The 72,089-nt window shown below is 45.7% G+C and overlaps 4 protein-coding genes across 5 annotated transcripts; all 4 read right to left on the minus strand.

The window, feature by feature from the left end:
• Positions 1–1,059: 1,059 nt before the first annotated feature.
• LOC311515118 (olfactory receptor 52N4-like) lies at positions 1,060–12,826 on the minus strand. 2 transcript variants are annotated; one of them, XM_084618006.1, is made up of 2 exons: positions 12,697–12,826; positions 1,060–2,105 (listed from the first exon to the last, which is right to left on the minus strand). In XM_084618006.1, the coding sequence occupies exon 2, from the start codon at positions 2,059–2,061 to the stop codon at positions 1,105–1,107; it is 957 nt and encodes a 318-aa protein (XP_084474132.1). In that variant the 5' UTR covers positions 2,062–2,105; positions 12,697–12,826; the 3' UTR covers positions 1,060–1,104. The 2 variants fall into 2 exon arrangements, with proteins under 2 accessions (XP_084474132.1, XP_084474133.1); XM_084618007.1 differs by lacking the exon at positions 12,697–12,826 and adding an exon at positions 7,091–7,168.
• A 15,924-nt stretch (positions 12,827–28,750) lies between these two features.
• On the minus strand, positions 28,751–29,689 carry LOC311514487 (olfactory receptor 52D1-like; the record flags this gene model as incomplete). Its single annotated transcript, XM_084617054.1, has 1 exon — positions 28,751–29,689. The coding sequence occupies one exon, from the start codon at positions 29,687–29,689 to the stop codon at positions 28,751–28,753; it is 939 nt and encodes a 312-aa protein (XP_084473180.1).
• Positions 29,690–44,155: 14,466 nt separating this feature from the next.
• LOC311532954 (olfactory receptor 52N2-like) lies at positions 44,156–45,094 on the minus strand (the record flags this gene model as incomplete). The annotated part of the gene is made up of 1 exon (XM_084651982.1): positions 44,156–45,094. One exon carries the CDS (start codon positions 45,092–45,094, stop codon positions 44,156–44,158), a length of 939 nt encoding a protein of 312 aa, XP_084508108.1.
• A 20,009-nt stretch (positions 45,095–65,103) lies between these two features.
• On the minus strand, positions 65,104–66,045 carry LOC311533004 (olfactory receptor 52N4-like; the record flags this gene model as incomplete). Its single annotated transcript, XM_084652031.1, has 1 exon — positions 65,104–66,045. The coding sequence occupies exon 1, from the start codon at positions 66,040–66,042 to the stop codon at positions 65,104–65,106; it is 939 nt and encodes a 312-aa protein (XP_084508157.1). The 5' UTR covers positions 66,043–66,045.
• Between the last annotated feature and the right edge of the window lie 6,044 nt (positions 66,046–72,089).

Here is a 72,089-nt window from a genome sequence, read left to right on the forward strand (position 1 = left end):
AGATACTAGGGTTTCCTTATATCACCACCAGCACCACTCCTTATGGGGACGAATGGTGATGAAAACCAATACCCCAATAAAAGAAAGAATAAATAAAATAAACCAACAAAAGAAAAAAGGTTCTCCCGATCCCAAAGGACCAAGCCCAGACCCAGGTCAATATACATGTCAGATCTTACCCACAAATCACACTATTGCCAATCCTTTAGAATCTAAAATCTAAAGGTTTATTCACAAAAACAAAAAAAATATAGATGAGAGTTAAAATTGGTTGAATGGAATTAATTACATACAGTAATGGCAAAGTTCTTGGTCCAGGCTTATAGCAGTGACGGAATAAACTGTTGGCTTAAGTCAAGTCTCTGGAGAACATCCACAGCTTGGATGGGTCATTCAGTCCTTTGGTCAGAGCTTCAGCCTAGCAAAGTTCCTCCGAAGGTAAGAAGCAGGACTGAAGACAAAATGGAGGGGTTTCCAGGGCCTTTTATATCCTCTGCCATGTGGAAGGAAACCCCTTTGGTCTTACTGTGGAAAATCACAGCAGCAAGATGGAGTTTGGAGTCACATGGGCAAGTCACATGTCCATGCATGACTCAGTTTGCAGGCAGCAGCCATTGCTCACATGCTACCTTCAACATTCCCAGGAAGTCTCCTCAGATGTGGATTGGTGTCTCCCAAGGTCCTTTTTCAGTTAAGTGTTTCTTGATTGGGCACTTACTCAGAATAGTCCTTTCTCAAGAAGCTGACCAAATGCTTCACTGAGGCTACTTAGAATCAAACACATTGAGATACAAGTACATAGCTAAAATTCATAACTTCAAATACACAAATGATACACACATACAGACAGCATTATCATAACCAGAAAATTACAACCTTTTCACAGACATCTTACTTAATCTCATTTGTACAAGATTTTTTGCAACTATTGGACCTTCTTTGCAACAATGATCTATACGGTCAATATATGTCAATAACGTCCCACCATACAAGAGACTTTCTGCATAAAGCATATTACAGTTACATCATATTCACATTCATAAGCATATTTCCATAAAGCATATGGAGTGCAATGTCACACCCCTTTTGTCAGGCTGGGTTAAACTAAGTTGTCCCGGGTGAGCATATTCTGTAGGTGTATTTGACAACTTTGTCACGAAGTTCTTTCGTTTTAACACCATAAATTATAGGGTTGAGCATGGGAGGAATGACAAAATAGACATTGGCCAAGACGATGTGAACCTGGGGAGCAAAGTCATGGCCAAACCGGTGTACCAGAGTGGAGAAGAATCCAACAGGATAAGCCAGCATCATAACACAGATGTGGGCTGTGCAGGTGTTGAGGGCTTTCTGGTGAGCTTCCTTAGAGTTGATTCTCAGGACAGCCCTGATGATCAGACTGTAAGACAGGGCAATGATTGTCAGGTCAAACCCCATGACTACAAATGCCATTACCAAACCATAAATCCTGTTAATTGTGATATCCCCACATGATATCTTTGCTACAGCCATGTGGTCACAGTATGTATGGGGGATAATGCGGTTGGCACAGAATGGAAGCCTGATTAGGAGCACGGGCAGGGGCAGAATGAAGAGAACAGCTCTTATCAAACCCACTAGCCCTAGCTTAGCTATTTGTGAATTGGTGAGGAAAGTGGTGTATCTCAGAGGGTTACATATAGCAACGTAACGATCAATGGCCATTGTCACAAGGACAGCTGAGTGCATAATAGAAACCGCATGAAGGAAGAACATTTGGGTGAGGCAGCCACCCACAGTAATGTCTTTCAAATTGAACCAAAATATCAACAGTGCTTTTGGAATGACGAAGGTAGACGTAGTGATGTCTGTGAGTGCCAGCATGCAGAGCAGCAGGTACATCGGCTTGTGCAGGCTCTGCTCTTTCCCTACAAGAAACAGAACTATGAAATTTCCCAACAGGCAGATAATGTAGAACACAGAGAAAGGGATGGAAATCCAGACGTGGGCAGCTTCCATACCAGGGATGCCCATTAGGATAAATGTTGAAAGGTCAGTGGGGGTGAGGTTGAAATCGGCCATGCAGTGGTGGAAGCGTTGATTGGTCTCAGTAAAGCTCAAGGTGCCTATGAAGGAGAAAAAGGGCAGTGAGGAGGGTTACACACTTTATAACAAATAGTGCATTGAATATTTTATAGTGATTACCAATCTAGAAAGAGGGGTTGAGCAGTGATGTGGCAACATTTACAGATGGCACCAGTTTACTTAGGTGATAGTCAAGTCCAGAGGACAACTTAGAGGGAGCAAGCCAAGCCAGGACAATGGGCAGCATGATGGCAGGTGAATGTCAATGTCAATAGCTCGAGAGAAAAGCTTGAACTCCTCAAAAACCTTACACGGTTTGAATTTAACTATCTGAACTCAGGTCAGGCATCACGGTACACAGCTCTGTGAAACCCTGATAACAGTGCAAGCATGGACAGAAACTAAGCAAAACATTGGGATCCAGAAGGAGTCGGGTGGGAAATCGTACAGAAAATACAACGCCATGAGATCTGTCAGTCAATGTTTCACCCTCCTCTGGACTCCTCTGTGTAGTACTGGGCACCCTTCTCACACAGGACTCTGCAAAACTAAATGGGTTCAGGCAAGGCTGACAAGAATGATCAAGGGCTCAGGAAAACTCTCATACAAAGAGAGGTTGAAAAAACTTGGATAGTTATACTACAAGGGATATGAATAAGAGGGGATATGAAAAAGTCTATAAAATACTGAAGATAGAAAGATAGTTGAGGCCATGAACAAAGCAAGAATCAGGAACAGTTTAGACATTTACATGGATCGTGAGACTATCCAGTTATGATAGTTACATCTTCATAAATATTTTGGAAAGCCTTTCTCCCAATGTGTTTTAGGGAGCAAGCCAATCTGTTAGACATAAGGTGACACCCATATCATAGTCAAATCACAAACACCCCATCTATCTACTACTGGGTTTCTTACACCGTTACTCCCCTCAGGGCATGCTGTCCAGAGAAAGCCTAAATACAGGGTTGATACTGAGGTCTCTAGTCATTTAACCCTATTTAAAGAAGGGAAGAAGGAGAATGTGGGGAACTACATCATCACACCAGTCCGTGGAGAAATCACAAAATGTAGGTCCTCAAGGAATCCATTTTGAAGCACTTGCGGGAGGTGAAGGTGATCAGGAACAGTTAAAATGGATTCACCAAGGACAAATCATGCCTTACCAACATGATGGCCTTCTATATTGAGATAACTGGCTCTGTGGATATGGAGAAAGCTGTAGATGTGATATACCTTGACTTTAGCAAAGCTTTTTATATGGTCTTCCAGAGTATTCTTGCCAGCAAGTTAAAAAAAGTATGGATTGGATAATTGACTATAAGGTGGTTAGAAAACTGGCTAGATCATTGGGCTCAACAGGTCTAGTTCAATGGCTCAATGTCTAGTTGGCAACCAGTATCAAGCAGAGTGCCCCAGGGGTCCATCCTGCCACTAGTTTCCTTCAACATCTACATTAATTATCTGTATGATGGGATGGATTACACCCTCAGCAAGTTTCTGGAGGACACTAAACTGTGGGGAGAGGTAGACACACTGGAGGGTAGGGATAGGGTCCTGCACATAGAATGGAAGAATCCCAGGCACTGCTACAGGCTGGAGACCAACTGCTAAATGGCAGTTCTACAGAAAAAGGATTTGGGGATTACAGTGGGCGAGAAGATGAACATGAGTCAACAGTGTGCCCTTGTTGCCAAGAATACTAACAGAGTATTGGCTTGCATTAGTAGGAGCACTGCCAGCAGATTGAGGGAAATGAGTATTCCCCTCTATTCAGCACTGATGAGGCCACATCTGGAGTACTGCATCCAGTTTTGGGCCCTCCAGTAGAAAAAAGATGAGGACAAATTGGAGAGCATTTAGCAGAGAGCAACAAAAATTATTAGGGGGCTGGGCACATGACTTACGAGGTGAGGCTGGGGGAACTGGGCTTATTTAGTCTGCAGAAGAGAAATGTAAGGGGGGATTTGATAGCTACCTGAAGTGGGGTTCCAAAGAGTATTGAGCTTGGCTGTTCTTTGTGGTGGCAGATGACAGAAAAAGGAGCAATGGTCTCACATTGCAGTGGGGAATGTCTAGGTTGAATATTAGGAAACACTATTTCACTAGGAAGGTGGTGAAGCACTGGAATGGGTTACCTATGGAGGTGGTGGAATCTCCATCCTTAGAGGTTTTTAAGGCCCGGCTTGATAAAGCCCTGGCTGGGATGATTTATTTGGTATTTGTGCTGCTTTGAGCAGGGGGTTGGACTAGACGACCTCCTGAGCTCTCTTCCAACCCTAATCTTCTATGATTCTATGATTCTATCCCGGGATTAACATCAGTGTCCCGGTGGCCCACTGTTTCAAGCAGCTGCTAGCAGCTTCTACACATGAAAACTGTATTTATCGAGGCCCTCTGTGACAGAAGGACAGTTCCAATGCCCTGGAACTGCTTGGTATAAAGCTAGCCAGGACTACCTGTAGCACGATTTCCCTCAGGGCACGCTGTCCCGGACAAGGACCCTGATTGTCTTTTCTGGTATAACCCCGGAGCATTCAACATCCATATTCCTCCCCTTGGGTCCTGCACCCCAATTCTGCACTCAGCAGTGCCTCTCAGCCAGCACTTGGTTCACACACTCATTTGTGGTAAAACTACAGACATCCCGAGATGTAGTCCAGAGTTATGTGGCCCTTATAGATTCATAGTGTCCATTATTTATAGAGCGTCTGGAGCACTCTCAGGAAGCCTCACCAGGTGGGAGATAAATTTCTCCTAAGGCCTATTGTTTTCTCTAATGGCTCGTTGCCTAGAATAGCTATCTAGACAGAAAGAATCTTTGCTCTTGGGCTTTAACCAGATATAACTACATTTGAAATAAACATATGTATTCAATATTCTTAACTTCAAATACAAAAATGAAACATACATACAAATAGGATGATCATATTCAACAAATGATAACTTTTCCAATGACATCTTACATGACACATTGTGCATAAAATGTATCATATTTATGCTCTAATCATATAATGATAATATAATAACCGCTCTGAACAATATGGGTTGCAGTGTCACATAAATATCAATAAAAAGAAAAGGAGGACTTGTGGCACCTTAGAGATGAACAAATTTATTTGAACATAAGCTTTCGTGCTGTAGCTCACGAAATCTTATGCTCAAATAAATTTGTTTGTCTCTAAGGTGCCACAAGTCCTCCTTTTCTTTTTGCGAATACAGATTAACACAGCTGCTACTCTGAAACCTGTCATAAAGATCCATGTTTTTTTCTACCAGCGAAAGGCCTAAAGTTACATAACGACAACAGCATCAAGAACAACAACTGGAAAAAAAAAACCTGAGTAATAATTGTGACACCCAGACTGCAGTTCTGTGGCTTCTCATGGCAAAGACACCCTGAGACCCCTGCAAATGCATTTGGCGCCAGGAAAGGTCCCAGCACTGGCCTTGAACCAACATTCATAAAGAAAAAAATTTATTTCAGCAATGCTGCCAACCTGTCTGTATACATGCTGCTCCCTGCCACATAACCACCATCACTGCCCGTCTGTCCCTGTACACCTCCTCCTGCCCCCACATCCCCTGGCACTACCCGCCCCCATGTGTACACCTAATTCCCTGCCCCACAACCCCAAGTGCTGGTGACTTGTCCATGTAGGTCCCCATCCCCAGAACTTCCAACCCTGTCACATAGTGATACCCCTCACCCAGGACCAAAACCACATGGCAGACCCCACAGCGACAGCTCACAGAAATACCTACACAGACGAGGTTAAACACCGTGTCTGCCTGCACCAGGAAAAAGGGGGAGATCAGCCTAAACTGCCTTTCTGGGGGTGAAGGGAGCCCCAGCAGCAGCTCTGTCTGTGCAGGGAAGCAGAGGGACAGACTTGGTGGGAGGGAGAGAGGACGTGGACACTAAAAGGAACCAGTGTGGATGTCCATTCCCTCATTCACAGTTTCAGGGCTCTGTGGCACTGTGATATGGATATTCCATGACCCTTTCTCCCCTGCCACACACACATATTGTGAGTTCCTGCACCTCCCTGGTGAGATTTCCAACACTGCCTGGTTTACTCTAAGCCAGAGACATGCTCTTACCTTTACAGCCTTTTGATGGTTCCCATCCTTTCCAGAACCAGAGATGCAGGGACACAGAGAGAGCAGACCCCTTTCCCCACCTAAAAAAAACTGTTATCCTCATTGTTTGAACCTTTAAGCCAGTGAGTTTGAGATTTCATCAACTCTCCTGTCAGTTCTTCTTTGGTCCAAACGAGCTCACCTCCATAGAAGCCACACGACGACTCCAGTTGAAATCACTGGAGGCTCATGGCTAGTGTAAATCAGGTGGATTTAGGGTGAACTCCTGGCCATGTAGGGAGTTTTAACATGGATCTTTCAGCTCCTGGGTCTGAAAATCAGGGCTTTGGGTCCGGCTACAGAAAGCACTAATCAATTAGGGTGCTGAAAAATTCTGAAGGAAACCCCCAGCTCATGTGGTGTTCTGAGACCGGGCATGAAAGATCAGGGTTTCAAAACACAGCAACCATGATTTTCTCCACTGGAAGGCCAGGGTGAATTCTTAGTGGCACACAGAAGGCATAATGTGAGACCAGAATCCAGCCAGTGTGTGACTCTTTCTTCTTGTGAACACTCTGGTAATGTGAATACCCACTGCAGAGGCTTTGGCTGAACTTCCTAACAGGACAATGACATTGCTGATTTGGAAAACTTGAGCAAACCAGAGGAAAAACCACACAGCTGAAAAAACAAATCTACTCACACAGATAGAAGGACACAGTAAGAGACAAGGAACAGATCTTAAAAAGAAGAATTTCTCTAAACTATTTCCAGTACATGTGTAGTTCCAAATTTACCAGGTAAATCCCTTGGTGTTTCTAACAATACTAAAAAGTTCAAGTTGCCGTGATGGTGAATTCCTGCCCAGATAATTCTTGACTTGAACCCTGGAACCCTTCCTGAGCCCTCAGCACTAACTTTAATGCAGAAACAGGCAACTCACCAAAATCCCGCTCAGCAGAGAGAGGAAATCTCCTTACAGTGACATGAAGGCAGAGCCCTGAGAATCAGTGTATGAATCTCAAATGTCTGAGACTCAACATGCTGGACAATGACCTTTATGATTCGCCTGAACAGATCCTGTGGATTCTCAGGTTGGCCAGAACTCACTTACAACTCCCTCAGCTCCCTGAGCAGAGAGTGGGAAGAGAAGAAAATAGACGCTGGAAAACTTCAGCTTGAGAGCCTCCCCTGGGAGTGAAATGATTTGCCAATTCCCAGGGCTCAGATTCTCAGGGGAAACAGTCTTGCAGACCGTTCAGCCGAACAACTGATGATTGTTTTCTTTTCTGTGTGTAATGTACTGACATCTGCACTGTGTGTGGAAATGCTGCCACAACATAGAAGACCAAAAATCATTTTCAGCTGATCATAGCAGAGTATCAATGCATACCATCAAGGGGGGGGGGAGGGATAGCTCAGTGGTTTGAGCATTAGCCTGCTAAACCCAGGGTTGTGAGTTCAATCCTTGAGGGGGGCCATTTGGGATCTTGGGCAAAAATTGGGGATTGGTCCTGCTTTGAGCAGGGAGTTGGACTAGATGACCTCCTGAGGTCCCTTCCAACGCTGATATTCTAAGGCAGTGGTAATATCCATTCCATTAGACTCTGAAATTCACTGCCACCCTATGGAGGCCAAAAGATGTGATCCTGAACGGATGCAAGCCAAACGACGTGGAAAAGGCTTTCTTCTCCTAGGAGTATGGCATCAAAGTTACCTGCCAGTATCCCTTTGTGAGGTCTAAAGTGGATATATATCTGGCAGCTCCCAGCTGTTCTCGTAGTTCATCTACTCTCTGCGTCAAATAAGCATAACATTTCATTAGTGTGTTGATCTTTCAGAAATCCACGCAGGAATGGGTTGTGCTAACCTGTGTCAGAAGTAGTACCAGGGGACTTCTCCACTCACTGGGTGATTCCTTCACCACTCCCAGAGCCAGAATGACCTGGAGTTCCTCTCACATTTTGTCCCGCATTGTATGAAAGAACAGCCTGGGAATTTCACTAATCTGTTGTCCTGGGGCCATTTCGCTATGGTGGTAGTTTAGGTAGGTGTGCCCTGCCAGGGTGAGAACATGGTGGGAAAGGAGTCAAATAACTGCTACATCTGGATCTTTTGTTTGGGATAAAGACCCTCCCCTGTACTTGTCTCACAGGTGCCTGGAGGCTTAATGTGGGTTCCAAAGAGTATGAGTGTGACACAGTTTCACCCTCAGGGTGCAGTCTGGGAGCCGAGGGAACTGCTGCACCCCTCTAGTCACCCAGCTAGGTTGGCCCTTTTTCACACTGCTTTGTTCACACAGTTTTTTCACACTGCAGCCGATGAAGTGAGCTGTAGCTCACGAAAGCTCATGCTCAGATAAATTGGTTAGTCTCTAAGGTGCCGCAAGTCCTCCTGTTCTTCTTACTGCTTTGTCAGTGATTCATCCTCTCCCGACCCTGTTATCACCCAACACGACAGCAGATGGCACCGCACACCCAAATGAGCTATCTGAGGGCTTACCTAAGCCACCAAAACACAAAAAATAGACACCAGCCAATTTGCCAGCTCCCCAGGCTCACACCTCTGACTGAAGTACAAATGCAGAATTATACTGTCTTGCATTTGTAGCCCACAGTCCAGTGTGCTTCAACTGCAGCCCTGGGAACTACAAGTTTTGGACTACAAACTGCAGCATGCTGTGAGAACTTCCTGGTTCCTGTCAGGATGTACCTCTGCCCCAGCCTGGGGTCTCAGAATTGACTGGGCCAGGAGCACATAGCAGGCAAGCTGAGAGGAGGCTGCTGGACTGTGATCCTGTTCTATGTTCTTTACAGAATAAAGCCATTTCCTGGTGGTTTATCTGAGTGGGTCTGGTTTGAGGTGAACATAAACTGACACACAACGCAGAGCACACAAATGAGCCTCAAGCCCAGTTCCCTAAAGTTGTGTAAAAAGTCACAAGCAGGCTTCCCCTATCTCGAAGAACCTCATACTGGGCCAGTGAGCAGGAGTGTGGGCTACACGTTGTACAGGAATCTGTACAATGTAAACTCATTAATAGAGTTTTCCCTCCCCTCAATGTGGGAAGGATATGCCACAAGCCTGTGTTAACCAAGCTGAGATTTTCCCCAGACACTTCTCTCAACAGATGACTGATTTAGATAAAGCAAAAACAAGATTAAATACAGAAAGAGAGATTTTAAGTTACTATAATTGATAGCAAACAGATCAAAGCAAACTACCTAGTAAATAAACCAAACCGCAATCTAAGCCTAAAAGGCTACCTAGATTGAATATGAATTAGTAATTTCTCACCCTGGCTGGTGATACAAGCAGTCCACCAGATTTCCATACATAGGCTAGAAATCCATTTAGCCTTGGACCAGCACTTCCCCCAGTTCAGTCTTTGTTCCTCAGCTGTTTCCAGGAGTTCTTTTGTGTGGGGAATGAGGCCACTAGATTTTGTCACACCCCACCTTATATAGATTTAACAGATGGGGGGAATCCTTTGTTCCAAATCAAGTTCCCAGTCCAATTTGTGGAACAATACAGATACCTAAAATGAAGTTCAGTGTCATGCTCTGCTCACATTGCCTTGCATGCGCTGCTGAGTGTGAGTGGCCCTTATCCATAGGCTGTCTGGAGCGTTCTCAGGAAGCCTCACCGGTAAGGAGATAAATTTCTCCTATGGTCTATTGTTTCCTCTAATAGGCCATTAACCAGAATAGGCCTTCAAAACCCCTTCAGACTGAAAGCATTTTGGCTAGTGTGTGTCACTCCGGTGTAACTGCATTTGAAATACTGATACATAGTCAACAGCTGTCAGTGGTAGCCGTGTTAGTCTGTATCAGCAAAACAACCGAGGAGTCCTTTTGGCACCTTAGAGACTAACAAATTTATTCAGGCATAAGCTTTTGTGGGCTAGAACCCACTGCATCAGATGTATGATGAAGTGGGTTCTAGCCCAAAAAACCTTATGCCCAAATAAATTTGTTAGTCTCTACGGTGCCACAAGAACTCCTCGGTTGTTTTATAGTCAACAGAAAATCATAACTTTTCCAATGACAGCTTATAAGACATATCTTGTACAAAATGAATTATATATGTCAGAATTATATTATAATCATACAAATAAGAAGAATATGGGGTGCAGTGCGACACAGTGGGGTTATGAGGAGGATCCCCTCTGTGGCTTTTAAAGATTCAAATGATAGCAATAAAGCACATTAGAAAACACGATCCCAGTTATGCATACAACATGATAGGATGTAAATTAGCTGTTACCACTCAAGCAAGAGATCTTGGGGTCATCGTAGATAGTTTTCTGGAGACATCTGCTCAGTGTGCAGCAGCCCTCAAAAACGTAACAGAATGTAAGGAACCATTAGGAAAGGGATAGATAAGAACACAGAACATATGATGATGCCAGTATATAAATATAACACACCATGCATCCCAGGAGGGGACAGTCAGGGGACAAGGAGCAGGGGGGTTGGATGGATTGGGGGCTCTGAGGGGGGCAGTCAGGGGATGGGAAGTGGGAGGGGGCAGATGTGGGTGGGGGTCCAGGCTGTTTTGGGAGGCACAGCCTTCCCTACCCGGCCCTCCATACAGTTTTGCAGCCCTGATGTGGCCCTCTGGCCAAAAAGTTTGCCCACCCCTGGTCTATCAAGAGAAGTCAGAGAGGTGGCTGACTTGGCATTTGCCATTCATGAGATTTCTCACCGGTGAGACACAGTCACTGATTCCCCTGCAGTCAAGGGAGCAGGTGGTATGGGAGGCACCTCACCCAATGGAGATGAAGAACGGTGGTGAGCATGGGCAGCACGGAGGTTGTGGGAGCCAGAGATGACTGGGGAGCATGGATAAATTATTGGGGACCAGCGTGCTTTTGGAAGTGGGGCACCCTGGTATGGGGAAGGAGAGTAGAGACAGGGGTCAGAGTATGATGGGAAATTGAACCAACCGAGGAGGAAAGATCAGGCATTTCACTGGTGGAAAGAACCACTGAAGTTACATCATTAACATTCAACAACAACCTTTGGAAACAGAACTGAGTAAAGGTTGTGGCACTGATGCTGAAGTTCTGTGTCTTGGCAGGGCAGACAGATCCTGTGACCCCCCCCCCCCCCTCCACACACACGGGCCAGGAAAGGTTCTCAGCCCTGCCTAGGACCAACAATCACAAACAGCAATAGAATTTCAACCGCGCTGCCCAGCTACATGTACATGCTACTCAGTGCCCCCCACAGCACCCAGTGCTGCTCAGCTGTCCCTGTACACCCCTGCCTGCCCACTACCATCAGCGCTGCCCGCCTGCCCCCTTTACACCTGGCTCCCCACGCATATAACCCTCAGGGTTGCCCTCCAGCCTGTGTTCATTCCACACACTGCCCCACAACCCCCACCACTGGCCACTTGTCCATGTACACCCCTCTACCACCACAATTTACCATCCTGCCACACACAGATACCCCTCACCCAGGACCAAAACCAAGTGCTAAACCCCACAGAAATATCTCCTCAAATTAGGTTAAACTGCACTGGGGAAAAGGGGGAGATCAGCCAGGACTGCCTTTCTGGGGGTGAAGGGAACCCCAGCAGCAGCTCAGCCTGTGCAGGGAAGGAGAGAGGGACAGGCCCAGAAGAAGGGAGACAGGATGCGGAAACTAAAAGGAGCCCTTCCAGAAAAAAAATTGTTATCTTAATTGTTTTGATCCTCTAAACTTGTGAGTTTGAGATTTCAGTAACTCTCCTGTCAGTTCACCATTGGTCCAAATGAGCTCACCCATCCTTAGAGGCGACAGGACGACTACAGTTGAAGTTAGTGGAAGTTCATGGATGGTATAAATCAGGCCATTTATTTAAGTCCCTACAGATGGATTGAGGTTGAACTCCTGGCCGTGTTTGGAGTTTTACCACTGATCTCAATAGAACCACATTCCCACTCATTGTTTAAATTTCAGCTCCAAACTGCTCCAGGTCCTGCTACAGAGAACACACTTCTGCTAGGGCACTGAGAGAATCTGAAGGAAACCCCCAGTTTACGTGGCATTTTGAGACCAGGCATGAAAGATGGGGATTCCAAAACACACAGGGGCCCTGATTTTGCTCTTAGGGAGGCCAGCGTCAATCTGGAGTGACCCAGTGAAGGCAGAATGTGAGAGCAGAATCTGGACCCATTCTTGTTGTGAACCCTCTGGTAATGCCAATGCCCATGGCAGAGGCTTTGGCTGTACCAGATAACACCACAGTGAAGTTGCTGAATTGGAAAAGTTGAACGAACCAGGGGAAAAACCACACAGCCCCAAAAAGGAAGCTACTGAGTCAGATAGAAGGACACAGTAAGAGACAAGGAACTGATCTTAAAAACAAATATTTTTCTAAACTATTTCCAAAACATTTGTAGTTCCAGTTTTACTAGGTAAATCCCTTGGTGTTTCTGACAATACTGAACAGTTCAAGTCTCCGTGCTGGTGAATTTCTGCCCAGATTATTCTTGACTTGAACCCTGGAACCCCTCCCGAGCCCTTAGCACTAACTTTTATACCGAAACAGGCAACTCACCGAAATCCCTTGTAGAAGAGAGAGGGAATCTCCTTACAGTGTCCTTACAGGTTTCAGAGTAACAGCCGTGTTAGTCTGTATTCGCAAAAAGAAAAGGAGGACTTGTGGCACCTTAGAGACTAACCAATTTATTTGAGCATGAGCTTTCGTGAGCTACAGCTCACTTCATCAGATGCATATTGTGGAAACTGCAGCAGACTTTATATATACACAGAGAATATGAAAAAATACCTCCTCCCACCCCACTGTCCAGCTGGTAATAGCTTATCTAAAGTGCTCATCAGGTGGGCCATTTCCAGCACAAATCCAGGTTTTCTCACCCTCCACCCCCCCACACAAATTCACTCTCCTGCTGGTGATAGCCCAAAGCCCAAAGTGACAACTCTTTACACAATGTGCATGATAAACAAGTTGGGCTATTTCCTGCACAAATCCAGGTTTTCTCACATCCCCCCCACCCCCATACACACACAAACTCACTCTTACAGTGACAGGAAGGCAGAGCTCTGAGAATCAGTGTATGAATCTCATGTGTCTGAGACCCGGCATGCCGAATAGCGACCTTTATGATTCCCTTGTACAGTCCCTGCGGACTCTCAGGTTGGCAGGACTCCCAGACAGTTCCCTCTGCTCCATAACCAGCGGGAAGAGCAGGAAACAGACCCTGGAGAACTTCTGCCTGAGAGCCTCCCCCAGAACTGATGAAATTATTTGCTAATACCAAGGGGTTCAGATTATCAGGGCAAACTGAGTCTTGGAGTCTGTGCAGCCTAGCAACTGGTGATGGCTTTCTTTTTTGTGTGTAATCTACTGCCATCTGCCCTATGTGTGGGAATGCTGCAACAAGATACGGGACCAAAAACCATTTTCAATAGATGGTAGAAGCTTAGTGCTGCATACACCCATGCAGTTGTAATGTCCAATCCATTAGGCTCTGAAAAGTCACTGCCACCATGTGGAACCCAAATAATGTGATCCTTAATTAATACAGGCCAAAGGGCATGGAAAAGTCTTTTTTCTCCCAGGATTCTGGCATCAAAGGATTTGCCAGTAACCCTTTGTGAGGTCTAAAGTGGATATATTTCTGGCAGCTTCCAATTGTTATGATAGTTCATCTACTCTCTGCATCAGGAAAGTATCCAATTTCAATACAGTGTTGATCTTTCAGAAATCGATGCAGAAACGGGTTGCATTGTCCTGCATCAGAACTGTTACTATGGGATTTCTCCACTCACTTTTCGATTCCTTCACCATGCCCAGTACCAAAATGACCTGAAGTTCATCTCATATGGTATCCCACATTTCATGAGGGAACAGCCATAGGGTTTCCCTGATCTGGTGCCCTAGGGCCATTTCACTATGGTGGTATTTTAGATAGGTGTGCCCTGCTGGGGTGAGAACACAGTGGTAAAGAATCAAACAACTGCAACCTCTGTTTTTTTTCCATCTACAGTCATTCCCCCATGCCTGGTGCCAGGTGCCTGGTGGACTAACTTGGGCTCTGGATGGTATGAGTGTGACACGAAGACTGTCTTAACCAAGCCGAGATCTTCCACAGACACTTCACTCAAAGGCACGCAGGTTTAGATAAAACAAAAAATAAATGTAACTACAAAAAGATAAGATTTTAAGTGATTATAAGTGATAGCAAACATATCAAAGCAGAATACCTAGCAAATAAACAAAGCCGCACTCTAAGTCTAAGATATTAAATAGATTGGATATGAATTATCAATTTTTTACCCTGGCTGGTGATACAAGCAGTCCACCAGGTTTCGATACACAGACTAGAAATCCTTCTAGCCTGGGACCAGCACTTCCTGCAGTTCAGTCTTTGTTCCTCAGGTGTTGCCAGGAGTTCTCTTGTGAGGGGAGTGAGGCCATTAGGCGATGTCACACCCCACATTATATAGCTTTAACTTGTGGCGGAAATCTTTTCTTCCAAAAACAGTTCCCAGACCAGTTTGTGGAAAAATACAGGTACCCAAAAATGGAGCTGAGTGTCATGTGGTCTGGTCACATACCCTTGCATGGCCTGCAAAGTCATAGCAGCCATTATCCATAGGCTGTCTGGAGCTTTCTCAGGAAGGCTCACCAGGTGGGGGATAAGCTTCTCCTAAAGCCTATTGTTTCCCCTAATGGCCCATTACCCCAAATAGGCCCTTCAGAACCAGCTGTCTAAACTAGAAGCATTTTGCCTAGTGGGTGTCACACAGGTGTAACTACATTTGAAATACAGATACATAGTCAATATTCATAACTTCAGATACAAACATGATACATGCATATAAATAGGATAGTCCTTTTCAGCAAATCATAACTTTTCCTATGACACCTGAAAAGACATATTGTGTACAAAATGTATCACGTATGTCATATTTATATCATAATCATACAACTATGAAGAATATGGAATGCAGTATCACAATGAGGTTATAAGGAGGATCCCCTCCTAAGATTTTACAAGATTCAAATGATAGCAGGTTTGATATAGCAGGAAAGAGAGCACATTTGAAAACATAATCTCAACTAGACAGACAAAATGATAAGGTTTAAATTAGGTGTTGCCACTTAAGAAAGAGGTCATTGTATATAGTGCTCTGAAAACACATGCTCCATGTGTAACAGCAGTCAGAAAAACTAACCGGACATTGGGAACCATTAGGCAAAGGATAGGTAAGAAGACAGAAAATATAATAATGCCTCTATTAACCCCACTCCATGAATACTGGTTGCAGTTCTTGTCACCCCGTTTCAAAAAAGCTATATTAGAAATGGAAAAGTTACAGAGAAGAACAACAAAAATTATTATGGGGATGGGACAGTTTCCATCTGAGGAGAGATTTAAAAGACTGTGACTTTTCAGCTTGGAAAAGAGACATCTAAAAGGGGATATGATAGAGATCTATAAAATTGTGAATGGTGTAGACAAAATTAATATCTAAGTCATAGATTCATAGATTCATAGCTATTTAGGTCAGAAGGGACCATTATGATCATCTAGTCCGACCTCCTGCACAGCACAGGCCACAGAATTTCACCCACCCATGCCTCCAAAAAACCTCTCACCTATGTCTGAGCTATTGAAGTCCTCAAATCGTGGTTTAAAGACTTCAAGGAGCAGAGAATCCTCCAGCAAGTGACCCGTGCCCCATGCTACAGAGGAAGGCGAAAAACCTCCAGGGCCTCTTCCAATCTGCCCTGGAGGAAAATTCCTTCCCGACCCCAAATGTGGCGATCAGCTAAACCCTGAGCATATGGGCAAGATTCACCAGCCAGATACTACTGAAAATTCTTTCCTGGATAACTCAGATCCCAGCCCGTCTAATATCCCATCACAGGCCATTGGGCCTATTTACCATGAATATTTAATTACCAAAACCATGTTATCCCATCATACCATCTCCTCCATAAACTTATCAAGTTTAATCTTAAAGCCAGATAGATCTTTTGCCCCCACTGCTTCCCTTGGAAGGCTATTCCAAAACTTCACTACTCTGATGTTTAGAAACCTTCATCTAATTTCAAGACTAAACTTCCTGGTGGCCAGTTTATATCTATTTATTCTTGTGTCCACATTGGTACTGAGCTTAAATAATTCCTCTCCCTCTCCGGTATTTATCCCTCTGATATATTTATAGAGAGCAATCATATCTCCCCTCAACCTTCTTTTAGTTAGACTAAACAAGCCAAGCTCCTTGAGTCTCCTTTCATAAGACAAGTTTTCCATTCTTCAGATCATCCTAGTAGCCCTTCTCTGCACCTGTTCCAGTTTGAATTCATCCTTCTTAAACATGGGAGACCAGAACTGTCTTGTTTACTCTTTCACATAACACAAGAAGAAGGGATCACCCAAGGAAATTAAGAGGCAGTGGGTTTAAAACAAAAGAAAGGAAACACAACATACAATGTACAGCCAACCTGTGGAACTCATTGTTGGTGGTCGCTGTGAAGGCCAAAAGTATAATAGGGTTCAAAAAGGAACTAGAGAAGTTCATGGAGGATAGGTCCATCAATGGCTGGTGGCCAAGGTTTTCAGGGATGCAGCCCCATGTTCTGGGTGTCCTTAGCCTCTGACTGCCAGATGATAGGATTGGAGGGGAGGAGATGGATCCCTCGATCATAGCCCTTTTCTATTCTTTCCCTCTGAAGGACCTGCATTTCCCCCTGTCAGAAGACAAGGTACTGGACTAGTTGGACCATTTGTCTGACCCAATATGGCCACTGTTATGTTCTCATCTGAGTATCCTTTTTCTTCCCTGGGTGCTGGACCTCATAGTCAATGGGTCCACATGCTTCACTACCTCAAACTGACACTGCCATTGAACCAATAGTTTGCCTGGGGTCTTTGCTCTTCCATGTTTCCCCAAGCAGGTATAGAAAGGGGGGAGGGATAGCTCAGTGGTTTGAGCACTGGCCTGCGCCCACCTGAGCTAGAACACCAGATGCTTTTTTTCTGGCTCTCATGGGAGAGCTATTCCCGCCGAGACTGCTGTATTGCTCTACCTGACTGTAGGCCAGAGACATTGCCTGAACTGATTGCCGCCCCTCCCTATTGAAGGCCACCAGCAGACAGACTCACTAATGCTCTGCCTGACTGCAAGCCAGAGCCGTTAACTGATTACACTCCTACCCTGATTGAGGGAGCAAGGTAAATAGACTTATTGCTACCTCACCTGACTATGGGCCAGAAGCACTAAGTGTGTGCTGAACTGTCCTGGCTGAGAACTGGGGCTGACAGAACCAATTGTTGCCTGGCCTGGAGTGCAGGCGTGAAGCTATCATTAATTAACTGTCAGCTAATTCCCAACATGAACTGAGTCGTTCTAGGAGCATGGCAGTGAAAAGGTACGGTCTCCCTCCATGACAGATAAGGAGAGGACTGTGACAGCCTTACACAGTCCATCAGTTATAAATGTCTTTACCCTCAGTAGATTACACAGTTCTTTCATTTGTTTAAAAGTGCAATTAGGTCCGTGATCAGTAAGGATTTCTTAGCACATAAGAATGACCATACTGGGTCAGACAAAAGCTCCATCTAGACCAGTATCTTATCTTCTGACAGGTGCCCCAGAGGGAATGAACAGAACAGGTCATCAACAAATGATGCATTTCCTGTCACCCCTTCCCAGCTTCTGGCACACAGAGGCTAGGGACACCATCGCTGACCATGCTGGCTAATAGCCACTGATGGACCTATCCTCCATGAACACATCTAGTTCTTTTTTTTTTTAATCCTGTTATAGGCTTAGTCTTCACAACATCCCCTGGCAGGGATTTCCACAGGTTCACTGTGTGTTGTGTGAATAAATACTTCCTTTTGTTTGTTTTAAATCTGCTACCTATTAATTTCATTTGGGGACCCCTAGTGCTTCCCTTATGAGAAAAAGTAATTAACAATTTCTTATTTACCTTCTCCATACCAGTCATGATTTTACAGATCTCTATCATATCCCCCATTAGTCATCTCTTTTCCAAGCTGAAAAGTCCCTGTCTTATTAATCTCTCCTCATATGGAAGCCGTTTCATACACATAATCATTTTTGTTGCCCTTTCTGAACCTTTTCCAATTCCAATACATATTTTTTTTTAAGAGGGGCAACCACATCTGAATGCAGTATTCCAAATATGGGCATACCATGGATTTATGCAGAGGCAAGATGATATTTTCTGTATTATTATCTATCCCTTTTTTAATGATTGTAAACATTCTGTTCTCTTTTTTGACTGCTGCTGCACATTGAGTGGAGGTTTTCAGAAAGACTCACATCTGACGTGCAGTCCAATATCACAGAATAGTACTTGTCACTCCTTAATCTTTTAATAACAACTTGCAGGACTTCTTCAGCAATAATTCAAGTATCTCATTCTGGATTCTTTTTTCTGCTGTAGTGATATGACACCTCCCTGGAGAGTATGCATTACAAATGTCCCTTCATTACTTCATCATACTTGCCTAGTAATTCCATGAAACCGAGGAAGTTCCCGTTGGTCACCATAAAGAGCCTGTCGGATGAGCCTTGGAAAGCTATGTTACTTTTAGAAAGATAAAGTGTTATTGTCCTGAGCCTCTTTATAACGTTCTCCCACTGTTTTGTCTCTTGCTTAATCACACATTGATGCTCCATGTTGATGCAATTATTTTGTTTTCTCCTTTGCTCTGCTTTGACGCATGTTTGGAAGGAATTGAAATGACTATAAAATTGGCAAAAAGTCCTGTGGCACCTTATGGACTAACAGACGTATTGGAGTGTACACTTTTGTGGGTAAATACGGACTTCTACAGATGCATGTAGTGGAAATTTTCAGAAACAGGTATAAATATGCAAACAAGAATCAGGCTAGGGATAACGAGGTTAGTTCAATCAGGGAGGATGAGGCTCTCTTCTAGCAGTTGAGGTGTGAACACCAAGGGAGGAGAAACTGCTTTTGTAGTTGGCGAGCCAGTCACAGTCTTTGTTTCATCCTGAGCTGATGGTGTCAAATTTGCAAATGAACTGAAGCTCAGCAGATTCTCTTTGAAGTCTGGTCCTGAAGTCTTTTTACTGCAGGATGGCTACCTTTACATATGCTATTGTGTGTCCAGGGAGATTGAAGTGTTCTCTACAGGTTTTTGTATATTGCCAATCCTAATATCTGATTTGTGTCCATTTATCCTTTTACATAGGGACTGTCTAGTTTGGCCGATGTACATGGCAGAGGGGCATTGCTGGCACATGATGGCGTATATTACATTGGTGGACGTGCAGGTGAATGAACCGGTGATGGTGTGGCACATCTGGTTAGGTCCAGTGATTGTGTCGCTGGTGTAGATGTGGGGGCAAAGTTGACATTGAGGTTTGCTGCATGGATTGGTTCCTGAGTTAGAGTTACTGTGGTGCGGTGTTCCGTTGCTGGTGAGAAAATGCTTCAGGTTGGTGGGTTGTCTGTGGGCGAGGACTGGCTTGCTTCCCAAGGCCTGTGAAAGTGAGGGATCATTGTCCAGGATGGGTTGTAGATGACTGATGATGCACTGGAGAGGTTTCGGCTGAGGACTCTATGTGATGGCCAGTGCAGTTCTGTTGGTTTCTTTCTTGGGCTTGTCTCGCAGCAGGAGGCTTCTGGGTACACGTCTGGCTCTGCTGATCTGTTTCCTTATTTACTCATGTGGGTGTTGTAGTTTTGAGAATGCTTGGTGAAGATCTTGTAGGTGTTGGTCTCTGTCTGAGGGATTAGAGCAAATGCGGTTGTACCTCAACGCTTGGCCGTAGACAATGGATCATGTGGTGTGTCCAGGATGGAAGCTGGAGGCATGAAGGTATAGGGTGGTGTTAATGTGACCATCACTTATTTGCACCATGATGTCTAGGAAGTGGACCTCCCATATAGGTTGGACAAGGCTGAGGTTGATGGTGGGGTGGAAGCTGTTGAAATCGTGGTGGAATTCTTCCAGGGTTTCCTTCCGATGGGTCCAGATGATGAAGATGTCATCAATGTAGCGTAGGTAGAGAAGGGGCGTGAGTGGATGAGACCTCAGGAAGCATTGTTCCAGGTCAGCCGTACAAATGTTGTCATCCTGTGGTGCCATGCAGGTGCCCCTAGTGGTGCCACTGGTCTGGAGGTATATATTGTCACCACATTTGAAATAATTGTGCATGAGGATAAAGTCACAGAGCTTAGCAACCAGTTGTGCTGTGGCATCGTCAGGGATACTGTTCCTGACAGCCTGTTTTCCATCTGTGTGTGGGATGTTTGTGTAGAGAGCCTCTACAGCCATGAAATGACTATGCAGCTTTTCATGACACATGAAAATCTGAGACGTGTGCTCCCAATCATTTGACATCTCACATGTTAGGGATGGATTTGGATTTGTATCAAAGACCTGGCAGCAGAAACAGAAAATCTTGTCAGTTGAATCCAAGTAAAGCAGTGAGCGCTGCTTCAGAACCTTGCTATTTCCAAGCTGTCTGTGTAAAAACATAACAGAAAAATGGTGATTCTGCTTCTCCAGAGGAAAATCCACGTCCTTCTGCTTCTGATGGCCAGTTGGTCAGGAGCAGATCATTAATTTTGGACATTAGATTGGGCCATAAGTCAGGATAAGAAATGGCAACACCAATGCCTATAATGGGAATCATTTTCTCTCTATCACCAGTGACATCAGAATTATTCTGGTCGAGAACATTATTCTGGAACAATTTGATAAACTAAACAGCAATGAGTCTCCAGGACCAGATGGGATTCACCCAAGATCTCTGAAGGAATTCAAATGTGAACTTGCAGAACTACTAACTGTCATCTGTAAGCTATCATTTAAAACAGCTTCTGTACCAAATGACTGGAAGATAGCTAACGTGACACTAATTTTTCAAAAGGGTTCCAGAGGTGATCCTGGCAATTACAGGCCTGTAAGTCTGACTTCAATACCAGGCAAACTGGTTGAAACTATAATAAATAAAAATATTGTCAGACATATAGATGAACATAATTTGTTGAGCAAGAGTCAACATGGTTTTAGTAAAGGGAAATCATGCCTCACCAATCTACTAGAATTCTTTGAGGGGGTCAACAAGCATGTGGACCAACGGGGTACGGTGGATATAGTTTACTGAGATTTTCAGAAAGCCTTTGACAAGGTCCCTCACCAAAGGCTCTTAAGCAAAGTAAGCTGCCACGGGATAAGAAGGAAAGTGCTCTCATGGACTGATAACTGGTTGAAAGATAGGAAACAAAGAGTAGGTATAAATGATCAGTTTTCAGAAGGGAGAGAGGTAAATAGTGGTGTCATAGAATCACAGAATATCAGGGTTGGAAGGGACCTCAGGAGGTCATCTAGTCCAACCCCCTGCTCAAAGCAGGACCAGTCCCCAACTAATTCATCCCAGCCAGGGCTTTGTCAAGCCTGACCTTAAAAACTTCGAAGGAAGGAGATTCCACCACCTCCCTAGGTAACGCTTTCCAGTGTTTCACCACCCTCCTGGTGAAAAAGTTTTTTCCTAATATCCAAACTAAACCTCCCCCACTGCAACTTGAGACCATTACTCCTTGTTCTGTCATCTGCTACCACTGAGAACAGTCTAGATCCATCCTCTTTGGAACCCCCGTTCAGGTAGTTGAAAGAAGCTATCAAATCCCCCCTCATTCTTTTCTTCCGTAGACTAAACAATCCCAGTTCCCTCAGCCTCTCCTCATAACTCATGTGTTCCAGTCCCCTAATCATTTTTGTTGCCCTCTGCTGGACCTTTTCCAATTTTTCCACCTCCTTCTTGTAGTGTGGGGCCCAAAACTGGACACAGTACTCCAGAAGAGGCCTCACCAGTGTCTAATAGAGGGGAACGATCACGTCCCTCGATCTGCTGGCAATGCCCCTACTTACACATCCCAAAATGCCATTGGCCTTCTTGGCAACAATGGCACACTGTTGACTCATATCCAGCTTCTCATCCACTGTAACCCCTAGGTCCTTTTCTGCAGAACTGCTGCCGAGCCATTCGGTCCCTAGTCTGTAGTGGTGCATGGGATCCTTCCGTCCTAAGTGGAGGACTCTGCACTTGTCCTTATTGAACCTCATCAGACTTCTTTTGGCCCAATCCTCTAATTTGTCTAGGTCCCTCTGTACCCTGTCCGTACCCTCCAGTGTATCTACCTCTCCTCCTAGCTTAGTGTCATCTGCAAACTTGCTGAAAGTGCAATCCACACCATCCTCCAGATCATTTATGAAGATATTGAACAAAACCAGCCTCAGGACCGACCCTGATTCCCAGGGGTCTGTTCTGGGACCAGTCCTATTCAACATAATCATAAATGATTTGGAAAAAGGGGTAAACAGTGAGGTGGTAAAATATGCAGATGATACATCATTACTAAAGATAGTTAAGACTGAGGCAGACTGTGAATAGCTACAAAAGAATCTCTCAAAACTGGGTGACTAGGCAAGAAAATGGCAGACGAAATTTACTGTTGATAAATGCAAAGAAATGCACATTGGAAAGCATAATCCCAACTATACATATCAAATGATGGGGTCTAAATTAGCTGTTATCACTCAAGAAAGAGATCTTTTAGTCATTGTGGATAGTTCTCTGAAAACATCCACTCAATGTGCAGTGGCAGTCAAAAAAGCAAACAGAATGATGGTAATAATTAAGAAAGGGACAGGTAATAGGACAGAAAATATAATGTTGCCTGTATAAAAATCCATTGTATGCCCACATCTTGTATACTGAGTGCAGAGGTGGTCACCCCATCTCAAAAAAGATATATTGGAATTGGAAAAGGTTCAGAAAAGGGCAACAAAACTGATTAGGGGTATGGAACAGCTTCCGTGTGAGGAGAGATTAATAAGACTGGGACTTTTCAGCTTGGAAAAAATGGCTAAGGGGAGATACGATTGAGGTCTATAAAATCATGACTGGTGTAGAGAAAGTAGATAAGGAAGTGTTGTTTACTACTTCTCATAACACAAAAACTAGGGGTCACCAAATTGAATTAATAGGGAGAAAATTTAAAACAAATAAAAGGAAGTAATTTTTTCACACAATGCACTGTCAACCTGTGGAAATCCTTGCCAAAGGATTTTGTAAAGGCCAAGACCATAACAGGGTTAAAAAAAAAACTAGATAAATTCATGGAGATTGCGTCCATCAATGGCTATTAGCCAGGATGGGCAGGGATGGAGTCCCTCGCCTCTGTTTGCCAGAAGCTGGGAATGAGAGACAGGGGATGGATCACTAGATGATTCCCTGTTCTGTTCATTCTCTCAGCGGGGCACCTGGCATTGGCCGCTGTCGGAAAACAGGATACTGGGCTAGATGGACCTTTGGTCTGACCCAGTATGGGCCTTCTTATGTTCTAATGTTCTTATGTAGATAAAGATTTTCAGTTTTGTTTTGGTTTCTCTATTTCACTGGCAATGATTCTTGAATGTTGAATTGTGGATCACCTACGCATTTCTCCTTTGATGTCTCCACTGTGACCATCTCGCTACTGCTGCAGAGGTTGCTGTTAACAGATTTCTAGTATTTTTTCATGGCATCTGCACCTTTCTTCATTGCAGTCTTTACCTCAGCATTTTTGTTTCCTGTTCTGCGCACCTGACATCTTCTTTAAGGTCCTGGTGACATTTTTTTGCCATCCAACTTTCCTGAAAGACTCCCCAAAAAACACAGTGAATCCCTAAGTTACAAGACATTTGCCACACTATACCACAGGTGTGTGTTTTAGCAGCTTTAAGGCTTGAACTCCTGGAGGCTCAACCTCTACTGTCATTAAAAATTATCTGCCCTCCCCCATAATTTCCCACTACTGTGAAAAATAAAAATTATGAAAATCCAAAAAAGCTTACAAATAAACCATTGATATTACCCATCAGTTATAAAAAAACTAAAAAAACCTGAATTCTGCCTATTGACAAGCCACTAGAGCAGCCGGGTTGAAGCATGGCGGGGAGAAGGGCAGAGCCTATCCCCACTCGAGGTATCTCCCAGTTTAAAGACCTGAAACGTCTAAATCACAATCCCACATTGTCCTCACACTAACAGCAGGAATGCCAATGCCTTCCAGAGGACGAATGAGGTTTGCAGGATATGGGATTAAATCAGAGATGGGAGTAAAGGAAGGAGTTTCTTTATTCTCGATGCAGTATAGAAATGTGCCCAGCGCTTTGCCCAGTGGTGTCCCCAAGGCCTTGCCCCAGGAATCTGAGTATTCTGTGAAGTAGAACTGGTGGAAACATAAACAGAAAGCCTGAGGGTGGGGATAGGCAGAGTGCAGCGGGTGAGCCTCCTAGTCCCCTACCCAGCCTAGATAGCAGAGAGGCTCAAAGCCCCAGCCAGGACACAGAGCTTCTGGCACGCACACTCCTCTTCTTCCGTACCCACCACCAACCTCCGACTCCCATCCCAGAGATCAGATCGGGAGCATCTTTAGGTCAGCCCCACTCTAGGCAAGGCTTCTAATGCAGGGAGCCTTATGTCCCAGGCGAGTGGGGAGCCCTGGGCACTGCTGCTCCCACTGAAGGAGTTATTTGGCAGAGTGCCTGCCTGGTCAAGCTGCAGCTTGGGTCCACCCTCTCCAGCACTGCGTGTTTCTCACCTGGCTGGCTCATTGCCTGCCTCCATAAGCCCAGCTGGCTCTCCGTCAGCAGGTCAGGTCACATGGTAGGTATCAAACAGAGTCCCCTTCAGTACATCGCTCTGGTCCATCGCCTGGACTGCCCACGTCAGTGTCCAGCCCTGGATTTGACCCCCAGTCTCATCCTTAAAAAGAAAAGGAGTACTTGTGGCACCTTAGAGACTAACCAATTTATTAGAGCATAAGCTTTCGTGAGCTACAGCTCACTTCATCTCATCCTTATCATTTAGGACAGGGGCTAGGGCAGTGATGAGCTGCCAAAATCTTAACAACTGGTTCCCTATAAAAAGTTTTGATTTAAGGGATGTGCCCCAGTATGTATTTTTTGTACCAACAGGGTTACCATATGTCCATATTTTCCCGGGAGGAATTTTTAAATTTTAAAAATTCCTCCCGGACAGCAATTTAAGAACCAAAAAACCTGACCTCTCCGGAAAAATATGGATGTATGTTAACCCTGCCTAAAGTTATTTTTTAAAAAGATGGGCTTGAACTAGAAATGAGCTCCGGTTCACATGTGGGTCCCCGCCAGTCCCTGAGGGTGTGCTAGGGTGACCAGATGTCCCAATTTTATAGGGACAGTCCCGATTTGGGGGTCTTTTTCTTATATAGGCTTCTATTACTCCCCAACCCCTGTCCTGATTTTTCACACTTGCTGTCTGGTCACCCTAGGGTGTGCACATGTGTGGGTCCCAGCTGCTCCCTGCCCCCCTCATTGAAGCAGGTGTGCAGGGTTACTGCCCTGGGAACTGCAGGGCACCAGTGGATGTGGGGCCAGCCGCAGACAGGGGCGTGGGGCAGGGCTAGCTGGAGGCAGGGGGTTCAGGGCTGGCTGCAGGCAGGGCAGGGGGTGTGGAGCTGGCTGGAGACAGGAGGGTGTGGGGTTGTCTGGAGGCAAGGGGGTGTGGGGCTGGCTGGAGACAGGGGCAGGCTGTGGGCAGGGCAGGGGGTGCATGTGGCAGGGGCTGGCTGCACGCAGAGTGTGCAGGGGTGGCTGGAGACAGGGGCTGGCTGCAGGCAGGGCAGGGGGTGCGTGCGTCAGGGGCTGGTTGCGGGTAGGGGGTGCAGGGGTGGCTGGAGACAGGGGCTGGTGCGAGCATGGGGTGCCAGGGGTGCGGCAGGGGCTGGCTGAGGGCAGGGCAGGGGGTGGCTGGAGACAGGGGCTGGCTGCAGGCAGGGTAGTGGGGGCTCGCGGGCAGAGCGGCTCGGAGCAGCCCAGGCCCAGCAGAGCAGCCGGGGACCCACCCGGCAGCAGCGGGAGCCCCGGGCCAAGGGAGCAGCAGCAGCCCCAGGGCTCGTGCCCAGGGCCAGGCGGCAGCCCACGTGGCTCCCGCAGCACAGCGCCCCCGGTGGCTGGAGGAGGAATCACATCACTTCCCGGCCGGAGCCCAGCAAAGCCTCAGCGCCCCCTGCAGGGAAGCAGGTTAACAACTGGTTCTAAAACTGATTCAAAATTTAACAACCAGTTCACGCGAACCGGTGAGAACCGGCTCCAGCTCACCACTGGCCTAGGGTGTCCCCACCCAGGGGCACTCTCTCAGCACCGGCCTCCTCCCTGACGTGATGATCACTGCATTACGTTAAAACCACATACAATTTATCAAACAGCAACGGTAACGAAAGCAAGGAACATATGGAAAAGATTAAGGGAAACAAAGAACCCTGTCTATGGGCAGGGGATAGACCAGAAACAGCCACCTCTTGGATGTGAGGAACATTCACAGTCTGTTCCTCACACATCCGAGGTTTCCCTCCCAGACCCTGACAGAGCTGCGGTGATACCACAGGTAAGAGACCTGTTCTAGCAGCGGCCACGCTCCCTGAGGCTCTAGGTGTCAGGACCCTTCTTCCCAGCATCTGCCCTCCCATTCTGTTCACGTCCCCTCTTCGGAGTCCAGCCTTCAAAGCCCTCCTGTCTAGCAACGTCTCCCTGCACTGGGCCCTCTGCCCAATGCCCCACCTCGCTCTCCCCAGCTGCTCATTGTGCTTGGCTGCCGCGTTACTAGTCACACCGTTGGTGTCCACTATCCTGGCTCTGTCCCCACAGCTCCCTGCGGTAGCTCTGCCCTGGCTCCCCAGCGGTGCAGCTGGTCTGCGCTGCCCCAGCTCCTAGCTCTGGTTGGCTCCAGCCCCCAGCTCCGACTCTTCTGGGCTGTGGTTGCCAGATTTCTACTGCAATAATAGCCCCAAGCCACTTAATAAAAAAAAAAACCCTTTGTTTCAATAAATAGATTGGACTACTTTGGGGTTAGTTTTTAACATGTTGACCTATACATCAAGTAAGAAATGAAAGCTTTTGTGAGATACCAGGTGCCGATTTTATTTTAAAATGAAAAGGTACAAGCCCCAGCAGGAGTTTGTCCACATTACCAACAAAGCAAGATGCAAACCAACTTCACATTCAGAACCACAACGCTAGTACTTCTATCCAAATTCAGGGTTGGAAGATGTTTCAAACAAAACATGCCAATTGACGATATTAAAAATAGCTCAAGAGGAGCCCAAAATGTATGTCGTGCAAAAACAAAATAACATGATTATATTATTTATTTCTAATGCATTCCTTGATGGTAGTCAATGTCCATTTTTTGTGTTGAATTAGTTTGTTACCGTTAATCTCTGAAAGGCAATGTTTCATCACTGTCTTTCTCAGAAGCAGAATGCTTCTGCTGCTGGTCATACATCAGCAGTGACTAGTGCAATCATTCCTTTCATTTCTGTAAACTGTTCACAACAGATTTTGTGTTCTTGCATGTACGCCCTAACATGTAGATTATTTGCTAGAATTTCCTCCTCCATCGAGCTGTGCAGTCTCGTTTTTATCAAGTCCATCTGAGAAAACAATCTTTCAACTGCAGTGTTGCTAAAAGGTAGTGAAAGCAACAAAAGAGCAAACAAGACAAGTTCATTCAAGATTTTCTCCTCAGTGGAATCTGTGTGTTGGAAAACTTCAACGCGAAACTGCTCAGCGTAGTTTTCCTCAGTATGAGGCCAGTCGCAAAGCTCTCCACTGCTGCTCCAACTGTCCAAAGTCTCCACAAAAGAATCACAAAAAATGAGATATCAACCAATCTCCATTGTGCAGAGCTGATCACAGTGGAAGGACTAGTACTGCAAACAATTCAAACACCTAGATGTTTGGTGGAAATCACTGTTTCCCCTCTTTCACAAACTTGAAAATGAATTCTCAACACCGAGTTTCACATCTTCGACAACAGGAACCGTTAGTGTGTATTTGAAAAGTTCAAACTGAAAAGCGACTCTAAAACCATCTCTGCAAAGTGGTAAGTTATTTGACTCAAAATTGATGTCACAGTTTAACACAGCAGCCCAGATCTCAAAAGCACACTGTTTCACAACTCTCAGCAACAAGCTCTAATAGAATGTCCTCAATTTCTGCAGCAGCTTTCCTGTATTCACACATTCCAACTGACACATTCCTGTATTCACACATTCCAACGTTCCAGGCTTCCTGAAGGATTCGAAGTAGAAAAATCAGGTACATTTTTTTCACTGGATTAATGCACATATGATAAAGAAGCTTAGTATGGTAGTTTCTTTCTTTGTCTTTGGTTCTCTGAAAGTATAGTTTCCGTTCATCCAAGTTGATCCAGAACCCTATTCACACAGGGAATAATGGAAAGCGAACTTGTGTCAGAAAGCGGCAGTAACTTTTGTTGGTCTGAAAGTCATGGAAAGGCCAAGTGACAGGGTGTGTGGGCGTGGGGGCTGGCGGGTGACGTTGAAAGAGGTCAGGTTATGGTCAGAGAGAAGGAAACAGGATCAGTGATAGCAGTGCTTGGTCACAGAGTGATAAGACGTTAGGTGTGAGGAACTTCTCAGACTGTGAACTTCCAAAATACTGAGCTCAGCCAAACTGGGACAGAACACCCTTGATTTATGAGGAGATGTCTGTACCCCTTCTCGTCACACAGGTTTAAAGTTAGTGGCCCCAGATGTATTTGCCCAATTTCTCACGAAGCTCTTTGGTTTTGACTCCATAAATGATAGGGTTGAGCATGGGGGGGGCAAGAGAATAGAGGTTCGCCAAGATGATGTGAACATGGGTAGCAATTCCCTGACCAAACCGATGGGTAAGGCTGGAGAAGAGGCAGGAAGCATAAAATGTCAGCATCACACAGATGTGGGCTGTGCAGGTATTGAGGGCTTTCTGGTGGGCTTTCTTGGAGGAGATTCTGAAGACGGCCCTGATGATAAGACCATAGGACAGGACAATGAGCATGAAGTCTAACCCGATGACTACAAATGTTATCACCAAGCCATATGTTTTGTGAAATGTGATGTCCCCACATGATATCTTTGCCACAGCTATGTGCTCGCAGTATGTGTGTGGGATAATGTGGTTACCACAGTAGGACAGCCTCCTCAGGAGCAGGGGCCCGGGCAGTATGAAGAGAAAAGCTCTTGTCAAACCCAGGAATCCTAGCTTAGCTATTCGTGTGTTGGTGAGGATGGTGGCATATCTCAGAGGGTTACATATGGCAACATAACGATCAAAGGCCATTGTCAGAAGGACGGCTGACTGTATAGCAACAAATGTGTGAAGGAAGAAGGTCTGGGTGAGGCAGCCATTCACAGTAATAGCTTTCAACTTGAACCAAAAAATACCCAGTGACTTCGGCACGACAGAGGTAGATATCCCGATGTCTGTGAGTGCCAACATGCAGAGCAGCAGGTACATTGGCTTGTACATGGTCTGCTCTTTGCCTACAACAAACAGAACCATGACATTTCCCAACAGGCCAATAAAGTAGGACAGAGTGAAAGGGATGGAAATCCAGAGCTGAGCAGCTTCCAGGCCAGGGATGCCCATTAGAATGAATGTTGAAGGGACAGAGGGGGTGAGGTTGAAAGCTCCCATGAGGTGGTCAATGTGTCGATCAGGCTCAGAAATACTCAAGGTGCCTGTGAAGGGAGAGAAGCACAGTGAGGGGGGTTACACACTTTATAAAAAATACTATGGTAAATATTTTAGAGTTATTACCAATCTAATAAGGGCAGGTGAGCAGTGAGGTGGCAATATTTGCAGATGGCTCCAGATTATTTATGTCATAGTCAGGTCCAGAAAAGACCTGAGATGGGGCTAACCAAGCCACGTGAATGGCACCATGATGGAAGATGAAATTCAATATCAATAACTGCAACGTGTATGTCCATTGGAGGGAAAAACTCGACCTCATCAAACATCTTACAAGGTTCTAAATTAACTGCATGAATTCAGGACAGGGATCTGGGTGTCATGGTACACAGCTCTGCTCACAGTTGAAGCACAGACAAAAACTATGTAAAACATTGGGATCCAGGAGGAATGGGAAAGGGAATCCTAAAGAAAATACAATGCCATGAGATCAGTCAGTTAAAGTTTCACCCTCAATCTATTTAGTTTAACAAAAATGATTAAGTTGACTTGATAACAATCTGTAAGTATGCAAACAAGGGACCAGTATTTAATAATAGGCTCTTCAGCCTAGCATACAGAGGTGTAACAGGATCCGGTTGCTGGAAGCTGAAGTTAAAGAAATTCTGACTGGAAATAAGGCCTACATTTTTTAAAGGGTGAGAGTAATTTACCATTGGAACAATTTAACAAGGGTCCTAGTGGATTTTTCGTTATTGAGAATGTTTAAATCAAAGTTGGATGTTTCTCTAAAAGATCTGCTCCAGGAAAAACTTTACAGAAATTCTCTGGCCTGTGTTATACAGACTAGATGATTACAATGGTCTCTTCTGGCTTTGGAATCTACAAACATGTCCCCAGGAATCAGCTGGAGTCCTTTTGATTGCAAGCTCTTACCTGAGCTTATGGAAGGCATTTTTTTCTATTCCTGACTCTTGAATTTAGCCCTCTGGGGAGAAATTCTCATGTGAGTGCTGCCCCTTTCAAATGTTATACTAGGTGTGTATTTCATGAGGCTGGATGAACATTTTAGGTGAGAAAAATAATGACTTCAGCCCATGAAATCTGGTACAATCCTTGCATTAATGGGTAACAGAGCTGGATAGCAAATGGTCCCAGAGCATCCTCGATTTAACATCTGTTTCCTAGTAGCCCACTGTTTCAGGCACTCACCAGTGGTTCCTGCACATGGCAACTGAATTGAGCTAGGCCCTCACATGTCCCAGAGTTGCCCGTTCTTATTATATAATGTGCATACTTCTCAGCTTGTGAGTTGTTCCTATGTAGCAGCCCCTGAAGCACCACGCAGTTTGTATGGGTGTAACAAGAGAAGTCACATTGGTGCCTTGGCATATGCCACTTATGAGAGAGATTTATCACCAGTGAGACACAGTCACTGATTACCCCCCAACCAAGGGAGTAGGTGTAATGTGAGGTACCTCACCCCCTACAGAGGAAGAATTATGAGGAGTTTGGGGCATCTCTGAGGTTGTGGGAGCCAGGGATGGCTGGGGAGCATGGAGAAGATACTGGCGACCAGTGTGCTGTTGGAATCGGGGCAGCCTGAGATGGGGACGGAGAGTATGGAGTATTTTGTGAGACTGAAGCAGCTGAGGAGCAAAGTGTGACGGGTTGTCCCCGGGGTGACACCTGGAACTGGGGAACCACTGAGCCCTCTGACTCCCCAGCCTGGGCTCCCTCTCTCAGTGTGCTGCTGTGACAAACAGCAGACCTGATCCTGGTCCCACACCTCCACCAGGATTCACACAGGCAGGGACACACCTCTCCTGGTCCAAACTCTGACCACCCCAAACAGCCTGGCCCCCACCTCCTCTCTGCCCCCTCCCACTTCCCGCCCCCTGACTGCCTCCCTCAGAATCCCCGACCCATCCAACCCCCCTGCTCCTTGTCCCCTGACCGCCCCCTCCCAAGACCCCCCAGCTTAACTGCCCCCCCCAGTTACCCAAGTAACTACATTTGAAATACAGATCTGTAGACAATATTCATCACTTCATTTTCCTAAATCATTTTCAGAAAATCCTAACTTTTCCAATGACATCTTGCATGACCCATCTTGCATAAAATATGCCATAATTATGCTATAATCATGTCATACTAATATCACAAGGAAGAATGTGGGGTGCAATGTCACACAAGGGTCTATGGTTGTTTCCACAGGTGAAATGCCTGAATTTACATAACAACAATAACAGTTGGAAACAAAACTGAGTCAAGGTTTTGACACCCAGGCTGCAGTTCTGTGGCTTGTGAGGGCAAAGAGACGCGGACACCAGCCCAAATGCACTGGAAAGGCCCCAGTGCTGGTCTTGGACCAACAAACAAAAGAAACAATTTATTTCAGCAGTGCTGCCCACCTATCAGTGTACACCCAGCTTCCTGTCCTCACCACCGCCAGTGCTGATCGCGTGTCAATGTACACCCTTCTGCCCCTTCCCACAACCATCAGCGGCCTGATTCTCTGTGTACACCGCCCTCCTTGCCCCCACAAGTACCAGCACTGCCCACCATCCATGTACATCCTCCTCCTCACCCCCATAACCCTCAGTGATGCCTGCCTGCCCATGTACATCCTGACACCTGCCCCACAACCCCCGGTGCTGCCCTCCTGCCCATGTTTACCTCCCTGCCTGCCCCACAACCACCAGCACTGCCCGCCTGTCCATGTAGGTCTCCCACACCCACAACTTCCAGCCCTGACACACAGTGACACCCCTCACCCAGACCAAAACCAGGTGCCAGACCCTACAGCGACAGCTCATAGAAATCCCTCCTCAGACAAGGCTAGAACCAAACCAAACTGTTGGGGACCAGAACTCATAGAATCATAGAATATCGGGGTTGGAAGGGACCTCAGGAGGTCATCTAGTCCAACCCCCTGCTCAAAGCAGGACCAATCCACAATTTTGGCCCAGATCCCTAAATGGCCCCTCAAGGATTGAACTCACAACCCTGGGTTTAGCAGGCCAATGCTCAAACCACTGAGCTATCCCTCTCCCCGGGTTGAACTCAGTGTTTGCCTGAACCGGGGATAAGGGGGAGATCAGCCTGAACTGCCTTTCTGGGGGCGAAGGGAACACGAGCAGCAGCTCAGCCTGAAAACAAGAGAGGGACAGGCCAGGCGGGAGGGAGAGAGGACGTGGAGACTAAAAGGAGCCAGTGTGAGTAACTCTTCCTCAGAACGACACAAACGTTTACCTATTGAAGCCCATTAGAAATCCGGACACACCTTCCTAAGGCTGCTTTTCCATGTTGGCAATTGCTGACGTTGCCAGGAGGCTGTCGTTGGGTTGCTCACAAGAGGAGGGATGATCCAGAAGGGGGAAGGTGTCAGAGACAGTCTGCTACTGTGTGGTCCATGTTACATTACAGTGTGAGACCCCCCCCCTTCCCCCCCGCCTCAGGAGTCCTGGTTATGCCTCTTCGGTTTATGCCTGAGGCAGGATGTGCATTCCCTAAATCACCCGGTTTTAGGACTCCTTGCCACTGTGATCTGGAAACTGCACATCCCTACAAACACACACACACTGTTTTTTTTTTTTTTCCTGGAGCGATTTCCAGCATCACCTGGTGTCCTCTATGTCAGAAACATGTTTCTATTTTTACTGCCTCTTGGTGCTTCTCATCCTCTCCAGACCCAGTGATGCCAGGGCACAGAGAGAGCAGACCCTTCTCCCTCCTGAAAAAATTGTGATCTCAATTGTTCTGAACATTTAAAACTGTGAGTTTGAGATTTCAACAACTCTCCTGTCAGCTCTTTGGTCCAGATGAGCTCACCCTTCCCTTGAGGCCACAGGGCTACTCCAGTTGAATTCACCTCAGGCTCTTGGCTTGGGTGATTCAGGACATTGATTTATGTCCCTACATGTGGATTTAGGGTGAAATCCTGGCCGTGCTGGGAGTTCTGGCATTGAACTCAATGTGATCAAGATTTCACCTTTAGTGTATAACTTCCAGTTCAGAGCTGTGAAAATCCTGGCTTTACGTCCGGCTAGAGAAAGCACTATTCTGTTAGGGTGATGAAAGAGTCTGAAGGAAACCCCCAGTTTATGTGGCATTCTGAGACCGAGGTATGAAAGGTGGGGATTCCAAAACACAGGGATCCTGTATTTATTCTCTGGGAGGCCAGTGTCAATTGAAGTGACCCACTGAAGGCAGCATGTGAGATCAGTGTGCAACTTATTCCTGTTGTGATCCCTCTGTAACACAGATACCCACTGTAGAGGCTCTGGCTACACTTCTTAACAGGGCAATGAAGTTGCAGAATTGGAAAACTTGAGTGATCCAGAGGAAAAACAACACAGACCAAGAAAAACAAAGCTACTGATACAGATAGAAGGACACAGTACAAGACAAGGAACTGATTGGAAAAACAAATTAGTGTCTATACCCTTCCAATACATTTGTAGTTCCAATTTTACCAAGTAAATCTCTTTGTGTTTCTGATAATACTAAACCATTCAATTCACTATGTTGGAGAATTCCAGCCCAGATGGTTCTTGACTTGAATCCTGGAAACCTTCCTGAGACCTTAGCACTAATTTTATTGTAAAAAGAAAAGGAGGACTTGTGGCACCTTAGAGACTAACCGATTTATTTGAGCATGAGCTTTCGTGAGCTACAGCTCACTTCATCGGATACATAGTGTGGAAAGTACAGAAGATCTTTTTATACACACAAAGCATGAAAAAATGGGTGTTTACCACTACAAAAGGTTTTCTCTTCCCCCACCCCACTCTCCTGCTGGTAATAGCTTATCTAAAGTGATCACTCTCCTTACAATGTGTATGATAATCAAGTTGGGCCATTTCTAGCACAAATCCAGGTTTTCTCCCCCCCCATGCAACAAACCCACTCTCCTGCTGGTAATAGCTTATCTAAAGTGATCACTCTCCTTACAATGTGTATGATAATCAAGGTGGGCCATTTCCAGCACAAATCCAGGGTTTAACAAGAACGTCTGAGGATGGGGTGGGGTAGGAAAAAACAAGGGGAACCTATTTAGGGAATATTTAGGGAATAGGTTCCCCTTGTTTTTTCCTACCCCACCCCATCCTCAGACGTTCTTGTTAAACCCTGGATTTGTGCTGGAAATGGCCCACCTTGATTATCATACACATTGTAAGGAGAGTGATCACTTTAGATAAGCTATTACCAGCAGGAGAGTGGGAAGGGGGGAAGAGAATACATTTTGTAGTGGTAAACACCCATTTTTTCATGCTTTGTGTGTATAAAAAGATCTTCTGTACTTTCCACACTATGCATCCGATGAAGTGAGCTGTAGCTCACGAAAGCTTATGCTCAAATAAATTGGTTAGTCTCTAAGGTGCCACAAGTACTCCTTTTCTTTTTGCGAATACAGACTAACATGGCTGTTACTCTGAATTTTATTGTAGAAACAGTCAACTCACCAAAATCCCACTCAGCAGAGGAAGGAAATCTCCAGACTGCAAAAGAAAGGCAGAGCTGTGATCATCAGTGTATGAATTTCACTTCTGACATTCAGTGTGCCGGACAGCGACCTTTATGATTTCCCTGTGCAGTCCCTGTGGACTCTCAGGTTGGCCTGGACTCCCCTACAATTCCCTTGGCTTCTTGAGCAGCAAGAACAGCAGAAAATAGACCCTGGAGAACTTCAGGTAAGAGCCTCCCAGCAGAGTGAAGAAATGATTCTCTGATACCAGGGGCTCAGATTGTCGGGAAAACTGAGTCTTGCAGACTTGTTAGAGTGGCCCAGCACTACTGAAACCCCAGAGAGAAAAATAAAGGCCAAGGCTTAGATGTACTCATTTATCTATCTGCATTTCCATGCTCCTGCCCATTGTCATAGAATCTGAGCATCATCTCCTCTCCTCCCAGCGGACAAGCCCTGCACTGAATCCCTGACAATGCAACACGCACATTGAAAGGTTCTGGCAAATCCTTGTTTCAAACACAGAGTAATAGCCCCTCCTATATGATAGCCTCTCTTTGACCGAGGACTACACAGATTGCCCCTGCTTAGTCATAAACCCGCCATAGTGCAGTATCATGCCATGGGCAGAAGCAGCTTCCTGAGTCCCTTCAGTGATCAGCATGTGCCCTGAAACCTGCGGACTGCTAGAATCACTGCACCAGCTGTAATTAGGATAGGGAGGGTTGAGGGAGATGTTCAGAAGCATAGATGTGAATTAGGTGCCCAGTGTCCATCAGCATTCAGTGGGATTCTGGTTCCTACTGCCTTCGTGCCTTTTTACAGACCTAAAAGTCAGAATTCTTCAACAAAAAACCTTGAAAAACAGACTCCAACAAGAAACTGCAGAACTGGACTTTCACACTGGACACCATTAAATTAGGCTTGAATAAAGACTGGGAATGGATGGGTTATTACACAAACTAAAACTATTTCCCCATGCTAATTTTTCCCCTACTGTTACTCACACCTTCTTCTTGTCAACCGTTTGAAAAGGGCCATTCTGATTATCACTACAGAAGGTTTTTTTTTTCTTTCTTTTTCTCCTGCTGATAATAGCTCACCTTAATTGATTTGTCTTGTTAGAGTTGGTATGGCAACCCCATCTTATCATGTTCTATCTATCTATCTATCTATCTATCTATCTATCTATCTATCTATCTATCTATCTATCTTGAGACTGTATTTTCCACTCCATGCATCTGATGAAGTGGATTTTAGCCCATGAAAGCTTATGCCCAAATAAATTTGTTAGTCTCTAAGGTTCCACAAGTACTCATATTCTTTTTGCTGATATAGACTAACACGGCTACTGCTCTGAAACCAAGTAGCCTTCTTGTTACCACTGCTGTACACTTCAACAACTTTTTTGTCCCGTTAACTCATTGAGCTTCCTCTGAAAAAACTTGCCAGGTTTAGGTACTAAGGTAGGGTGACTTGTTTTGAGACACTTTGACCTAGCTTGCCGGGCCACATATTGCTGTTTGCCCGTACTTCACAACATACAACACATTGAGGCCTCGGTGCATCATTGGACCCACTCCATGCAAAGCCCAGTTTGAAATGAGCTGCATCATATTTTCAACTTCTCCATTTTGCTGGAACCTCTGCTGCTGCCTTCCCTTTGGCTTGTGTTGTACGCTTTTCTCCCTTTGTCACAAAAGGATTTATGTCAGCTGTGTTTCACTATAAGCGTGCTGCTGATAATTGTTGTAAGATTCTTTTTAAGTACTTGGGGTGGAATCCACACAAATGACAGATGACCTGTCACAGTTGCCAAGAGACCCTGCACGGGACGAGTGTAGAGCCCTGAAGAGCCCCATGAGGCTGCAGCACTCACTGTCACCCCACACAGTTTGAGCCTCCCTTTATACATCCCCACACCTCCCATAGTCTGAGAACCGCTTCTCTAAGCAGATCTGAATGAAAGCAACTATCCAGGAAAAGAACAAGAAATGTGGTTTGGAACGATTGGCTAGTTTTTCAGCTCGTTCATACAAATCCTCATCACTTGCATAATTAAGCATATTTGTCTGAATGACGTTGAATTGATCAGCACCTACCTGTCAGCTTTGAAAGTGATTGGAAAGCTGTGCGTTTATTATATTGAGACACCTGTATAATGTGGTCATTTTGAAAAATATTTCTGAATTGGCAAGTCGTTCACCTTTTGACGACTATTGTTCCAATTGGTTGGCAGGGGAGTGCCGCCTAGGAGTCAGGGCTTAAGCCTGTGATGTGCAGACGCTTCTTGGTAGAGGAGGCCAGGCCCCTCCAGAGCACTGGGCTTTGACCCAGGGACCTTTTGGGGGCTATCAATACTCTGACAGCTGGGAATGGAAAGACGGCATGGCTGGTGCATGGATCTGTCATTTGGAGAGGGTGGCCAAGCACTGGAAGCTCCCCTGGTGCCTGCATCATGGCTCCACCTCTGCCTCCTGTTCCACCTCCGTTCTGTATGGCCCCCCTGCCTGCCACTGCCAAGTCCCTCCCCTCCTCTATTTCCTGTCCCACGTGGTCCCATTGCCCACCAAATTCCTCCACCCCCCACAGCCAGGACCTCCACCGCTCACCATTAGCCGAGTCCCTACCTTCTTTCCTCAATCCCCTGTAACCCAAGGCCCACCGTCCAGTGCCCACCGAGTCCCTCCACACCTCCACACCTGAGACCCCACCACTCGCAAAGTCTCGCCAACTCTGTGTGAGGAAGTTTCGAATTGATCGAAAGGGCACTTGAATATTTACTGAGCAGTCCATCAATGCCTTCTGGATCACATTTTAGCCCTGCACCTACACTTTTAGCTATGTCCATTGACTGGGATGAAAACCTATGATTACAATCATGTAACAGTGCGTCCAACACAGGAAAATACAGCTATCTTCCCCATTTTCCTTTAGCATTCTCATTTTTCACTGGCTGATATTCTCATTCTCTCAGTGTGCTTGTAAGAACTATACAGCCAAGAAAGGCTGTTTTTTCACAGGTTGTTTGTGAGCATACTCTTCCTCTACACCAGGGGTAACAGGGACATCATGCAGTTCACAAAACTTTTGGGCTTCCTCCAAAAGAGCATCCTGCTGAGCTCAGGTTGGCATATGTTCCAGCGCTTGGACAGTTCCCTGCTGTACACTGCAGACCTGAGAAAGTGTCATGCCTTGTGTCTGCAGAGCTTTGTGTGCTACGTGAATCAAACTAAGAACATGCTAAAAAAGGTCAAGCACACTCAAAAATGTATTTTCTACCCATTCTCCAACAAACCGAACGCTCCAATCAATCTTCAGTAGGGAAGCTCTGACAGTCCCAACAAGCTGCTGAGTAGTGCTCTTATGAAGTTCTTTGCAAGAGATGCATTCTTCTATCTGGATGACCATTGCATGTCACTTAAACTGGACAGTTTCAGTTTCACTCCAGCCGTCTTCTGGGCCTCCAAGTAAGCATGGTGTGTGCCAGGCTGTGAAAAGAAGGGAAACACGCCCCCTGGATTCTAAAAAAAAAAAAAAGAAAAAAAAATCACATTGCTATCCTGTTTACTTTGTATGCCTCAAATAAATAAAATCAAATACATTTCATGAGCCATGCAGCCTATATGTATAGTGGGGTGGGGGGAGGGGAGGGGTGATCTTCCAGCATTTTTGGAGGTACTCCAGTTACATGACCTCCCATGACAGCGGTACCATCAGAACACTGGGCTATGACCAGCAAGTTTGCAGCCCCTGGTGCTTGTAAAAACCATTGAACACTGGGATAGATGGCACCAGCATTCCCAGGCTCAGAGCAATCAATAAATCCTAGAAACTGGATTGAAACTGTTCCTTTATTTCCAGATTTTCTGTTTCTCTCACACAGACTGTCCTTTCCCTGTGTTTAAAACTGAGCTCTGCAGCAACAAGAACTGTGCAACACCCATTGTCCTGAACTTTCTGAAGGATTGCACTTTTCACAATGCCGGGAGCAACTTGTTAAAGCTCGTTTTGAGTTGAGTGGCTTGTGAGACTGAATGTAATTTTTTCCCCTTTCTTTCTTGTTTTTTTTTTTTTTTTTGTGAATGGTTCATCATACTGTGAAAACAAATTGCATAATTACAGAAAGTTTCCATGTTTTGCTGATTCTTCTTTCTCTTCCTGACCCCTCAGTGCAATTCCTTGGTTATCCAAGTAAAGCTGTACATTGGGGATTCTTGCAGAATAGTTTATTTTCCTGTAATGCCTTCTTGTGAGAATTTGACAACTCTGCCACGGCAGAGCCCACTTCTTTTGACTGTTTGAATAAATGCCACCTTTCAGAACACTGCTTGTGTATGGGAGATTGAAAGTTTCCGAAGCTTTTTCCCTATATTTTCCCAGTCTCTTACTCCTTTTTGGTGAATGCAGGATCTCTCAAATCACTGGAAACCTGTCTGCAAGGAAAGCAGGGAACTGCATCTGCCTTCTCGCTGTACTCTAAAAATGAAAATGTCTTGTTATATTCCTACGTCAATGAGAAAGACCAAGACCCACTTTGCTTATTCTAGTTTCCCTAGTTTGCTCTCTCTCTCTCTCTCTCTCTCTCTCTGGACTTTGTACCAATTAATCACCTACGGCATTTGCATGCCTCTACTCTTTGGTAGATGTCTGGCTCCAACACCTGGACCAGCTGTGGGATTCCTCCTGCTGCTATGCCTGCTGCTACTGGAGAGACTCCGCTAAGGGGGCTGGAACACAGGGGGTCAGGAGAACACTTTTAAATGTGATTCTGTTTTTCACTGGCAAGCGGCAGGTGGTAGGGGCCTCAGGGGAGGGGGGTCTGGGTGGAGTAGAGGAGGGACTCAGCAAGCTGTGAGTGGAGAGGACAGGGAGGAGTGGGGTGCGGGAGAGGAGTAAGTAAGGACTTAGCGAATGCCACAGCAGCCGCAGGGTCCACCAGCGGGGTGTTGGGGGGAGAGATTTGATGAGTGATTGGCTGTGGAGGCTTATGGGGGAGGAGAGAAAGAATCATAAAATCATAGAATCATAGAATATCAGGGTTGGAAGGGACCTCAGGAGGTCATCTAGTCCAACCCCCTGCTCAAAAGCAGGACCCATCCCCAATTAAATCATCCCAGCCAGGGCTTTGTCAAGCCTGACATTAAAAACTTCTAAGGAAGGAGATTCCACCACCTCCCTAGGCAACGCATTCCAGTGTTTCACCACCAAAGGACTCAGTGAGAAGCAGCAGAGGTCTCAGCAGAGGGGCGGAGCAGGGACAGGAAGAGGTGGAGCATGGGTGGGGCCACGGGAAAAAAGCGAGAGGAGGTTTCAGGGGCAGAGCTCATTGGGGCCACCACATCCCAGGCGTCCATGCTCCCAAAGGTGGTTGGGCAGCGGCTGCACCACAGGGGAGGCTTAGCCTTCCATGGCCTATTATACCTGTCACCTATGTAAGGCAGCCCTCCCTGGGTCACTTCCTACCACCTCCCTGCGAATGTCCCAAAGTCTTTGTCTGGGGTAAGTCAGCATGAAGGGTGTCTGCTCACCCCAAGGCACCTTCTGGTGGCTGCATGTAGGGAGGCCTTCGCTTTTCCTCTCAGAGAGCAACTGCCTCTTCCTATGCTTTGGCCCAGCCTCCTGGGGCCGGCTCAGTACAAAGTCTCTCCCCTGCTGGGGTATTTCAAACAACAAATAAAGGGGATCAATCAGTCCAGCATTCATATGACAGATGAATGTGTCCCTCTCAGGCTGTCTCTGCAGCAGACCCTCCCTTTTCTCAGGGAGGGACATTTGGGCGAGATTCAAGGGGAGATTCTGCCTTCCCTCATCTCATCTCCCCTGGAGCTGCCGGAAGCAGGTCTATTCTCCTCCCTGGGCTGCCACAAAATGTGTTCTTCCTCTGCCTTTTTGCCTCTCTCAGGCACTTCTCTTCAGACTTGATTTGTCTCCCCCATTTTTCTGATAATTTACTTGCTGAACGTTTGGCTTTTTGAACTCAATTTGAAATGTAGCTACAAGTTCAGTGGTCTTGGGAAGTAATACTACTGCATTTTATAGGTCTGGGCGACACAGCTGGGCCCAGAATTCCTGGGAAGCTGAACCCCCATTCTCATCATGGTCACCTAGAACAGGGACTAGGGTGTCCCCACTCTGGGGTGCTATCTTCACAATGGATGCTTCCCTGGCCCACTGATCTTTAAGTTCCAAAAAAATATAATTTATTTAAAAAAATAAGAAAAATGGGAAAGGTTCACTGAAACAAGGCATGGGGCATGGGAACATCAGAAACAGCTCTCTCTGAGATGAAAGAAAAGTTCACAGTCTATTCTTCACACATCCCAGGCCTCCTGCCCAGGCTGTGCTGCGATGATACCATGGGTCACACATTTTCCCTGGCAGTGGCCACACGCCTTCAGGTTCTTGGTGGCAGGACCCTTCTCCCCAGCATCTGCCCTTCTATCAGATTTATGTCCACCCTTCTGAACACAGCCTTCAAGGCCCTTTTCTCTGATGACATCTCCCAGTGCTGGGCTCTCTGCCTATGGCCCCACCTTGGTCTCCCCAGCCGCTTATCATGCTCGGCTGCTGTGTTACTTGTGGCATGGGTGGTGTCCACTATCCTGGCTCTGGCCCCGCAGCTCCCTGCTGTAACTGAGCCCTGGCTCCCCATTGGCAGAGCTGGTCTGTGCCGACCCAGCTCCCGGTTCCGGTCAGCTGCAGCTCCTCAGCTCTGCCTCAGCACTGCGGATCTGTGTCCAGCCCAGCTCTGCATTCGGGATTGCTGCTCTGGCCCTTGTGTTTCTGGCTGCTGCTGCTCCATCTCCAGCTCAGCTTGAGGTGGTTTGCCAGATTTCTACTGCATTAATAGGCCCAAATCACTTTAAAGCTAACCTAAAATTAACCCAATCTAATTCTTGAAAGAAGGTTTTTTTTAATTAACATATCTCTGTGTAGAACTAACAAATGAAAGCTTTTGTTCTATATCCAGTACAGATTAGGTTAAAAAAAAAAAAGCTACAAGCTCCACCAGGAATTCATCCACATTAGCAACAAAGCTATGAGATGAGAATCATATTTACAATCAAAACCCCAGTACTTGTATCCTAAGGGAGGGTTGGCAGGTGTTTCAAAGAAAAATGGTTGAATAACGGTGTTAAAGAAGCCCCAAATATGCCCAACTGTATGTAGTGTAAAATCAACAATAATATTATTTATTTCAAATTCCATTCAGCGATGGCCATCACTGTCCGTATTTTGAGTTGAATTAGTTACTGTTATTCTCTAAAAGGCAACATTTCATCCTTGCTGTCTTCATCAGAAGGAGAATGCTTCTGCTGCTGGCCACACGTGTCAGCAGTGACCCGTGCCATCATTTCTTACATTGGTGAAAACCGTTCGCAACAGATTTTTGTGTTGTTGCCGGTGCGCCCTAAGATGAAGAATTTTTTCTCAAAGTTCCTCTTGCATCTGGTAGCACAGGTTTGTTTTATCAAGTTCATCTGAGAAAATACTCTTTCAACTTTAGCGTTGCTAAAAGATAGGAACAAGAATGACAAAGCAACCAATGTAAGTTCACTAAAGCCTTTATCCCTAGTGGCATCCATGTGTTTGAGACGTTCAACCCAAATCTGCTCTACTTGGTTGTTCTGAGTATGAGGCCAGTGAACCAGAGGCAAAACTCTCCACTGCTGCTCCAACTGTTCAAGGTATCCGCTAAACAATGGCAAAAATGAGATACCAAGCCAATCTAGATTGTGAAGGACTTAGTACTACAAATGTTTGCTTAGCCTGGACATTTGATGGCAGTCTCTGTTTCATCTCTTTTACAAACTCCAAGATGATATCTGAACACCTACTTTTGACATCTTCTACAACGGAGATGGTTAGAGTGTATTTTGAAAGTTCCTGCTGAAAGCGACTCCAAAATCAACTGTGCAAAGCAGTAAGTTATTTGACTCCAAGGTGATGTTGTAATTTAACACAGCTGTCTCTTACCTGGGGTTTTAAGAACCCACAGCAGGGGCAATTTAAATATTTCACTCCGGGAGGCATCAGGAATAAATCAATGGGAACACATCAATTCTTTCTGATAAAGGATTAAATGCAAGTAAGCATGCTCTTGGCCAGCACTGCAGTTTATTAGATTTAAGCACACACAGACATGAACAATAGGCTTAGAACATCCCAGATAGTAACATAACATCTGGAACAGTATTGAGTAATTAACAGCAGGTTCACAGTGGCCAGTTGCTCACCAATCAGGGAGAAAGGATGTCAGGAAAACCATCTCTCAAGATGGTTTCAGAGGACTGCTCCAAAGTATGCTGTATTAGCTAATCTTTTATAACTTCTACAAAATGCATAGGTCATAGGGTCCCCACTAGATCATCACTTTTCCTAACTTTCAATAAACACACAGTTTCACACCTCTCACCAATAACTCTAGTAGAATGTCTTCAATTCCTGCACCAGCTTTTCTGTATTAGCACTTTCCAATGGAAATATTTGGTTTATCCTACAGGCTTCCTAAAGCATTAGACATAGAAAAATAAGGTAAATTTTGCTCACAGTTTTACTGTACATATAAAAAAGAAGTTCAGCATTGTAGTACCTTTCTTTGTCTGTGACAATCAGAAAGTATAGCTCCAGTTCATTGAACTGATCCAGAACCATGTTCACACAGGGTCTAATGGAAAGCCACCTTGCTTCAGAAAGCAGTAGTAACTTCCTGTAGTCTGGAAGTCACTTAAAGGGAAAATGACAGGTTGTGTGGAGGTGGGGGATGATGGGTAACACTGAAAGAGGTCAGGTGATGGTCAGAGAGTGGGAACTCAGCAATGGAGAGAGCAGTGCTTGGTGATGGAGTAATAAGATCTTAGTTGTGATGAACTTCTGTGACTCTGAACTTCCAGAATGCTGAGCTCAGCCAAACTGGGACAGAGCACTCGTGATTAACAAGGATATGTCGTTTCTTCCTCTTGTCATACAGGTTTAAACTCAATGTCCCCAGGCGATCACACGCTGCAAGTGTATTTGCCCACTTTCTCACGAAGCACTTTGGTTTTGGCCCCATAAATGATAGGGTTCAGCATGGGGGGGATGAGGCAATAGAGATTGGCCAATATGATGTGAACGTAGGGAGCGATGCCCTGACCGAACCGGTGTGTCAGAGTGGAGAAGAAAAAGAAAGGATAAGACATCAGCATCACACAGATGTGGGCAGTGCAGGTTTTGAGCGCTTTCTGGTGGGCTTTTTTGGAGGAGATCCTGAGGACAGCCCGTATGATTAGACCATAGGACAGGGCAATGAGTGTCAGGTCTGACCCAATGAATACAAAGGCCACCACCAAGCCATACATCCTATTGACTGTGATGTCCCCACACGACATCTTTGCTATAGCCATGTGGTCACAGTATGTATGGGGGATAATGCGGTTGGCACAGAATGGCTGTCTGCTCAGGAGCAGGGGCATGGGCAGAATGAAGAGAACAGCTCTTATCAAACCCACAAGCCCTAGCTTAGCTATTCGTGCATTGGTGAGGATGGTGGAATATCTCAGAGGGTTACATATGGCAACATAGCGATCGAAGGCCATTGTGACGAGAACAGCTGAGTGCATCATAGAACCCGCGTGAAGGAAGAACATCTGGGCGAGGCAGCCACCCACAGTAATGCCTTTTAAATTAAAGCAAAATATACAAAGTGCCTTCGGCCCGACGGTGGTAGATATGCTGATTTCTGTGAGTCCCAGCATGAAGAGTAGCAGGTACATTGGTTTGTGCAGGGTCTGCTCTTTGCCTATAACAAACAGAATGGTGAAATTTCCCAAAAGGCCAAGAATGTAGAACATAGAGAAAGGGATTGAAATCCAGACGTGAGCAGCTTCCAGTCCAGGGAGGCCCGTTAGGATGAATGTTGAAGAGTCAAAGGGGGTGAAGTTGAAAGATGCCATGAGGTGGTTGATGCATTGATCAGGGTCAAAAAAGCTCAAGGTGCCTGTGAAGGGAGAGAAGCACAGTGAGAGGGGTTACTCACTTTATAACAAATAGTATGGCAACTATATTGTATAGTTATTAACAATCTAGAAAAGGGGGTTGAGTAGTGAGGTGGCAACATTTGCAGCTGGAACTGGTTTATTTAGGTCATAGTCAAGTCAGAGAACTCAGAGGGAGCTAACCAAGCCAGTGAATGGGCAGCATGATGACAGATGAACTTCACCGTCGAAAACTGCAACGTGTATGCCCATTGGAGGGAAAAGCTTGAACTCCTCAAACATTGAACAAGGTTCTAATTTAACTGTGTGAACTCAGGACAGGAATCTAGGCATCATTGTATACAGCTCTGTGGAACCCTGCTAAGAGTGCAAGTATGGACAGAAATTAAGCAAAACATTGGGATCCAAGAGGTATGGGATGGGGAATCATATAGAAAATACAATGCCATGAAATCAGCCAGTTAATATTTCACCCTCCTCTGGACTCTTCTGTGTAATACTGGGCATCCTTCTTACACAGGATATTGCAGAACTAGAGGGGTTCAGACAGGGGCAACGAGAATAATGAAGGACCCAGGGAAACTCTCATAGGAGAGAGATTGAAAAGACTGGGATAGTTACCTTACAAAGGATGAATAAGAGTGGATATGAGAAAAGTCTCCAAAATACTGACTGGTAGAGACTAAATCGAGAATGTGTTCTCTCTGTCTCATAACACAAAATCAAGAGGACATCAAATTACAGTGAAACATGGCAAATTCAAAACAGATTCTAAAAAGAATGCTTTTTTCACTCTATGCCTAATTAGACTGAGGGACTCGTTGCCAAAAGAAGTAGTTGAGGCCATAAGCTAAGTAAGAATCAGGAAGGTTTTGGACATTTGGACTTTGGACATTGGGCCCCTTAATGAATGAGGGAGGCAACCTAGTGACAGAGGATGTGGAAAAAGCTAATGTACTCAATGCTTTTTTTGCCTCTGTCTTCACTAACAAGGTCAGCTCCCAGACTGCTGCGCTGGGCATCACAAAATGGGGAAGAGATGGCCAGCCCTCTGTGGAGATAGAGGTGGTTAGGGACTATTTAGAAAAGCTGGATGTGCACAAGTCCATGGGGCCGGACGAATTGCATCCGAGAGTGCTGAAGGAATTGGCGGCTGTGATTGCAGAGCCATTGGCCATTATCTTTGAAAACTTGTGGCGAACGGGGGAAGTCCCGGATGACTGGAAAAAGGCTAATGTAGTGCCAATCTTTAAAAAAGGGAAGAAGGAGTATCCTGGGAACTACAGGCCAGTCAGCCTCACCTCAGTCCCTGGAAAAGTCATGGAGCAGGTCCTCAAAGAATCAATCCTGAAGCACTTGCATGAGAGGAAAGTGATCAGGAACAGCCAGCATGGATTCACCAAGGGAAGGTCATGCCTGACTAATCTAGTCACCTTCTATGATGAGATAACTGGTTCTGTGGATGAGGGGAAAGCAGTGGATGTATTGTTTCTTGACTTTAGCAAAGCTTTTGACACGGTCTCCCACAGTATTCTTGTCAGCAAGTTAAAGAAGTATGGGCTGGCTGAATGCACTATAAGGTGGGTAGAAAGTTGGTTAGATTGTCGGGCTCAACGGGTAGTGATCAATGGCTCCATGTCTAGTTGGCAGCCGGTGTCAAGTGGAGTGCCCCAGGGGTCGGTCCTGGGGCCGGTTTTGTTCAATATCTTCATAAATGATCTGGAGGATGGTGTGGATTACACTCTCAGCAAATTTGCGGATGATACTAAACTGGGAGGAGTGGTAGATACGCTGGAGGGCAGGGATAGGATACAGAGGGACCTAAACAAATTGGAGGATTGGGCCAAAATAAATCTGATGAGGTTCAATAAGGATAAGTGCAGGGTCCTGCACTTAAGATGGAAGAATCCAATGCATTGCTACAGACTAGGGACTGAATGGCTCGGCAGCAGTTCTGCAGAAAAGGACCTGGGGTGACAGTGGATGAGAAGCTGGATATGAGTCAACAGTGTGCCCTTGTTGCCAAGAAAGCCAATGGCATTTTGGGCTGCATAAGTAGGGGCATTGCCAGCAGATTGAGGGAAGTGATCTTTCCCCTCTATTTGACACTGGTGAGGCCTGATTTGGAGTACTGTGTCCAGTTTTGGGCCCCACACTACAAGAAGGATGTGGATAAATTGGAGAGAGTCCAGCGAAGGGCAACAAAAATGATTAGGGGTCTGGAACACATGACTTATGAGGAGAGGCTGAGAGAACTGGGATTGTTTAGTCTGCAGAAGAGAAGAATGAGAGGGGATTTGATAGCTGCTTTCAACTACCTCAGAGGTGGTTCCAGAGAAGATGGTTCTAGACTATTCTCAGTGGTAGAAGAGGACAGGACAAGGAGTAATGGTCTCAAGTTGCAGTGGGGGAGGTTTAGGTTGGATATTAGGAAAATCTTTTTCACGAGGAGGGTGGTGAAACACTGGAATGCGTTCCCTAGGGAGGTGGTAAAATTTCCTTCCTTAGAAGTGTTTTAGGTCAGGCTTGACAAAGCCCTGGCTGGGATGATTTAATTGGGGATTGGTCCTGCTTTGAGCAGGGAGTTGGACTAGATGACCTCCTGAGGTCCCTTCCAACCCTGATATTCTATGATTATATGATTTACATGGGTAGTGAGACTATCCAGTTACAATAGTTACAGCTAAATAAAATATTTTGGAAAGGCTATATGCCAAACTGTTTAAGAGCAGAAACTAATCTCCAGCTGTTAGGCATTAGGGTGACATCCTCATGACCGTCAGGTTGTCTCTCCCATTCATCTACTACTGGGTTTCTTACATGTTCTTTTGCAGTACCTGAGGATGACACTGTCAGAGAGAGGACACTGGACTAGATGGACCATAGGTCTGATCCATGATGCAATTCCTATTTTGGAAAGGAGCAAATTTTCCCAATGGAAACAGATATTATCCTGCTGGGCTATGATTTTTGTGATCAACAGAATGGGCATGAAGGACACAAGGGTCTTGGTATTTATGGCTAAAGGCCTGCACGTCTGTTATGTCCCTTGTTTCTTTTGGTGAGACACTTTCTTGCAGGCACCCAGCTTTGTCTGAGACACAAATGTAAGCAGAGACATGTTAACTGACAAATGTAAGCAGAGACATGTCAGCAACTCAGCTCCTTGCCGTTCTCATGTCTAAAGTTTGCAGGTGACACAAAAATTGGGGGATCGTAAATAATAAAGAGGACAGGTCACTGATTCACAGCAATCTGGATTGGTTCGTAAATGGGGTAGAAGCAAACAATATGTGTTCTAACATTGCTATGTAGATATCTACACCTAGGAGCAAAGAATGTAGGCGATGCTTACATGATGGGGGACTATCGTGGGAAGCGCAAAGACTAAGCAAGGTTTGGGGTGTGTGAAGGGATAATTAGCGAAACATGAGCTCCCACTGTGACCCTGTGGCCAAAAGAGCCAATCTGATTCTTGGATGATAATCGGGGGTATCTCAAGGAGAGGTAGAGATGTTATTTTACCACTGAATTTGGCACTGGTGCAACTGCTTCTGAAATCCTGTGTCCAGTTCTGGCGTTCACTATTACGGATGGATGTTGATACATTGAAGAGTGTTCAGAGGAGAGTCCAAGATTTATTAAAAGATTAGAAAATCTGCCTTATAGTGGTTTCAGAGTAGCAGCCGTGTTAGTCTGTATCCGCAAAAAAAAAAGGAGTACTTGTGGAACCTTAGAGACTAAAATATTTATTTGACCATAAGCTTTCGTGAGTTACAGCTCACTTCATCGGATGCATGTAATGGAAAATACAGTGGGGAGAATTTATATACACAGAGAACATGAAACAATGGGTGATAGACTCAAGGAGCTCGATCTATTTAGTTTAATAAAGATGATTAAGGGGTGACTTGATAACAGTCTGTAAGTTTCTACATGGGGAACCAATATTTAATAATAGCCTTTTCAGCCTACAATACAGAGATGTAACACGATCCAATGGCTGGGAGTGAAGTTAAATAAAATCTGACTGGAAATAAGGCATGCATTTTTTAAATGGTGAATGTAATTAACCATTGGAACAATTTACCAAGGGTCTTGGTGGATTCTCCATCACAGAGAATTTTTAAATGAAGTTTGGTGGTTTCTCTAAAAGATCTGCTCTAGGAATAATTTTGAGGAAATTCTCTGGCCTGTACCATACAGGAAGTCAGACCAGATGATTACAATGCTTCCTTCTTGGTTCGGAATCTATGAACATGTCCAGAGTCAGCTGGAGACATTTTCCCTGTAACCTCGTGCCTTTTTTTCGATTCATGACTGTGTTGAATTTAGACCTATGAGGATAAATTATCATGTGATTGTGGTGCCTTGAAAATCTTACACTGGGTGTGTATTTATGAGGCTGATCGATCCCGTGAGGCACTGCATGGATGAACGTTTTAGGTGAGAAAAATAATGACTAGAGCCCATAAAATCTCTGCACTGAGGAATGAATGTACAACCCTTGCCAAAAATGGCTAACAGAGCTGGCTAGGAAATGGTCCCAGAGCATCCTGAGTTGATCGTCTGTGTCCCAGTGACCCACTGTTTCAGTGTCTGTGGCTCATGCACATGGCAGGTGTATTGATCTAGGCCCTCACATGTCCCAGAGTCGCCTGCTCACATTATATAATGTGCAAACTTCTCAGCTCGCAAATTGCCCCTGTGTAGCAGCCCTCGAAGCAGCCTGTGGTGTGTGTGGGTGCACCAAGAGAAGCCGCACAGGTGCCCTGGCACTTGCTACGCTGTGTGTGAGATTTCTCACAGGTGAGACACAGTCACTGGTCTCCCCCCAGCCAAGGGAGCAGGCGTGACGGGAGGCACCTCACCCCCTGCAGAGGAAGAGCTGTGGGGAGCATAGGGTGGCTCAGAGGTGGTGGGAGCCAGGGATGACTGGGGAGCATGGAGATGACTCTAGCGACCAGCGTGCTGTTGTAATCGGGGCAGCCTGGGATGGGGAAGGAGAGTACGGACAGGGGGTCAGAATATGATGGGAAATTGAAGCAGCTGAGGAACAAAGATCAATGGTTCTTTCCACCAGCGAAATGCCGGAAGTTACATAATTAACAAGAACAGATGGAAACAAAATTAAGTAAAAGTTGTGACACCCAGGCTGCAGTTCTGTGGCTTGGCAGGGCAAAGAGACCCTGACACATCCCCACCCCACAACACACTCGGGGCCAGGAAATGTCCCAGTGCTGGCCTTGGGCCAACAATCACAACAAAAAAATTAATTTCAGCGTCACTGCCCTCTTCCATGTATGCGCTGCTCCCAGCCCCCGCAACCTCCAACACTTCCCACCTCTCCATGTACCCCCTAGCTGCCCCACAACCCCAAGCACTTCCCGCCTGTCCATCTGCATCCACCTGCTTTCCCCACAACCCCCAGCCATGCCCGCCTGTTCATATACACCCCCTGCTTGCCCCCACGCCTCCCAGCATTGCTCACCTGTCCACGTACAACCCCTGCCTGCTCCACAACTCCCCGCACTGCCTACCTGGTCGTGTGCAGTCCCTGACTGCTGCCCACCCCACAACCTCTAGCACTATCTGCCTGTCCATGTACATGTCCCAGTACTGCTCTCCTGTACCTCCCCCCTGCCCCCACAATCCCCAGCCTTACCAGCCTGTATATGTATGCCCTGCCTGACCCAAAACCCCAGGTGGTACCTGCCTGTCCGTGTACATCCCCAATCAGCCCCACACCCTCAGTGCTAACTGCTCCTCTGTGTACACCTCCCTGGGTGCTCCCCAATCCTCCAAGCTGCCCGCCTGTCCAGATGGGCCCCTCCACCCCCACAACTTCCAGCCCTTCCACACAGTGATACCCCTCACCGAGGACCAAAACCAGGTTCCAGACCCCACAGCGACAGCTCACAGAAACATCTCCTCGGACTAGGTTAAACTCAGTGTCTGCCTCCACCAGAGAAAAGAAGGAGATCAGCCTGAACAGCATTTCTGGGGCCAGTGTGTGGCCCATTCTTCTTGTGGACCCTCTGGTCACACAGATGCCCACTGCAGAGGCTTTGGCTGCACTTCTTAATAGGACAGTGAAGTTCCTGAATTGGAAAAATTGAGCGAACCAGAGGAAAATCCACATAACCCCCCAAAAAGGAAGCTACCGAGACAGATAGAAGGAGACAGTAAGACACAAGGAACTGATCTTAAAAAACAAATATTTTTCTAAGCTATTTCCAAAGCATTTGTAGCTCCAGTTTTACCAGGTAAATCCCTTGGTGTTTCTGACAGTACTAAATAGTTCAGGCTAATGTCCTGGTGAATTCCTCCCCAGACGGTTCTTGACTTGAACCCTGGAACCCTTCCTGAGCCCTCAGCACTAACTTTAATGCAGAAACAGGCAACTCACCGAAATCCTGCTCATCAGAGAGAGGATATCTCCTTACTGCAACAGGAAGGCAGAGCCCTGAGAATCAGTGTATGAATCTCATGTCTGACATTCAGCGAGCTGGACAGTGACCTTTATGATTCCCCTGTACAGTCCCTGCAGACTCTCTGGTTGGCTGGACTCCCAGAGAATTCTCTCAGCTCCGTGAGCAGCGGAAAGAGCAGAAAATAGACCCTGGAGAACTCCAGCTTGAGAGTCTCCTCTGGGAGTGAAGAAGTGATTTGCCAATACCAGGGGCTCAGATTGTCAGGGCAAACTGAGTCTTCCAAACAGTTCAGCCTATCAACTGATGGTGGCTTTCTTTTCTGTGTGTAGTGTACTGCCATCTGCACTATGTGTGAGAATGCTGCTACAAGACACAGGACCAAAAACCATTTTCAATCTATCGTAACAGTGTACCGATGCATCCTGCCCATGCAGTTTTAATATCCAGTAAATGGGCATCTGAAAAGTCACTGCCACCCTGTGGAGGCCAAATGAGTTGATCCTGAATTAATGCAGGTCGACGGGCATGAAAAAGGCTTTGTTATCCTAGGATTCTGTCATCAAAGGTATTTGCCAGTATCCCTTTTGGAGGTCTAAAATGGATATATATCTGGCAGCTCAAACTGTTCAAATAGTTCGTCTACTCTCTGCATCAGTAAAGCATCAAATTTCAATACTGTGTTGATCTTTCAGAAATCAATGCAGAAACGGGTTCTGTTATCCTGTATCAGCCCTGGTCTACACTAGGACTCCAGGTCGAATTTAGCAGCGTTAAATCGATGTAAACCTGCACCCGTCCACACGATGAAGCCCTTTATTTCGACTTAATGGGCTATTAAAATCGATTTCCTTACTCCAACCCTGACACGTGGATTAGTGCTTAAATCGGCCTTGCCGGGTCGAATCTGGGATACTGTGGACACAATTCGACGGTATTGGCCTCCAGGAGCTATCCCAGAGTGCTCCATTGTGACCACTCTGGACAGCACTCTCAACTCAGATGCACTGGCCAGGTAGACAGGAAAAGAACCGCAAACTTTTTAATATCATTTCCTGTTTGGCCAGCATAGCAAGCTGCAGGTGACCATGCAGAGCTCATCAGCAGAGGTGACCATGATGGAGTCCCAGAATCGCAAAAGAGCTCCAGCATGGACTAAACGGGAGGTACGGGATCTGATCACTGTATGGGGAAAGGAATCCGTGCTATCAGAACTCCGTTCCAGTTTTCGAAATGCCAAAACCTTTGTCAAAATCTCCCATGGCATGAAGGACAGAGGCCGTAACAGGGACTCAAAGCAGTGCAGCATGAAACTTAAGGAGCTGAGGCAAGCCTACCAAAAAACCAGAGAGGCGAACGGCCGCTCCGGGTCAGAGCCCCAAACATGCCGCTTCTATGATGAGCTGCATGCCATTTTAGGGGGTTCAGCCACCACTACCACAGCCATGTTGTTTGACTCCTTCAATGGAGATGGAGGCAACAACGGAAACAGGTTTTGGGGATGATGATGATGATGATGATGATGATGATGATGATGATGATAAGGTTGTAGATAGCTCACAGCAAGCAAGTAGAGAAACTGGTTTTCCCGACAGCCAGGAACTGTTTCTCACCCTGGACCTGGAGCCAGAACCCCCAGAACCCACCCAAGGCTGCTTCCTGGACCCGTCAGGCAGAGAAGGGACCTCCAGTGAGTGTACCTTTTAAAATACTATACATGGTTTAAAAGCAAGCATGTGAAAGGATTACTTTGCCCTGGCATTCGTGGCTCTCCTGGATGTACTCCCAAAGCCTTTGCAAAAGGTTTCTGGGGAGGGCAGGCTTATTGCGTCCTCCATGGTAGGACACTTTACCACTCCAGGCCAGTAACACATACTCGGGAATCATTGTACAACAAAGCATTGCAGGGTATGTTTGCTGGCGTTCAAACAACATCGGTTCTTTATCTCTCTGTGTTATCCTCAGGAGAGTGAGATATCATTCATGGTCACCTGGTTGAAATAGGGTGCTTTCTTCAGGGGACACTCAGAGGAGCCCGTTCCTGCTGGGCTGTGTACCTGTGGCTGAACAGAAATGTTCCCTGCTGTAACCCACGGGGAGGGGGGAGGGTTGAGGTGGTAGCCACACAGTAGGGGGAGGCAAAATGCAACCTTGTAATGAAAGCACATGTGCTATGTATGTAAAGTTAACAGCAAGGTTTACCCTGAAAGTGTGTAGCCACTGTTTTATAAAATGTGTCTTTTTAAATACCGCTGTCCCTTTTTTTTCCTCCACCAGCTGCATGTGTTTCAATGATCACAGGATCTTCTCCTTCCCAGAGGCTAGTGAAGATTAGAAAGAAAAAAAAAAACACACTCGTGATGAAATGTTCTCTGAGCTCATGCTGTCCTCCCACACTGACAGAGCACAGACAAATGCATGGAGGCAAATAATGTCAGAGTGCAGGAAAGCACAGAATGACCGGGAGGAGAGGTGGCGGGCTGAAGAGAGTAAGTGGCGGGCTGAAGACAGGGCTAAAGCTCAAATGTGGCGGCAGCGTGATGAGAGGAGACAGGATTCAATGCTGAGGCTGCTGGAGGACCAAACCAGTATGCTCCACTGTATGGCTGAGCTGCAGCAAAGGCAGCTGGAGCACAGACTGTCACTACAGCCCCTGTGTAACCAACCGCCCTCCTCCCCAAGTTCCATAGCCTCCACACCCAGACGCCCAAGAACGCGTTGGGGGGGCCACCGGCCCACCAGCCACTCCAGCACAGAGGATTGCCCCCCCAAAAGAAGGCTGGCATTCAATAAATTTTAAAGTTATAAACTTTTAAAGTGCTGTGTCACATTTTCCTTCCCTCCTCCACCTCCCCTCCTGGACTACCTTGGTAGTCATCCCCCTATTTGTGTGATGAATGAACAAAGAATGCATGAATGTGAAGCAACAATGACTTTATTGCCTCTGCAAGTGGTGATTGAAGGGAGGAGGGGAGGGTGGATAGCTTGCAGGGAAGTAGAGTGAACCAAGGGGCGTGGGGGTTTCATCAAGGAGAAACAAAGAGAACGTTCACACCGTAGCCTGGCCAGTCATGAAACTGGTTTTCAAAGCTTCTCTGATGCGTACCACGCCCTCCTGTGCTCTTCTAACCGCCCTGGTGTCTGGCTGCGCGTAACCAGCAGCCAGGCGATTTGCCTCAACCTCCCACCCCACCATAAACGTCCTCCCCTTACTCTCACACATATTGTGGAGCGCACAGCCAGCAGTAATAACAGTGGGAATATTGGTTTCGCTGAGGTCTAAGCGAGTCAGTAAACTGCGCCAGCGCGCCTTTAAACGTCCAAATGCACATTCTACCACCATTCTGCACTTGCTCAGCCTGTAGTTGAACAGCTCCTGACTACTGTCCAGGCTGCCTGTGTACGGCTTCATGATCCATGGCATTAAGGGGTAGGCTGGGTCCCCAAGGATACATATAGGCATTTCAACATCCTCAACAGTTATTTTCTGGTCTGGGAATAAAGTCCCTTCCTGCATCGTTTGAAACACACCAGAGTTCCTGAAGATGCGAGCGTCATCTACCTTTCCCGGCCATCCCACGTTGATGTTGGTGAAACGTCCCTTGTGATCCCCCAGAGCTTGCAGCACCATTGAAAAGTACCCCTTGTGGTTTATGTACTCGGCGGCTTGGTGCTCCGGTGCCAAGATAGGGATATGGGTTCCGTCTATGGCCCCACCACACTTAGGGAATCCCATTGCAGCAAAGCCATCCACTATGACCTGCACATTTCCCAGGGTCACTACCCTTGATATCAGCAGATCTTTGATTGCGTGGGCTACTTGCATCACAGCAGCCCCAACAGTAGATTTGCCCACTCCAAACTGATTCCCAACTGACCGGTAGCTGTCTGGCGTTGCAAGCTTCCACAGGGCTATCACCACTCGCTTCTCAACTGTGAGGGCTGCTCTCATCTTGGTACTCATGCGCTTCAGGGCAGGGGAAACCAAATCACAAAGTTCCATGAAAGTGCCCCTATGCATGCGAAAGTTTCACAGCCACTGGGAATCGTCCCAGACCTGCAACACTATGCGGTCCCACCAGTCTGTGCTTGTTTCCCGAGCCCAGAATCAGCGTTCCACGGCATGAACCTGCCCCATTAGCACCATGATGCATGCATTGGCAGGGCCCATGCTTTCAGAGAAATCTGTGTCCATGTCCTGATCACTCACGTGACCGCGCTGACGTCGCCTCCTCACCCAGTATTGCTCTGCCAGGTTCTGGTGCTGCATATACTGCTGGATAATGCGTGTGGTGTTTAATGTGCTCCTAATTGCCAAAGTGAGCTGAGCGGCCTCCATGCTTGCCTTGGTATGGCGTCCGCACAGAAAAAAGGCGCGGAATGATTGTCTGCCGTTGCTCTGACAGAGGGAGGGCCGACTGACGACATGGCTTACAGGGTTGGCTTCAGGGAGCTAAAATCAACAAACGGGGTGGCTTTACATCAAGGAGTATTTCAGGCAGGACTTCACGGAGGGTTCCAATAAGAAATGGTGCACCTAAATTATTGTTCTTATTGGAACAGGAAGGTTAGTCTGGCCTCTGATTGATACATGGCTAGATTTACCTTGCTGCACCTTCTCTGTGAGTGACTGCAGTGTGACCTAGAGGAATGAGTCCCCTAGATGGGGGAAAGGGGGAAGCAAATGAGTACAAAACAAATCTGGTCTATTTCTTGTTTTGATCCACTCCATCTATCTTTTACATCTTTGGCTGGCAGCAGACGGTGCAGAAGGACTGCATGCCATCCACATCTCATGGCTGCCCAGCAGAAGATGATGCAATAGGACTGCTAGCAATCCGTATCGCCTGCCTGCTCACCATAAGATGGTTCAATAGGACTGACTGCAGGACTAAAGAGAATGACCTGGTTGAGTCACTCCAAATTTAGTCCCTGCGCCCATGTCTGCCCAGGCGCTCGTGGCCGACGTGGCCAGGAGCACGTCGGACATGACGAGGACGGCTACCGGTCGTACTGTACCGTCTGCTGCCAGGAGGCAATGGGTTGCTGCTGCTGTGTAGCAATGCAGTACGACGTCTGCCAGCACCCAGGAGATATACAGTGATAGTTACCTGAGCGGGCTCCATGCTTGCCGTGGTATAGCGTCTGCACAGGTAACTCAGGAAAAAAGGCACGAAACAATTGTCTGCCCTTGCTTTCATGGAGGGAGAGAGGGAACGGGGGCCTGACGATATGTACCCAGAATTACCTGTGACAATGTTTTAGCCCCATCAGGCATTGGGATCTCAACCCGGAATTCCAAGGGGCAGTGGAGACTGCGGGAACTGTGGGATAGCTACCCACAGTGCAACACTCCGGAAGTCGATGCTAGCCTCGGTACTGTGGAAGCACTCCGCCGAGTTAATGCACTTAATGCACTTAGAGCATTTTCTGTGGGGACACACACACTCGAATATATAAAACCGATTTCTAAAAACACGACTTCTATAAATTCAACCTGATTTCGTAGTGTAGACATACCCTCAGAACTAGTAGAATGGGTCTTCTCTACTCACTTTGTGATTTCTTCACCTCTCCTAGAGCCAGAATAACCTGGACTTTATCTCACAAGGTATCCCACCTTTTGTGAGGGAACAGCCATGGAATCTGCCTGCTCTGTTGCCCTGGGGCCATTTCAGTGTGGTGGTATCTTAGGTAGGTGTGCCCTGCTGGGTGAAGAGCACGCTGGTAAAGTAATCAAACAACTGCTACATCTGGATCTTTTGTTTGGGCTACAGTCCCTCCCCCATGCTTGCATCACAGATGCCTGGGGGCCTAATTTGGGCTCTAGAGGGTATACCCAAAATGGAGTTCAGTGTCATGTGGTCTGGTCACATGCGCTTGCCTGCGCTGTTCAGTCATAGCAGCCATTACCCATAGGCTGTCTGGAGCATTCTCAGGAAGGCTCCCCTCGGGGGGGGGGATAGGCTTCTCCTAAGGCCTATTGTTTCCCCTAATGGCCCATTACCCTGAATAGGCCTTTCACAACCAGCTGTCTAGGTTGGAAAGATTTTGCCTAGTGGGTATTACTACTTTTGAAATACAGATACATAGTCAATATTCAAAACTTCAGATACAAAACTGATACATAAACACAAATAGGATAATCCTTTTCAGCAAATCACAACTTTCCCAATGACATCTGACAAGACATATCTTGTACAAAATGTATCACGATTCTGTCATAATTGTATAATAATAATACAACTTTGAAGAACATGGGGATGCAGTGTTACAAAGAGGTTATGAGGAAGAGCCCCTCCTAGGCTTTTAAAAGATTCAAATGATAGCAGTAAAGGGCATTAGAAAACATAATCCAAACTATACATATGAAATGATGGCGTTTACATTAGCTGTTACCACTCAAGAAAGAGATCTTGGGGTTATCATAGACAATTCTCTGAAAACATCTGTTCAGTGTGCAGTAGCAATCTAAAAAGCTTACAGAATGCTAGTAGAATGGGGTTCAAAAAGAACTAGATTAGTTCATGGAGGATAGGTGCATCAATAGCTGTTAGCCAAGATGTTTAGGGACACAATCCCATGTTCTGGGTTTCCCTAGACTCTGAATAACAGGTGATGGGACTAGACAACCATAAATGGATCCCTTGATAATAGTCCCGTTCTGTTCTTTCCCTCTGAAGAACTTGGCATTGGCCAGTGTCAGGATACTGAACTAGATGGCCATTGGTCTCACCCAGTATGGCCATTCTTATGTTCTTATCTGTCTCCTTTTTTCTTTTCTGTGTGCTGCTCCTCACAGTTAATGGGGCCCACATACCTCACTATCTCAAACGGTCCCTGCCATGAACCAGTAATTTGAACAGCAAACTTGTAAGTAACAATAACACTCAATCACCCCGTCTGAACACTCACAGGTGGAACCCTTTGTTATAGATCTTCTCTTTTACCTGTTGTCCATTGAGCAAAATTCTTCTAGCAAACACCTGCAAAGTCTTGAGGCAAATTCTTAATTAAAGAATGTGTTGGACTATTTTCATTGCCTGGGGTCTTTGCGCTTCCATGTTTCTCCAAGAAGGTCTGGAGAGCCTCAAGGCTGCTTCCCAGACAGCCTTCAAAGGGAGAAAACTTGCAGGCTTGAGGCAACTTCCTAATAGCAAAAAAGAGGTGGGGGAAGAGTTGATGACAATGTTTGCAATTTGAGGCTGCAAACTTCTCTAACATTGCCATACAACTTCTGTGATACCACTCTACCAACTCATCATTTCAGAGATGATAGATCAACATTCTTAATGTCCTTACCCACAGTAGATCGCAAAGTTCTTTCATTAGTAGTAAAGTGAAGTTCGGTCCTTGATTAGTAGGGATATCTTTGGGTATTGTCACCAGGGAAAGGAATTTCATAACATCATTTGATCATTTGGGTCATGTCATAAATATAAAGGGAAGGGTGACCACCTTTCTGTATATAGAACTATGACATCCCTCTTGGCCAGAGGCAAAACCCATTCACCTGTAAAGCGTTAAGACGCTAAGGTAATCTCACTGGCACCTGACCCAAAATGACCAATGAGGGGACACGATACTTTCAAATCTGGAGGGGGGGCAAAGGGTTCTGTCTGTCTGTGTGTTGCTTTTGCTGGGAGCAGACCAGGAATGCAGCCTTCCAACTCCGGTTAAGTTAGTAAGTAATCTAGCTAGAAAATTCGTTAGATATTCCTTTGTTTAATGGTTTGTAAAATAAGCTGTGCAGCAGGGAATGATATTCCTGTTTTTGTGTCTTTTTGTAAGTTAAGGTTTTGCATAGAGGGATTCTCTATGTTTTGAATCTGATTACCCAACAAAGAAAATAACGGAATGCCTCTAGCTGTCAACTTCAGCCCCCAACTAAAACCTCTCCAGCGCATCATCAAGGATATACAATCTGTCCTGAAGGATGACCCATCACTCTCACAGATCTTGGGAGACAGGCCAGTACTTGCTTACAGACAGCCCCCAAACCTGAAGCAAATACTCACCAGCAACCACACACCACACAACAAAAACAGTAACCCAGGAACCTATCCTTGCAACAAAGCCCGTTGCCAACTCTGTCCACATATCTATTCAGGGGACACCATCATAAGGCCTAATCAGATCAGCCACACTATCAGAGGTTCGTTCACCTGCACATCTATCAATGTGATATATGCCATCATGTGCCATCAATGCCCCTCTGCCATGGACATTGGCCAAACCAGATAGTCTCTATGTAAAAGAATAAATCGACACAAATCAGACGTCAAGAATTAGAACATTCAAAAAACAGCCAGAAAACACTTCAATCTCTCTGGTCACTTGATTACAGACCTAAAAGTGGCAATATTACAACAAAAAACTTCAAAAACAGACTCCAACAAGAGACTGCTGAATTAGAATTAATTTGGAAACTGAACACCATTAAATTAGGCTTTAATAAAGACTGGGAGTGGATGTTTCATTACAAAAAGTAAAACTATTTCCCCATGTTTATTCCCCCCCTCCCAATGTTCCTCACACACTCTTGTCAACTACTGGAAATGGCCAACCTTGATTATCACTACAAAAGGTTTTTTTTCCCTCTCTTGCTGATAATGGCTCACCTTGCCTGATCACTCTCATTACAGTGTGTATGGTAACACCCATTGTTTCATGATCTCTGTGTATATAAATTCCCCCTACTGTATTTTCCACTGCATGCATCTGATGAAGTGAGCTGTTGCTCACGAAATCTTATGCTCAGATAAATTTGTTAGTCTCTAAGGTGCCACAAGTACTCCTTTTCTTTTCAATTCTTATAGGTTTCCTTTTTCTGTTTAAGCTCACCGAAGATTTCTCTGTTAAGTCAAGCTGGTCGCCTGCCATATTTACTATTCTTTCTACACATCAGGATGGTTTGTTCCTGCAATCTCAATAAGAATTCTCTAAAATACAGCCAGTTCTCCTGGACATTTTCCCCCCTCATGTTATTCTCCCAGGGGATCCTACCCTTCAGTTCCCTAAGGGAGTCAAAGTCTGCTTTTCTGAAGTCCAGGGTCCGTATTCTGCTGCTCTCCTTTCTTCCTTGTGTCAGGATCCTGAAGTCGTTCACTGCTGCCCAGGTTGCAACCCACTTCTACTCCCCTACCAATTTTTCCCTGTTTGTGAGCAGCAGATCAAGAGGAGTGTGGCCCCTAGTTGGTTCCTCCAGCACTTGCATCAGGAAGTTGTCCCCAACACTCTCCCAAAACATCCCGGATTGCCTGTGCACTGCTGGAATCTTCTGGTAGTAGTATGAATAAATCCTCAGCTATCTCATCCTCCTGATCTGGTGGTCTTTAGTAGACATCCACCATGACACCATCCTTGTTACTCTCGCCTCTAAACTTAACCCAAAAACTCTCAGAAGGCTCAGAAATTAACCTGACTGATGTGAAGGGCTTTGGATTATGCTTGTTTGGGAAATAACCCCATTAAACATTGCATTGTCTGCATTTCAGACTTCTGATCTTTTGCTGCTTGCTGTTTGCGTGACAAGAACCAGGGAAGTGAGAGCGTTGAGGGAAAGCCCTCTAACACCCTCTCTGATTCTTCAGCATGGTGTGTCTGCAGTAACAAACACTGACTTCTATCCAGAAAGTCTTCATTTTCTCAGATGCAACACAGGGTTGATACCTGGGTCACTCGTCCTTTAAGCTTCTCTTCTGATATGGAGACCAACTTGCACTTCATACAGACAAAGTTGCTTCTATCCTCTGGGAGAAAGACAAACATGGCACATCTTGTACAGGTCACAGCGGCTAATTGCTCACTATCCATATAGTCTTCCTTCTCAGAGCCTCTTCAGATGTTGTATTTACTGCTCACAGAATCCTGAAAGGCAAAAAACTCTGTGGGAACTCCCTGCAGGTGAACTCCCAGTCAAATTCCCTGTGTTTGAGTCTCCTCAGTTTGCAGCTCCCCACAGTTCACACCGGACAATTCCCTCATCCACTTGTCACTATGTTAATTTCAAACCAAATGTAATATGTCAATCAGCAAATGTAAGAAAAATAAGGAAAATGGGAAAGGGTCAAGGAAACAAGAACCCCATTGTATGGTCACAGGGACATCTCAAACAGCTGTCTCTGGACAGAAGGAAAGTTCACAGTCCATTCCTCATATGTCCCAGGCCTCTTGCCCAGGCACTGGCTGTTGTGCGGCCATAGCATGGGTAAAACACCTGCTCTGCCAGTGGCCACATGCCTTCAGGTTTAAGGTGGCAGGACCCTTCTGCCCAGCTTCTGCCCTCCCATCAGATTCATGCCCCCCCTTATGAGTCCAGCCTTCCAGGCCTTCTTGTCTGGTGACATCTCCCTCTGCTGGACCCTCTGCCCATGGCCCCACCTCATTTTTCCCAGCTCTTCATTGTGCTCACCTGCCATGTTACTTGTGGCACAGCTGGTATCGTGGCTCTGGCCCTGCAGCTCCCTGCTGTAGCTCAGCCGGGCACCCTTTTGTTACAGCTGGTCTGTGTTGACCCAGCTCCCAGTTCTGGTCTGCTCCAGCTGCAATTCCCTAGCTCTGCCTCAGCACCACTGCTTTGCCTCTGGCCCAACTCTAGCTCTTCTGGCTGAGTGCTGCTTCTCTGGCTCCAGCCCAGCTCGGCCTTGTGGGCTGTTTCTCTGGCCCTTGTGTTTCTGGCTGTTGCTGCTCTCCCTCCAGCTCAGCCTGAGGTAGTTTGCCAGATTTCTACTGCATCAATAGCCTCAAATCACTTAAAAACTAACCTAAAATTGCTCAACCAATTTACTGAAACAAAGTTTTTGTTTTTGTTTTAATTAACACATTGGTCTATACATCAAGTAACAAATGAAAGATTTGTTTAGATACCTAGAACAGATTTGATTTAAAAAAAAAAGAGCTAGAAACCCAAGCAGGAGCTTTTCCACATTAGCAACAAAGCTATGAAATGGTAATCAAATTAAAAATCAAACCCCCAGTACTTGTATCCTGACTGAGGGTTGGCAGGTGTTTCAAAGGAAAAAACAGCCACCGACAGAGTTAAAAATACCCCCAAAGGAGCCAAAAAAGTATGGAGTGTGTCAAGGTTCCTTCCCCACTCTGAACTCTAGGGTACAGATGTGGGGACCTTCATGAAAGACCCCCTCAGCTTTTTCTTACTAGCTTAGGTTAAAAACTTCCCCAAGGTACAAACTTTGCCTTGTCCTTGGACCCTATGCTGCCACCACCAAGCGTGTTAAACAAAGAACAGGGAAAGAGCCCACTTGGAGACTTCTTCCCCCCCAAAAAATATCCCCCCAAGCCCTCACCCCTTTTCCTGGGGAAGGCTTGATAAAAAATCCTCACCAATTTGTACAGGTGAACACAATGAAAAAACAATCAGGTTCTTAAAAGAAGAATTTTAATTAAAGAAAAGGTAAAAGAACCACCTCTGTAAAATCAGGATGGTAAATACCTTACAGGGTAATCAGATGCAACACAAAGAGAATCCCTCTAGGCAAAACCTTAAGTTACAAAAATACACATAAACAGGAATATCCATTCCATTCAGCACAACTTATTTTACCAGCCATTTAACAAAAGGAACCCTAACACATTTCTAGCTAGATTACTTATGAACTTTTTACAGGAGTTCTGAGCTGCATTCCTGATCTGTTCCTGGCAAAATCATCACACACACAGACAGAACCCTTTGTCCCCCCACCCCCACCTCCAGCTTTGAAAGTATCTTGTCTCCTCATTGGTCATTTTGGTGAGGAGCCAGCAAGGTTACCTTAAGCATCTTAACCCTTTACAGAGGAAAGGGTTTTGCCTCTGGCAAGGAGGGATTTAAAGGTGGTTACCCATCCGTTTATATTTATGATAGAGTGTAAAAAAACAATAATATTATTATTATATTTTTATGTCTAATTGCATTCAGCGATGGTAGTCAATGTTCAGATTTTGAGTTGAATTAGTTTGTTTCTGATAGTCTCTAAATGGCAACATTTCATCCTTGCAGCCTCTGTTCGAAGGAGAATGTTTCTGCTGCTGGACATAGATAACACCAGTGATCAGTGCGAACATTTCTTTCTCTGGGGCAAAATGTTCACAAAAGGTTTTGTGTCACTGCATACATGCCTAACATGAAGAACGTTTTCCAAAAGCTCCTCTTGCAACTTGTCTCACAATAGTTTTTATCAAGTTCATTTGGGGAAACAATCTTTCAACTGCAGCATTACTAAAAGGTAGTGACAGCAACAACAGAGCAAATAAACCAAGATCACTAAAGTCTTTTTAACCAGAAAAGGAATACTTGTGGCACCTTAGAGACTAACCAATTTATTTGAGCATAAGCTTTCGTGAGCTACAGCTCATTTCATCGATGCATCCGATGAAGGGAGCTGTAGCTCACGAAAGCTTATGCTCAAATAAATTGGTTAGTCTCTAAGGTGCCACGAGTCCTCCTTTTCTTTTTGCGAATACAGACTAACACGGCTGCTACTCTGAAACCTGTCATTTGTAACCAGCGTCATCCATGTATTAGAGATCTTCAGCCAAAAATTGCTCAAAAATTGTTGTCCTGAGTACGAGGACAGTGAACCACTGGCAAAACTCTCCACTGCTACTCCAACTTTCCAGTGTCTCCAGAAAAAGAATGGCAAAAATGAGATATCAGCTTATAGAGATTGTGCAGGGTTGAGCACAGTAGAAAGACTTAGTTCTGCAAGCGATTCAATCACTGGGATGTTTGGTGGCAATCTTTCTTTCAGAAAATCCAACCTGAAATCTCAACACCAACTTTTAACATCTTTTAACGTCTTCGGGAAGGGTTGGTGTGTATTTTGAAATGTCCAGATAAAAAGCAATGCTAAAAATTGACTATGCAAAGCAATAAGTAATTAGACTCCAAGGCGATGTTGTAGTTTAAAACAGCAATCAGGTTCTAAAAAACATGGGGTTTCACAAGTCTCACCAACAAGCTCTAGTAGAATGTCATCAATTCCCGCAGCCATTTTCCTGTATTCACACTTTCCAACTGAAACTTTTGGTTTATCCTCCAGGCCTCCTGAAGGATTGGACTTTGAAAAGTCAGGTCAATTTTGTTCATCAGATCACTGTACATACAATAAAGAAGTGCAGCATTGTAGTTGCTTTCTTTGTCTTTGGCTATCAGAAAGCATAGTCTCTGTTTGTCAAACTGATCAAGAATGCTGTTCACACAGGGTCTCATGGAAAGCCACCTTGCATCAGAAATCTGTGGCATCTTCTGGTGCTCTGGAAGTCATGAAAAGGCAGAGTGTCAGGATGAATGGAGATCAGGGCTGATAGGAGATGCTGAAAGTGATCAGGTGATGGACGGAGAGAGGGACCACAGCAATGGAGAGAGCAGTGCTTGGTCATGGAGTGATAAGACATTAGGTGTGAGGAACTTCTCAGAATGTGAACTTTCACAATGCTGAGTTCAGCCAACCTGGGACACAGCACTCTTGATTAATTAGGAGATATTCTTTCCCCCTCTTGTCATACAGGTTTAAAGTCAATGGCCCCAGGCAATCACATTTTGCAGGTGTATTTGCCAACTTTGTCACGAAGCTCTTTGGTTTTGACCCCATAAATTATAGGGTTGAGCAGTGGGGGGACAAGGAAATAGAGGTTGGCAAAGATGATGTGAATGTGGGGAGCGATGTGCTGACCAAACCGGTGTGTCACAAAGGAGAAAAGCGAGGGGGTATAAGACGTCAGTATCACACAGATATGGGCTGTGCAGGTGTTGAGGGCTTTCTGGTGGGCTTTCTTGGAGGAAATTCTGAGGACAGCCCTGATGATCAGACCATAGGACAGAGTAATGAGCATCAGGTCAGACCCAATGACTACAAATGCTATTACCAAGCCGTATATCCTGTTGACTGTGATGTCCCCACATGACATCTTTGCCACAGCCATGTGGTCACAGTGCGTGTGGGGGACAATGTGATTGGCACAAAATGGCTGTATGCTCACGAGTAGGGGCATGGGCAGAATGAAGAGAACAGCTCTCATCAAACCCACTAGCCCTAGCTTAGCTATTCGTGCGTTGGTGAGGATGGTGGCATAACTCAGAGGGTTACATATGGCAACATAGCGATCAAAGGCCATTGTCGCTAGGATGGCTGAGTGCATCACAGAAGCTGTGTGAAGGAAGAACATCTGGGTGAGGCAGGCACTCACAGTAATGCCCTTCAAATTGAACCAAAATATAGACAGTGCCTTCGGCACGACAGAAGTAGAAGTGCTGATGTCTGTGAGCGCCAGCATGCAGAGCAGCAGGTACATCGGCTTGTGCAGGGTCTGCTCTTTGCCTACCACAAAGAGAACCATGGAATTTCCCAACAGGCCGATAATGTAGAACACAGAGAAAGGGATGGAAATCAGTATGTGGGCAGCTTCCAGGCCAGGGATTCCCATTAGGATGAATGTGGAAGGGTTAGAGTGGGTGAGGTTGAAAGATGCCATGAGGTGGTCAAAGTGTCGATTGGGGTCAGAAATGCTCAAGGTGCCTGTGAGGGAGAGAAGCACAGCAACGGGGGTTACGCACTTTATGACAAATAGTGCAGTAAATATTTGATCGCTATTAACAATGTACAAAGGGGGGTGAGCAGTGAGGTGGCAACATTTACAGATTGCACCAGTTTATTTATTTCAGAGTCCAGTCCAGAGAAGACTCCAGAGGGAGCTAACCAAGCCAGGTGAACGGGCAACATGATGGCAGATATATTTTAAAGTCCATCCTGCAACGTGTATGCCCATTGGAGGGAAAAGCTTGAACTCCTCAAACACCTTATAAGGCTCTAATTTAACTTTAGGAACTCAGAACAGGGACCTGGGTGTCATGGTACACAGCTCTGTGAAATTCTGCTCACAGTGCGAGCACTGACAGAAACAAAGGAAAACATTGGCAACCAGGAGGAGTGGGAGAGGGAAGAATATGAAAAATACAATGCCATGAAATCAGTTAGTCAATGTTTCTCCATTCTCTGGACTCATCTGTGTGGTACAGGGCACCATTCTCATACAGGATATTGTAGAACTACAAGGGTTCAGGGAAGGGCATTGAGAATAATCAAGGGCCTAGGGAAACTCCCTTACAGAGAAAGGTTAAAAACTCTAGTATTTTACCTTACAAAGGAAATGAATAAGAGGGGACATGAGAAAAGTCTATATAATACTGACTGCCAGAGAGTAGATGGAGAATGTGTTCTTCCTGTCTCATAATGCAATTTCAAGAGCATATTCAATTCAACTGAAACATTGAAAATCAAAACAGTTAAAAAAGAAAGACACAAATATTTAATGTATTGCAGCCCACTAGAAACACAGACACACCTTCCTGAGGCTGCTGTTCCATGCTGGCAATTTCTGACCTTGCCACAAGGCTGGAGTGGGGTTACTCATGGAAGGAGGGATTGTCTGGAAGAAGGAAGGTATCAGAGACAGTCTCCTACAATGTAGTCCATGTTACGTTACAGTCTGAGATGTCCCACAACCAAGGAGGCCTTGTTACGCCACTTTGGTCTGTGTATTAGGCATTATATCCATTCCCTATTTCACCCAGTTTCAGGACACTGGCCCACTGTGATCTGGACACTGCACGTCCCCATCTCTCCCGTCCACACAGACTGTGCTTTCCTGGACCTCCCACAGTGAGATTTCCAACACCGCCTGGTTTTCTCTAAGTGAGAAACCTGTTTTTATTTTTACTGCCTTTTGGTGCTTCTCTTCATCACCAACCAAAGATGCCGGGGCACAGAGAGAGCAGACCCTTCTCCCTGCAGAAAAAAAAATGGTTATCCTAATTCTTTTAAATCTCTACGCCTTTAAGTTTGAGATTTCAGCAACTCCCCTGTCAGTTCTTCATTGGTCAAAATGAACTCACTCATCCTAGGAGGCCACAGGATGAGTCCAGTGGAAGTCAGTGGAGGCTCATGGCGCATGTAAATCAGGCCATGTATTTAACCCCTTACATGAGGATTTAGGGTGAAATCCTGACTGTGTTTGGAGTTTTTCCTTTGGTCTTAATGGGACCAAGATTTCACCGTTAGTGTTTAAATTTCAGCTCCAAGCTACAACAAACACAGCATTGGGTCCTGCTACAGAGAGCGATATTCTGTTAGGGTGCTGAAAGTGTTTGAAGGAAACCCCCAATTTATGAAGAACAGGGATTCTAAAACACGTGCCCCTGATATAGCTCTCAAAGGAGGCCAGTGTCAATCTGTAGTAACCCGCTGAAGAGCAGAATCTGGCCACTCTACGACCCATTCTTGTTGTGTACTGTCTCATAACACAGATACCAACTGCACAAGCTTTGGCTGCTCTTCCTAACAGGGCAGTGAAATTACTGAATTGGAAAACTTGAATGAACCAGAGGAAAAACCACTCCACCCCAACAGAAAGCTACTGAGACAGATAGAAGGACACAGTGAGAGACAAGGAAATGATCTGAAAAACAAATTTTCATCTAAACTATTTCCCAAGCATTTGTAGTTCCAATTTTTCCAGGTAAAATCCCTTGGTTTTTCTGACAATACCAACAATTCAATTCAAGTTGCTGCGCTGGTGAATTCCTGCCCGGATGGTTCTTGACTTGAAAGCTGGATCCCTTCGTGAGCCCTCAGCACTAACTTTAATGCAGAAACAGGCAACTCACCGCAATTCCGCTGAGGAAATCTCCATACTGTAACAGGAAAGCATAGCCTTGATAATCAGTGCATTGATCTCACATGTCTGATACTTGCCGTGCCAGACAGCAACCTTTATGATTCCTCTGTGCTGTCCCTGCAGACTCCCAGGTTGGCAGGACTCCCAGACAATTCCCTCGGCTCTTTGAACAGCAGAAAGAGCAGAAAATAGACCCTGAAGAATTTCAGCTTGAGAGCCTCCCCTGGGAGTGAAGAAATGATTCTCCGATACCAGAGGCTCATATTGTCAGGGCAAACTGAGTACTCCAGACTGTGAAGCCTAGCAATTGACAATGGTTTTGTTTTCTGTGTGTAATGTACTGCCCTGGGCACTCTGTGTAGGAATGCGTCCACAAGATACGGGACCAAACACCATTTTCAATTGATCGTAGCAACGTATCACTGTAACCACCCATGCAGTTGTATTATGCAGTCCATTAGCCTCTGAAAAGTCACTGCCACCCTGTGGAGGTCAAATGATGTGATACTCTATTAATGAAGGCCAAAGGGTGTGGAAAAGGCTTTCTTCTCCCAGGATTCTGGCATCAAAGGTATTTGCCAGTAACCCTTTGAAATGTCTAAGGCAGATATATATCTGGCAGGTCTCAATTGTTGTAATAGTTCTTCTACTCTCTCCATCAGGTAAGCATCACATTTCAGTTCTGTGTTGATGTTTCAGAAATTGATGAAGAAACGGGTTGTCTTATCCTGCCTCAGAATTTGTATCAAGGAACTTCTCCACTCACTGTGTCATTCCTTCACCACTCCCAAGGACCAAAATGACCTATAGTTCATCTCAGATGGTATTCCATATTATACGTGGAATAGCCATGGATATTCCCTGATCTGTTGCCCTGGGGCCATTTCAATATGGTGGAAATTCACCCTCCTGGGGTGAGAACACAGTGGTAAAGGAATCAAACAACTGCTACATCTGGATCTTTTGTTTGAGCTACAGTCCCTCAACCATGCTTGTGTCACAAGTGTCTGGGGGCCTAATTTGGGCTCTGGAGGGTGTGAGTGTGATGGATTGTCATCCCCAGGGTGCAGTAAGGGAGCGGTGGGAACTGCATCCCCTCTCTAACCACCCAGCTGGGCTTGTCCTTTGTCACACTGCTTTGCTGTTGATTCAGCCTCTCCAGACACGAAAGCAGATGACGCCACACACCCAAACTGAGCTACCTGAGGGCTTACCTAAGCCAGCCAAGTATAAAGAGGAGACACCAGTCAATTTCTCAGCTCCCTTGCTGAGATCTTCACAGTGATCTGTACAATGTACGTTCATTAACAGAGTTCATCAGCTAGAGAGTTGATTGATTTCAGAGTGGTGGCCGTGTTAGTCTGTATCAGCAAAAACAAATGAGGAGTCCTTGTGGTACCTTAGAGACTAACACATTTATTTGGGCATAAGCTTTTCTGGGCTAGAACCCCCTTCATCAGATACATGGAGTGGAAAACACAGGAGCAGGTATAAATGCATGAAAAGACGTGAATTGGGGAAATTAGGTGTAGGTTTTGTAAGGACCCAATCACTCCCAGTCTTTATTCAGGCCTAATCTAACTGTGTCCAGTTTGCAAATTAATTAATTAATTAATTCCAGTTCTACACTTTCACGTTGGAGTCTGTTTTAGAGTAGATTGAGAATGTGTGCTCCCTGTCTCATAACACAAGATCAGGAGGATATTCACTTCAAAGTGCCTGAGTGCATATCATAGGGTTGCAATTGGCTTGACCACATTCTGGGGTACAAACCCCTCAAATCCATTGTAACACAGTCCAGTTCTCAAAAACAAAGTTATACAACTCTCTCCTATAAGCTCTAGTAGAATGTCCTCATCTCCTGCACCAGCTGCCCTGTATTAGCACTTTTCAGTGGAAACAATTGGTTTATCCTCCATGCTTGCTGAAGGATTGGAAGTTGAAAAATCAGGTAAATTTTGCTCACCAGATCACTGCATATATGATAAAGAAGTTCAGCATTGTAGTTGCTTAATTTGTTCTTTGTCAGCCAGAAAGCGTAGCTTCAGTTCATCAAACTGATCAAGAATCCTGTTCACACAGCGTCTAATGGAAAGCCACCTGGCTTCCAAAAGTTGCAGTATATTCTGTTGATCTGGAAGGCATAGGAAACACTGGCACCTGACCAAAATGACCAATGAGGAGACAAGATATTTTCAAAGCTTGAGTGGGGAGGGACAAAGGGTCTATCTCTCTGTGTGATGCTTTTATCAGGAACAGAACAGGAATGGAGTATTAGAACTTGTTAGTAAGTAATCTACTTAGAAATGCGTTAGATTTCCTTTTGTTTAAAAGGCTGGTAAATAAGCTGTGCTGACTGGAATGTATATTCTTGTTTTTGTGTCTTTTTGTAATTTAAGGTTTTGCCTAGAGGGATTCTCTATGTTTTGAATCTGATTACCCTGTAAGGTATTTGCCATCCTGATTTTACAGAGGTGATTCTTTTACTTTTTCTTTAATTAAAATTCTTCTTTTAAGATCCTGATTACATTTTCATTGTTCTTAAGATCCAAGGGTTTGGGTCTGTGTTCACCTGTGAAAATGGTTGAGGATTTTTATCAAGCCTTCCCCAGCAAAGGGGGTGTAGGGCTTGGAGGGATATTTTGGGGGGAAGACGTTTCCAAGGGGGATCTTTCCCTGTTCTTTGTTTAACACGCTTGGTGGTGGCAGCATAGGGTTCAAGGACAAGGCACAGTTTGTACCTTGAAGAAGTTTTAACCTAATCTGGTAAGAATAAGCTTAGGGGTCTTTCATGCAGGTCCCCACATCTGTACCCTAGAGTTCAGAGTGGGGAAGGAACCTTGGCAGAGCCCAAAACTGGACACAGTACTCCATGTGAGGCCTCAACAATGTTGAATAGGGGGGACTGATCATGTCCCTCGATCTGCTGGCAATACCCATACTTACACAGCCGAAAATGCCATTAGCCTTCTTGGCAATAAGAGCACACTGTTGACTCATATCCAGCTTCTTGTCCACTGTAACCCCTAGGTCCTTTTCTGCCAAATTGCTGCCTAGCCATTCAGTCCCTAGTCTGTAGCAGTGCATGGGATTCTTCCGTCCTAAGTGCAGGACTCTACACTTGTCCTTGTCGAACCTCATCAGATTTCTTTTTGCCCAATCCTCTAATTTATCTAGGTCCTTCTGTATCCTATCCCTATCCTCTAGCATATCTACCACTACTCCCAGTTTAGTGTCATCTGCAAACTTGCTGAGGGTGCAGTCAACACCATCCTCCAGATCATTAATGAAGATATTGAACAAAAACAGCCCCGGGACTGACCCTTGGGGCACTCTGCTTGATACCGGCTGCCAGCTAGACATGGGTGAAGCTGAAAGATGCCATGAGGTGGTCAATGTGTCGATTGGGCTCAGAAATGCTTGAGCTGCCTGTGAAGGGAGAGAAGCACAGTGAGAAGTTTATAACAAATAGTAAGATAACTATTTTCTAGTAATTTACAATCTAGAAAGGAGGTTTGAGCAGTGAGGTGGCAACATTTACAGAGGGCACCAGATTATTTAGGTCATAGTCAAGTCCAGAGAAGTCCTCAGAGAGAACTAAAAAAGCTAGGTGAATGGGCAGCGTGATGACAGATGAACTTTGATGTCAATCACTGCAACGTGTATGCCCATTGGAAGGAAAAGTTTGACTCCTCAAAGACCTAGCAAGGTTCTAATTTAACTGTATGAACACAGGACAGGGACCTCAGTGTCATGATGCACAGCTATGTGAAACCCTGCTCACAGTGCAAGCATGGACAGAAACTAAGCAAAACATTGGGATCCAGGAAGACTGGGATGGGGAA

This window comes from Lepidochelys olivacea, assembly GCF_965140295.1.
Source record: "Lepidochelys olivacea isolate rLepOli2 genome assembly, chromosome: 1".
Classification (NCBI taxonomy): Eukaryota; Metazoa; Chordata; order Testudines; family Cheloniidae; genus Lepidochelys; species Lepidochelys olivacea.

What these genes read in the sequence shown, in the direction of transcription:
- LOC311515118 (XM_084618006.1), bottom strand. Translation starts at nt 2,061, where the DNA reads ATGGCCGATTTCAACCTCACCCCCACTGACCTTTCAACATTTATCCTA.